The sequence below is a fragment of the Lithobates pipiens genome, unplaced genomic scaffold (genome assembly GCF_037356315.1).
Source record: "Lithobates pipiens isolate NorthernLeopardFrog02 unplaced genomic scaffold, aLitPip1_a1.2 Scaffold_18, whole genome shotgun sequence".
In the NCBI taxonomy this organism is placed as follows: Eukaryota; Metazoa; Chordata; class Amphibia; order Anura; family Ranidae; genus Lithobates; species Lithobates pipiens.
In genome coordinates, this window is record NW_027507758.1 from 333,175,541 (window position 1) to 333,247,629 (window position 72,089).

Sequence of the window (72,089 nt, forward strand, 5' to 3'; positions counted from 1 at the left end):
GTGGGGTCACTGGCCTCCATATTCTGGGGTGTGGGGTCACCGGTGGAGCTGGCCTCCATATTCTGGGGTGTGGGGTCACCGGCCCCCATATTGTGCACTGTGGGGTCACCGCTGGAGCCAGCCTCCATATTCTGGGGTGTGGGGTCACTGGCCTCCATATTCTGGGGTGTGGGGTCACCGGTGGAGCTGGCCTCCATATTCTGGGGTGTGGGGTCACTGGCCTCCATATTCTGGGGTGTGGGGTCACCGGCCTCCATATTCTGCACTGTGGGGTCACCGGCCCCCATATTCTGCACTGTGGGGTCACCGCTGGAGCCGGCCTCCATATTCTGGGGTATGGGGTCACTGGCCTCCATATTCTGGGGTGTGGGGTCACCGGTGGAGCCGGCCTCCATATTCTGGGGTGTGGGGTCACCGGCCCCCATATTCTGCACTATGGGGTCACCGCTGGAGCCGGCCTCCATATTCTGGGGTGTGGGGTCACCGGCCCCCATATTGTGCACTGTGGGGTCACCGCTGGAGCCAGCCTCCATATTCTGGGGTGTGGGGTCACTGGCCTCCATATTCTGGGGTGTGGGGTCACCGGTGGAGCTGGCCTCCATATTCTGGGGTGTGGGGTCACCGGCCCCCATATTGTGCACTGTGGGGTCACCGCTGGAGCCAGCCTCCATATTCTGGGGTGTGGGGTCACTGGCCTCCATATTCTGGGGTGTGGGGTCACCGGTGGAGCTGGCCTCCATATTCTGGGGTGTGGGGTCACTGGCCTCCATATTCTGGGGTGTGGGGTCACCGGCCTCCATATTCTGCACTGTGGGGTCACCGGCCCCCATATTCTGCACTGTGGGGTCACCGCTGGAGCCGGCCTCCATATTCTGGGGTATGGGGTCACTGGCCTCCATATTCTGGGGTGTGGGGTCACCGGTGGAGCTGGCCCATATTCTGGGGTGTGGGGTCACTGGCCTCCATATTCTGGGGTGTGGGGTCACCGGCCTCCATATTCTGCACTGTGGGGTCACCGGCCCCCATATTCTGCACTATGGGGTCACCGCTGGAGCCGGCCTCCATATTCTGGGGTGTGGGGTCACCGGCCCCCATATTGTGCACTGTGGGGTCACCGCTGGAGCCAGCCTCCATATTCTGGGGTGTGGGGTCACTGGCCTCCATATTCTGGGGTGTGGGGTCACCGGTGGAGCTGGCCTCCATATTCTGGGGTGTGGGGTCACCGGCCCCCATATTGTGCACTGTGGGGTCACCGCTGGAGCCAGCCTCCATATTCTGGGGTGTGGGGTCACTGGCCTCCATATTCTGGGGTGTGGGGTCACCGGTGGAGCTGGCCTCCATATTCTGGGGTGTGGGGTCACTGGCCTCCATATTCTGGGGTGTGGGGTCACCGGCCTCCATATTCTGCACTGTGGGGTCACCGGCTCCCATATTCTGCACTGTGGGGTCACCGCTGGAGCCGGCCTCCATATTCTGGGGTATGGGGTCACTGGCCTCCATATTCTGGGGTGTGGGGTCACCGGTGGAGCCGGCCTCCATATTCTGGGGTGTGGGGTCACCGGCCCCCATATTCTGCACTATGGGGTCACCGCTGGAGCCGGCCTCCATATTCTGGGGTGTGGGGTCACCGGCCCCCATATTGTGCACTGTGGGGTCACCGCTGGAGCCAGCCTCCATATTCTGGGGTGTGGGGTCACTGGCCTCCATATTCTGGGGTGTGGGGTCACCGGTGGAGCTGGCCTCCATATTCTGGGGTGTGGGGTCACCGGCCCCCATATTGTGCACTGTGGGGTCACCGCTGGAGCCAGCCTCCATATTCTGGGGTGTGGGGTCACTGGCCTCCATATTCTGGGGTGTGGGGTCACCGGTGGAGCTGGCCTCCATATTCTGGGGTGTGGGGTCACTGGCCTCCATATTCTGGGGTGTGGGGTCACCGGCCTCCATATTCTGCACTGTGGGGTCACCGGCCCCCATATTCTGCACTGTGGGGTCACCGCTGGAGCCGGCCTCCATATTCTGGGGTATGGGGTCACTGGCCTCCATATTCTGGGGTGTGGGGTCACCGGTGGAGCCGGCCTCCATATTCTGGGGTGTGGGGTCACCGGCCCCCATATTGTGCACTGTGGGGTCACAAATTATAAGATCAAAAACAGGCAGTGGTAAAAAAAAAAAAAAAAAAATCTTATAGTAAGTGCATATAGTGGCTCTCCTACTCCTAATATATTCATTGTGGCCAAAATTGGTGTGTTTCTTGCGTAGGACCGCTGAGCCTTGTTGTTCACAGCTTGAAGCCATGATTTTTCTTCACCAGTGAAGAAAATCTTGGGGTGGGCGGGGACGTTCTCACCATCTGTTCAGCTCCGCCCGCCCACCCGCAAGTCTCCGCCCACTCGAGGCTATAATTTTTCTCCACCGTGAGAATAAATCTACAGCGCATGCGCTGTTAAGGGCAGGGGATTGACACATGCGCAGTAAAGGCCCGCCGTCAGCTGTGCGAATGACGTAGCCTCACCGGAAGTGACGGGGTGAGCGAAAATCACGGGTCGCATGAAATTTTACAACACCGGCACCGCTGTCTACGGTGCATGCGCCGTAGACAGCGGCGCGCAGGCGCACTGAGCACGGCATTTCCAAGAATGGAGCTGCCGCGCGTGTCGACTCCCGTGCGCATGCGCGGGAGTGACGTCTTTGCGGCTTCGCATAGTAGTCCATTATGCTTTGCCTGTGCAGGGAATGAAAGAGGAAGTAAACCCATCAGGGTTTACTTCCTCTTTAATCCACTGTAGCATCTTCGGCCCTATTCCCATGGTTTCCAAGGTCTGCATCATAAGTCCCCATTCTACCCTGTTGAAAGCTTTCTCAGCATCTATCGACAGAAATAGACCTGGGGACCCACTTTCTTTGATTTCTGGAGAAGAAGCAGTGTTCTCACCCCATTGTCCATCCCGTCCCTTCCCGGGACAAAACCCACCTGATCAGGATGTACCAAAGTGTTCATCAGGCCTTTCAGCCGTCTTGCCAATACTTTTGCGTACAGCTTAACATCTGCGTTTAACAGCGATATTGGCCTATAACTGGAACACAGTGATATATCCTTTCCCTCCTTCGGGATTACTGTAATTGTCACAGTCAGGGACTTACTACTCATTCCATAGTCTGTCCCCAAACCGTTCATATACCGACATAGCTTTGGAATTAATAGATCTCTAAATTTTTTATAATAAAATGCTGTAAAGCCATCCGGACCAGGACTCTTTCCTGAAGCTTTCTTTTAAGGCTTTATTTATTTCTTCTACTGTTATAGGTGTTTCTAATCTCTCTCTGTCTTCTTCTGTAATCCTTGGCAACTTTGCATTTTTTAGAAAGTCATTTGTTTCCCCCCTTCTGTCTTCTAACTGGCCTCCTTTCTGTTCCACTGAATACAACCCCTTATAATAATTTTTGAATGTTTCTGCTATCCCTTTTTGTATTATGCACCATTGCCCCTTCCTTATTTTGTATTTTATCGATATAATTTCTAGATTTCTTCTTTTGTAATATTCTAGCTAGTTGTTTACTCGCTTTATTTCCCCATTGATATCTTTCCCTCGCTATTCTGTTAAATGTTTTCTTTATTTCTTGTTCCATAAGTTCCTTTAAATCATCTCTTTTCATTACTATTTTTTGATATAATTATGGATGTTGACCCAGTTGTTTTTTGCAATCTTGTTCTGCTCTGTATATATCTTCTATCAATTTCTCAATTTTCCCTGATCTCTCTTTTTTTTTCTTTGAGCCTATTGCTATTAAGATCACCCTGATGTAAGCTTTATGGGCCTCCCATAAGGTAGATCCCGAGACCTCATCGGTATCATTTCTTATAAAATAGTTCTCTAGTTCTTGATATATCATTGCGAAGCTATCTTCGTCTCAAATAAGGTCTTCGTTTAGTCTCCAAGTCTGGGACTGTCTTTGGTATCCAGATACAATCATTTTCATTTTAACTGGGGCATGGTCCGATAGCGTTGTTATTTCTATTTTAGTTTCTCCCACCATCTCCAACATTTCCGTGCACAGAGGAGTAAAGCGTATAATCTCGTATTTTCAGGTGTTGGATTCTCCAAACATCTACCAATTGGCACTTATGCATTTTCCTTTTAATCACATTTAGTTGTACGTTATTTGTCTCCTGTACACGGGACGTACTATCAATTTGCGGGTCCATACAAGAGTTCACATCTCCCATCAAGATCACATACCCTTTTTTGAAATCCATCAACTTTCCCATGATGTTATTTAGATAATTAATCGAGTTTATATTGGGGGCGTATACATTTGCTAACGTGCACTCCATTCCAAACAAATTTCCTTTCAGGAAAATAAATCTTCCCTCTGGGTCCACCATCCTCGTTTTTAATTCAAATCGTATATCTTTCGCAAACCTTATCGCTACCCCTCGGCTCTCTTTGTTATGGTATCCCCATAGTACCTTGTTGGAAAGTTGTTTGAATGGAGTTTCACCTTAGATTCGTGTGATATATGGGTCACTTGTAAATAATCAACCTCCACCCTGTACTGTTTAAGCTCTTTTAAGATCGTATGCCTTTTAGATGGTGAATTTAACCCCTTTATATTATATGTCATAAAATTCACTTCAGTCACCCCCCCCCCCGGAGCATCTTTCTTCTATCTATATTAGAATATACTTTTTCTTCACATTCACTTCCCGGTGTTGGAAAAGAACCCTTATTCCCATACCTCCTCAACCTCCCTCCTCCCCTCATCTCCCCCACCTCTCCATCCCCCCTCACCTCCCCATCCCCCCTCACCTCCCCCTCTCCCCTCCCTCCTCCCCCTCGGTGGCCCCCATCGGGCCTCTGAGTTGACGAGGGTCACAGATACTGTGCCCCTCTCCGATTCTCACGGGTCCGAGATGAGGTGAGACTCTAACCTTGACATCTCACTCACCCCAGTTTGTATTGGGGGATTCGGGTAGAGTGGGCCGGACCTATATAGGCGCCACTAGTAATTTAACATAACTTACCCCTCTTCAAATTCCCCCTCCCCCCTAACCCCCCCCCCTGCACTCCATCTTCTTCTTGGTATCATACCCCATCATCTTCAGTCCATCCTGGTAACTCTGGGGCTTGTATATCTAAGATATTGCAGAATCGTCTCAGTTCCTCTGGGTATCTTAGTCTTGCTGATCGTCCATCTTTCATACCAATTAAGCATGCTGGAAATCCCCAGTTATATTTAATATTTGATCAACTGTTCCAACAGCCTTCTTCTTGCTAATGTTTGTGATGCCAAATCTGTAAAGATCTGTATTTTAGAGCCTACATATTGCAACTGGGTTTTCCCTCATAGCTTGGACCATATTTATGCTTTATCCTCATATATTTGGAATCTCACTATTATATCTCGAGGCCATTCTGCTTCTAAGTGGTTTGGTTTTCCTATTCGATGCACTCTCTCTATGTTGGGAAACTGTTCTTCTTCTTTACCTATTAAGGGGCCAAATATTGTTCTTACAATCTTCCTCAGATCTTCCCCTCTTTGCTCTGGTACTGATCGAATCCTCATATTTTGTCTACGGTTCCTGTTTTCCTGATCTTCAATTTCATATAAGATATCTCTCTGAGTTAGCTGGGTTGTTTTTATCTGTTCCTTTAATTTACATAGTTCTTGAGCCTGCTTATCTGTTCTCTCTTCCACCTCTTCCACTCTTGTCAGCAAGTGTCCTAGGTCTACTCTTAATGTACTTATATCTGCTTTGATTGCATTTTTCAATTTCAAGAGCATCTCCGCTATGTCTCCTTTAGTTGGCAATTGGGCATCTGCTCTTTGTTCTTCAGCTTTACTTGTGTCTAGTTCTCCGTTGTTATATCCTCTCTTGATTGGCCTGGTGTCTCTTCTGTTTTCTTATCCCTTCTCCTCTTATTTTTCATTATATCTTGTTGTTGTTGATTCAACCCTGAGGTTTGGGGACTTATTCCCTGCTTCATGTACTGTTTAATTGTGGTGGTTGTCCCTTTCTGGGTTTTCGGGGGGCTCCTGTCTTTGTGGTTTTACTTGTAGTTTTAATCATAATGCCCTTCCCATCTCTTCTTATTAATTTCCCCAGTTTGTTTTATTTTATTTTACCCTCCTTAGACAGTTCTCACCTCTTCTTCTCCTGGGAGATATCTGTCTGATATAAATATTATCTGCTATACCGCTGTTGCAGTTACAAAATAAATTTTGCAAATATTTCCAGGGGGCCCTCTTGGGTATGCCGTTTCTTTCTATATGGGGGATCAATTCAATATGTCCCAGATATATGGGGGGGTTCCCCCCTCTTTTCCCCCTTAGTCCATTTACTACTTTCCACTCTGATACAAAGTTTACCAGTATCCCCAGATCCGATTACTCCCCCCCAGCCTTCTTATGGTCCCTTTCTAATACGAGGTTGTAACAAGCTGAAACCAGTGTTGTGATTCTTCAGGTATAACTTATCCCACGTGTTTATTTCATTATTACAGTCCACCTGGGGGTTGGATTAGGGAATTTCATGTAATCGCACAATAGTTGGTACTTGACAGAAATGGTATACTACTTTAAATTTCTGCTAATAAGCTCAATGTGCCGGAAGAATTTATAAGCATCAGGAGGGAAATATGTAAACGAGCAGGCAAACCATTTTATAACAAGCTGTTTCCTCATGCAACCACCATCCGTTCTTCCAAGCCTTGGTCTTAAACTTTAAATAGCACAGATATCATTAGAGGCTTGTAATCAGTTTTTTCTTTTTCTTTTTCCCCCTGAGCAATATATAATCTGTTCAAATTCGACTTTTACTTCTTCTGAAGTTCATGTATATTACCACAAACTTCGGATCTTCTGTGGAGACACTGTCCTCAATGCTTTATCCCTTATTACCATGATATATACCACATGAAAGGTAGATTAAGCAATATCATGTAACCACACAATAGTTAGCCTTTGGCTAAAATTATATGTGACTGCTAATATGTTCGATATCCCAGGTGGATTTAGAAATATCAGCGGAAAAAATAGCTAGGTGGTCAAGTAGATCTTATATAGCAGGCTATTTCAACATTCAGCTATTATCCATTCATCCAAGCCTTGATTTTATTATACTTGTCCATCAAAAATCAGGTCAGTAGCCACCTTTTATCTCCTATATCATATATAACAGATTGTATCAAGTCTATATTTTGCAAAGAGGCACGGAGTCTATCTCTATCCTGGGTACTGTATTCTGTTCAGGTTCAGCCTTTACTTATTATACAATTCATATAAGTTACCTCAGTCTTCTGCTCCTCTGTATCGACACTGTCTCTGCTGTTTTGATCACCTGGCTCTGATGGATAGAGATTACTCTTACCTTCGCCTCATAATATCTCTTCTGGGGACAGCACTTTATCCCTCGGTACCTCTATTTCTCTGCCGGTCTTCCAGTGATGGGGGGGAACCGGAGGGGTGCAGGGATGCCACTGAATCACTTTAGCTTCTGCCGGATCCTTATCTACATCTCCCACGGCTCTGTGTGGTCGGTGTGCTCCTCTCGGCTACCATCCAGCTTCTAGGGTATTTGGTGGCGGCATGTGCGGAGTCTCTCAGTCTCCGTGCCCCGTCCACCTTCCCCCCGGCATTCTCGCTTACACGCGCCGGCCGGCAAGATCAGGCCCCTCCCTCCGTGATGTGTGTCACGGCGTCACGTCCCGCCCTGCATCCTGCTATGCCTGGAGCTTTCTGGTAAGGCGGAACCCCCCATTTCTAATAGAATTCCTTTCCATTGGATAAAGCGTGGATAATTTCTTAGGAGGATACTATTGTTTATCCGGATGTTCCCATTCAGAATATATAAGGATGGGGGAGGTTCTAATGAACCAAAATTAGAGGTGGGTTCCTGAAGAGCCTGCGCTACAGGCAGCAAAAAAGGTTGAACGAACCAACTTCTATATTAGGATCCTTGGAAGAGGATAAATGTCTTTGGGAAGATCTACCTGATCCCCAGCCTCCTGCACCCCAATAAGAGGGTCCTGAGCACTAGATGGGGATCTGCTATGTTTGGCCCCACTATGGAGAGATATCATAGCATCAATCTTCTTTCTAAATTACAAATGGTGGAAGAAAAAAACCTCTTGTGTGATATATAAAAGGGACTGAAGTGTCTAGCACAGCTGCAACAACAGTTACAAAGCAGAGGCACTGCCAGCAAAAGAATGTACACTGCTAGGTTATAGTCCAGCGCTAATAGCTGCTATTAATCCTAGCCTGTAACAGTACAATGTGTCAAAGGGAATGCCTGTGTCACCAAACCTGATACAGCCAACCTCCTGCTCTGTCCCTCCACAGCCAGCAGAAGCTATACACACAGCTCTTTAATCAACTTCCTGCATGTGTGGCCAGTGTCTAATACCGTTAGCCATGCCCCCGCATGAATTACGTCCCCCCTTCCTTTCAAAGCAAAGTGTTTTCCCGGGCGTGAGCCCTCCTGACATGGCGGGGGGGGGGGGTGGTAAAGCCGCGGTCTGTCCCTTTTTTATTTATTTATTTATTTAAAAGGAAACTGTTTTGTCATACCAATCCCCCAAAAAAACAATATTGGGGCACAGGAAGCGAACCAGACCCCCCCTTTCTTACTGGAGGATTTGCATTGTGGCCGGAGGAGAGGAAAAATTAAGGCTTCTGTGCTGTTTCCAGCTTCAGGCAGTGAGTGCTCAATACAACCCCCCGTGGTGACACATAAGCATGAAAGCATTATACATAGAAAGAGAAATTCCAGAGAAAATCTCCCTTATCTTTCCTCGCAGCAGGGTTTATCAGAGATAAAGACCCAATCTTCACCCTTCACAGTGGGCTCCGAGACCTTCAGGAAACCTTCAGGAACAGGGGAACCTCAGGTTACCCACAATCCTGGACCTGTGACAGCACCCTGCCAGTAAAAACTTTATGGCCTTACTTCCAAAAACTACTGGATCCCAGGGTCCAGCTCTCTAAACAGAAGCTTGCAAGCAAAACCTAGTTTCTTCGGACATGAGGCCCAGGTACCATTCATTTAGCCCATAAAAAGGACATCAGAACGGATCCGGTCAGCATGGCTAGCCCCAGCAAGGATTGCATCCAGTGGAGCTCAGCACAGCACATCTTTACTCATGACCAACACCTTAGACATTGGCGAAAAAACTGAGGACTGCCATTAGTGGGAGGGGTTATATAGGAGTACACTTCTTGCCTTAGGGCATGCCAGTGTCCATCACCTCTCAGTGGCCCTATAACCCACATAGTAAGTACTATGGCTCTGTGTCCCCTGATGTAAGAAAAGAAACAGAGTGTGTTCGGGGTTCTTGTATCCTGAGTTACCCCAGACAAATTTGATTATTTTACTCTGGAATAAACATAACTGATCTTTCCTTATTGAGATGGGGAGGGTGCGGAATGGGTAAAGGATTATAGGGAGTAAAGTCATTTTAATGGAGTTTATTCTGCCTAGCCAGGAGAAGTAGTTTTTAGGCCATTTCTTAATTTCTGCTTCCAGTTTTTGTTAAAGGGGTGGGGGTAGTTGTTGGTGTAAAGAGACTCTGTAAGCACTGTTAGGGTAATCACAAGGTATTTGATAGAGGATGTATTCCATTCAAATTTGAAGGACTGTTGGATAAGGGAGACTGTGGGAGGGGAAGAGAGATATTTAAGGCTTGTGATTTGGAGTAGTTGACCTGAAGCCCTAAAATTTTGGAGAATTATGATAGTACTTTGTATAGGTTGGGTAGAGAGGCTAAGGGAGAGGTCAGAAATAGGAGTATATCATCAGCGAAAAGTCTGCATTTGTGATTTTGGTGTCCACATGCTACACCTTTAAAGTCAGGATTCTGGCATATGGCTATGGCTAGGGTTTCAATGGCTACGGCAAATATAATTGGGGAGAGTGGGTAACCCTGTCTGGTACCTCTGTCTATGTCTATTGGGGATAAGTAGTGACCTTGTAAGCGGATTTGAGCCTTAGGATGGGAGTAGAGGGTGTGTATCAACCCCATGAAGTGCGGGCCAATGCAAGAAGCAAGCCTCCGGAGCTCCGGCTTTGATAGCACATTTTAAGCCCTGAAACACCTACTCTCCTTCCCCGTTCCATTTGAAAGGATGCGGAAAAGATCCAGCAAGTCTCAACCGAAGAAAAACACCACAGCCGGCTCTATAAAATGTTTCCTGGCTGCGAAGCCGGACGATCTAGCCAACATGGATGGCCTAGGCTGTTCTCGTGGTGTGGGCTCCAGAGCAGGCCCCACCTCCCGCTATCGGCCCTGTTCCAGACACTGCTCGACTGCATCTTCCGCAGGTTCTGAGGAAAGCACATCCAAACAGTCAGAGGTGGCAGCCATAGTCAGTGGCCTTCCAACAAAATCGGAGCTGGTGTCTATGCTCTCGAGTTTGGAGTGGGCCTTAAAAAAGGAGGTCTCCGCAGTTAGCTCAGATCTGTTAGTGGTGTTGGAACGGTTGAAAGAATTGGAAAACCACCTGGCCCGCCACGTGGCGGCTATCCAAAGCCTGCAGGCCACCACTCGTAGCCTCACAATTGCGCACAAAATGGCACTATAGAGACTCAAAGACCAGAAAAACCGTAACAGGCGGAATAATATTTGCATCAGAGGACTACCTGAGGCTACCGGAGCTGAGGACCTGCTCCCGTCTGCGGTATTTTCAATAGCTTGCTAGGGCGGTCGGCTGACCACCCGCTGAAAAATGACCGGGTCCATAGGGCCCTCAGACCCCGTAACCTGACCTCAGAGACTCCCCGTGATGTGATTTGCAGGGTCCACCATCTTCCTGAAAAGGAACTCATCATGAAAAAGGCCAGGGAGGTTGCCCCCATGGACTTTGACAGTGCCTCGCTTTCGTTCAACCCAGACCTGGCGAGAGAGACATTGGAACATCAGAGAGCTCATAAGCCGAAAAACTGAGAGCCGCCTCCATCAATTACCGTTGGGGATTCCCAGCAGCACTGATTGCTAACAGAGATGACAAGACGGTGGTACTTCGGTTCCCGGGGAAGCTTGACAAGTTCTGCAACGACCTGGATGTATCAACTTCGGAACTGCCGGGAAGCCAGGATACCATACCATCTCTCCCAGGTAACTCGGAGCCGAGGTGGCAGAAGGTGGATCAGAAACAATGCGCATCCTCCACTGTTGGGGCATCTCCCCAATTGGGTTAACGAATGGAAGGTTAAGAAGACTTCTGCAGCTCCCCCCGATATCTTTATTCTTGTTCAGGCCTACTGACATTCTGTGAACCGCAAGTATTCCATGTTGCCAAACTAACTGGTATCTTCTCCTAGCCCCCGATGTGTACAACTGTTTTCTGGGCGAAAAATAGATTATTTATATAGACTACATTAGCTGCTCATATATGGGTGGCCCCAGGTTTTTGAGATGTTTGTTTTCAGTTGGGGTGGGAAGCTAACGGTTGTATATATAGGTGCTTATGGTTAATAGTTAGTGCACTTTTCAAAAATAGAAGAGGTTGGAGCTTGGGGACGCAACTGCTGCTTACTGGTGGTAGTGGTTCGATGTCCAGGTTCTTTCGCTCCCTCGTACGGGGGTGCCTCAGGGCTCCGTGCAACCTTGCCTGGTCCCCTCACCAGGGGGCGGGTGGGGTGGCGCTGGGACTCGTGGGTACCCCTCAGACACCCTGCAGACGAATGCGTGCACATGTGGAACACCCCCAGAAAAGTTATTTAATGAGCATACTTCAATATGTTCATGGTCTTCTCCTTTTCTCTCTTTCTAAGCCTTCATGCTTGCTCACTTTCTTCTTTCTGCCTCATCCCTTTCCCAGCCCTTCCCTTCCTGTCCACCCCTCTCCGCCTCGGGTATGTCTATGGTGTCTAATAATGTACATGAGTCCCCTCTGTCGGAACCAATGGCGACGGTCAATTTACATTCTTTTAATGTGAGGGGCCTCCACTCCCCAGGTAAATGACATAACCTATATAGGGAATTAACATGCCTGAATTGTGATGTTGCTTTCTTACAAGAAACAAATCTCACACAAACTACCTCATTGAAACTCGACTCTGCGCACTTCCCCACCTGATACTATAGCCTGTTAGATTTCACCCACGGGTGCATACTCCTTGCCGGAGACTTTAATGTATCACTAGAACCTACTCTTGACACATCCCAGGGGAGATCAAATCTCTCGCACAGGCGATTGATGTACATCCGCAGGCGGTTGCACGATGCACAACTTGTGAACGTATGGAGAGTTGGGCACCCACAGGCGAGAGATTACACACATTATTCACAAGTCCACCACTCCTACTCCAGGATCGATCTTTTTTTATAGACCATCACCACCTCTATCTCTCGCCTAAGGCAAATATTGAATCCTCCCCCATTTTAGAGCATGCCCCAATTACTCGAGAGCTCACCCAATACTTTATTACCAACTCATACCCTGAAGTATCACCTGGAGTACTCTGGGAGGCGCACAAAGCGCACATCCGGGGTAAACTCATTGAACTAGGGTCCAGAAAGAAAAGGGAAAGGGTGCACCTACAATCTGAATTAATTAAAGATATAAAATCCCTAGAACAACAACACAAAGCTAGTCTTTCCCATGCATTATTACATAGGCTTACATTGAAAAGAGAGAAATTGAAGACCCTCCTCCATTTGGAGAATAAGCAACAATATCGCCTAGTATCCCAAAGGTTTTATGAATGGGGGGACAATCCGGAAGGATGTTAACTCACTCACTACAACAGAAAATAAATGCTACCTTTATCACTAAAATCGAAACCCCTTTGGCTGGCCTGGTACACGAAACAATGGCTATTGACACAGAGTTTAGGGCGTTCTATCAGCAGCTCTATAAAGTCCACCCGACCATAAAGGATCGCAGTACTAGGCTTACGCTTATTCAGAACTATCTGGATCAGGCGGAACTACCCAAGCTTTCATAAGAGGCCCTGGCCAAATTAGAAGGAGAGGTCACCACTACGGAGATGCGCCTGGCATTGAAGGATATGGCCAACGGGAAGGCACCCAGGTCAGATGGCTTCAAGGTAGCTTATTACTGTGCTTTCACAGATATTTTGCTACCCCACTTGACCTCTTATGCCAATGCCACGCGCTCAGTTGGAAACCTCCGACCTGAAACTCTCCACGCCCATATTACGGTGCTCCCTAAACCTGGGAAGGACCCCAGTGACTGTGGGAGTTACCGACAGATTTCTTTATTGAATATTGACGCCAAATTATACGCCAAAGTGATTGCTAACAGGCTCCTCTCATTGCTGCCCCAATGGGTATCTAGGGATCAAACAGGATTTATACCAGGGCGCGAGGCATGGGATAACTCCCTCAGAACCCTGTCCCTGATAAACTTTGTGGGGGGGTCCTCCCAGCCCACCCTTCTGTTGTCAACAGATGCTGAAAAGGCTTTTGATAGGGTGGACTGGGAGTACCTCATGGCAACATTGTCCCATCTAGGAATAAACGCTCCCCTACTGTCACAAATCTCTGCGTTATACAATTACCCTTCAGCCCAACTCTGAATTAATGGCACTCTCAGTGACCCATTCACTTTGCATAATGGTACTCGCCAGGGATGTCCCCTCTCACCCATACTGTTTGCCCTATCCCTGGAACCGTAGAGCACAAATACGCTGCTTACGCAGACGACATATTATTCTATGTTCAACAACCCCAGATAACCCTTCCCAATCTTGGGTCTGAGTTCTCAACATTTAGTACCATTTCAAATCTTAAAATCAACATGAATAAGTCAGAAATATTGAACATCATGGTCCCAAACAAAACAGCTAACTATCTAAAACAAGCCTTTCCATTTACCTGGCAAAACTCTAAAATGAATTTTTTAGGTATATACTTAACCCCTGCTCCATCTTCCTCATTTCGTACTAACTTCATACCACACGATTAGAATGGATTTACAAAAATGGTCTCAATTAGCCCACTCCTGGACGGGTAAGATCAGTGTGGTGAAAATGAACATACTGCCCAGGCTCCTTTTCCTTTTTCAGATGATTCCGTATAGGATACCGGCTGTTTTTTTCACGATCTTAAGGTCAATGATAAGCAAGTATATATGGAATAGAGGGCGCTCCAGGCTTGCTAGATCTCTCCTATCTAAACCCAAAAGTGAAGGTGGCCTAGCTATTCCGGACTTCAAGAGGTATTTCCTAGCAGTGGTCTTTAATAAGTTGTCAGATTGGAAATTTCATAAACAAACTAAGTTGTGGGTAGCTTTGGAAATGGAGCTAAGCGGGGTAGACATCTACACTCAATTATAGATACCTAAAAGATTCAGGTCCCTAGCCTATACTACTTCTCCACTCACACATTCATCCCTGATGGTATGGGACTCTTTTTGTAAGGAACAAAAGTGGGCCTACAACTCCCCACTTATGCCATTAACGGGACACAACTACGTCCCACCAGGTAATATAAACCCCAAACCCAATTACTGGTCACTGGGTGAGGTGCCTTTGCTCCATCACATTTCCACCCCATCGGCATTGTGCCACTCTCCACACTCTTCAGTCGAGCATCCGCAGTTCCCATGGACCTCTGGAGATACCGCCAACTTTCAGCCTTCGTCTCATCACTTCCAAAACCTATCCGCACTACTTCAGAATGAATGCCCATCGAGCTGGCATCAGTGAAGACAAACTGGTTGAGAGACCTGTCTCTTATTTTTACCGCGCCATACAAGCATCAGCACACACCAGCAAACCTACGTTCTTGCTCAATTGGGAAAAAGACTTCCAAAAAGACCTGACGGATACCCAAACCGCCACCATTCTCCAACTGGCGCATACATCGTCAATGGCCTCTAAAACAGCGGAGGTAAATTATAAGTTGATGACAAGGTGGCATTACACGCCGGTGGTTCTACATAAAACCTTCCCAGAGACTTCCCCACGATGTTGGCGAGGGTGCGGTGAAAGGGCAACACACGCCCACATCTGGTGGTTTTGCCCACTCATTTGCCCGTTCTGGTTAGCCATATTATACTGGACTAAGGAGATACAAGGGTCTGAGATTCCCAGTGATCCATGGGTTGTGTTACTCCATTGTACAAGCTATCTAACGGGAACATACAAAAGATCTATCACCCCTCACTTGCTTAATGCTGCGAAAGCACTTATTCCACAATACTGGAAGCAATCGTCAATCCCCTCACTGCGCCAATGGCTATTGGCAGTAGATCGTACATATCACATGGAAGATCTATCTTATTCCCTCAGGAATAATGCTGAAATTGCCCAAAAAATATGGTCCTATTGGATAGCATTTAAATACACATCTGCTTATACAGAGATGGTATCCCAAAATAAATAAACAATTTGATAATGTGAGATTACACGCTGTACTTTGCAATTGAGATAATGACCCGAGGCAGACAAATGTACCCCTTCCCTTCCCTGCCTTCCCCCCTTCCAATCTCATATCCTTCTTCCTAATCTTCTCTTTCTTTACCTATTCTCTGTCGGTTGGCATTTATAATTACGTACTAAGTCTACAAAGGTCACCACAAAAATAGTCAACTGGAAAAATGGGCAAAGCCATAGAGCACAGACCTAAATATCTATGGTTCACTAGCAAGTAGAGGCACACAGCCCAAAAATGGCCTGGAATTGAGACAATACAATACTTGCCCAAACTGAAACGTTGGGCCCAGGGCTGTCTTTAATATTTAATGGACCCTGGGCAAACATTTTCTTGGGCCCCCTCTTCCACGCAAATTCGCTCTCCACATGATTTGAGAATTTGCCTACTTTTGCAGAAAAGGCTGATGTTATGGCTTAATGACCATAGTTGTGGGCAGGACTTTCAAGCATGCTCCCTTACCTCCTCTGTGGGCAGCATTCAGTGGAAGTAATGGTGGATGTGACCTTGGGGGGACATGATATACATATGAATGCTGCCTCTATTTACATATTAATGACGCAGTCCATGACTATTTACATTTTAATGCCGCCACTATTTACATATCAATGCAGGTTATTTACATGTAAACACAAGGGTCTGCAGGTGAGTCATTTGCACATGACAATAGGACAGAGCTGGGAAGCAGCAGCAGAAGTTTACACTGAGATATCAGGACATAGCACGGGACCAAAACTTTAAGGGATAAGGGAATTTAAAAATAGTTGGCAGGTATGAGGCAGCTGCTTTGGGCCCCACTACAATGATGCCCCTTTTGCCCTGCCTTAAAAACGGTCCTGGCTGGGCCAGCTCTGTGCAACAGTTTGCCAAATTCCAGCTTGGTGAACATCCTGTGGAGTCATGTTAATCGTGTAAGGTCATACCTTTTATTTGCTGCATTCTTGTTAAATGTTACATGTCCTGTAATGCCATCTTGCTCAACAAAAATAAAATAAAAAAGAGGTATGGCCAGGACACAGAGTCAAAGGCTTTCTTTCATTAGCTTGCAGTATTGAGACAATGCCAACTGCTCATCCCTCTTGATCAGGGCCTTGTCTGCCTGGGATGAAACCCACCTGGTCTTTATGGATATATTTACTGATAAAGGAAGAGAGACGGTCGGCTGGGTTTTTATCTGGTTTGGGTATGACTGTTATGTATGCTGTGTTGAGTTGAGTGGCCAAGGAGCTGCCCTGAGTTTTGGCGTAAATTTTTTTTGTCATATGCCGAGCTAGGGTGTCTGCGAAGGCCTTGCAGCAGAGGACAGATCGGCCACCAGGTCCAGGGGCCAAACCCTTTTTGAGGCCCTTGATGACTGACATTATCTCCTCTGAAGTGAAGGGTGCCTTCAAGATATCTCTGTGTTTAGTGTCTAGGGATGGGATGGGCAGGCCATCTAGAAATTAGGCTATCGAGTCTCTGGGAGGCTGTGGTGGGGCCCTGTAGAGTTTAGAGTAAAATTCTTGGAATGCCTCCGGGATCTTGGCTGGGTTGGCTGTGGGTTCCTGTTCTGCAATTTGAATCTTGGGCAAGGTGTAAATCCTAGATCTGGGGGTTAATTTGGCAGCTAGTAACGGGCCTATCTTCTCTTTTTGTATGTAAAATGTATTGCTGCTCCAGTGCAAGGATTTCTCTGCTTTTATTGTGAGGGCCAAATTGAGTTCAAGTCTTGCTTTGTCTATTTGGGCTAGTGAGGTGTAAGAGGGGTTTGTGTTGGGTCCGCAGGGCCATGTATGACCTCTCCAATCTCTCAATGTCAACTTTGTGTTCTCTTTTGATTTGTGTGGCTATCTGAATGATCTTTCCTCTGATGAAGGCCTTGTGGGCTGCCAACAGTGTTTCTGCTGAGGTTCCCTCTATGCTATTGATATCAAAGTATTCCTGAAGTGAGTTATTTATTTCCATGGCTTTGATGGGGTTGGAGAGATGGATACATTCAGTCTCCAGTGCCCTTGTTTTGTCATTTGGTGTTAGTGCAGATGGACATGATTACCATAGATTGGTCTGACAGGGCCTTATCTCTAATTTGAGATTTGAGAACTGTGGTCAATCCTGGCGTAAGTATTATGTGGGTGGGAGTAGTGAGTGAAATCCTGCTTGGAGGGGTTAGATTCTTGCCAGACATCTGTTATTCCTTGGGCATGGAGTAGTTTGGCAAATTTTGAGGCTCGCCCTGGTGGGTCGGGTTAGTTGAGCTGAAGGAGGCTTGGACTTGTCTAACCCCTGGTCAAATGCCACGTTGGAGTCCCTGCCCAATAGGATCATGCCTTCCAAAAGGGGATTTAGGGTGTTCAATAGGAGTTGAAAGAATTTTTCTTGCCCTTTATTAGGGGAGTAATAGGAGACCAGGGACTATAGGTGTCCCTCTAATGTGCCCTTTACCAGGAGAAACCTGAGCTCTGGGTCTTTGAATTCAGATAGGTATTCAAAATTACTGAATATCAGAAGACTATACCTTAACCTACAGATACCAACGGAAAATATAGGGAAAAGGGCAATTATGGCTTTGGATGTAGTCAAAGCCTTTGATAGTCTTGAATGGAGATACATTTGGCGGGTTCTGAGAGAATTTGGTTTCGGCTCTTCATTCATTGAATGGATAAAAACTCTGTATAATGGCCCCAGTGCTAGAATCAGGATTAATAACGAGTATTCAGATAAGATATTATTAGAAAGAGGTACAAGACAGGGGTGCCCTTTGTCACCCCTGATTTTCGCCCTCGCAATGGAACCATTAACCATTGCAATAAGATCTAATGCTGATATGGCAGGCTTTCAAAGAAAAGAGAGGGAAGAAAAGATTGCGCTATACGCCGATGATATTCTCCTCTATCTGGGGGACTTTGAGAAGTCAACCAGGCAGGGGATGAAAGTCCTCGGGGATTTCGGCAGCTTCTCGGGATTAACAATAAACTGGGAAAAATCAGCTCTGATGCCTGTAGACACACTGGAGAGCCAAAGTATATTGGCAATCCCGCAGTTAGAAGTGGTGGAGAAAATAAAATATTTAGGAATAAACATACAAAGTGATGCAAAAAGGTATATAAGTGATAACGTCGCCCCCTTATTAGTCAAATTTAAAAATAAAATAGAAATCTGGAAGAAACTCCCTCTTTCAGTCGCAGGGAGATGTAATCTTATTAAAATGCTATGGATGCCACAGTTATTGTATCTGTTGCATAACTCGCCGTTATGGATAGATATAAAGTGGTTCAAAAAAATAGAAACACTATTTCGAGAACTAATATGGAGAGGAGGCACTTCAAGAATAGGCCTACAAATTTTGCAACTATCGACAAGGAAAGGAGGAATGGCAGTACCTCACCCAAGAAGCTATTTCTTAGCCGCACAATTGCAACATCTGGGGACGAGCAATGAGCTTAGTGGTGATATAAATAGGAAGTTAATGATTACTGGGACGCCTCATAAAACCATAGTAGAGGTTTTGGAGGCAAATTCATTCTCCCATAGAACGCCCACAATAAAACTTGCTCTAAAAGTATGGAAGGCAGTAAAAACGATAAAGGGTCTGGAAGGGATGACCAAAGAAACCCCATTATGGAATAACCTGAACCTACAGGAAATGGGAATGATAGGAAGGCACAAAGACTGGGAAAGCAGGGGGATTGACAGACTGGCTCAGTTGTATGAAGGAAATATAATAAAAACATTTAATACACTGAGAATGGAATATGATCTACCAAAACATTTGTTTTATAAATATTTACAAATCAGACACGCATTATCAAAACAATTTGGTACACCGGGGCCAGTATGGAGCAAATCCCCCATCTATAATAGATTAAAATCTGAAGATAGTGCAAAAGGGTTTATAGCAGAAATATATCCATATATTTGTGAAGGGAGCATAGAAACCCCAGAGAAACTTAAAAGTAAAATAAAATGGGAGGAGGAAGTAGGAACATTCTCAGATGAGCAGTGGATGAGGATCCTGGAGGGGGGACATTTGATATCTGTCTCGCCAGCCCAGAGGGTGTCACACCTAATGCTGCTACATAGAGCCTATTATACACCGAAGAGGCTATACAGGTTTAGGTGAAGGGAAGATGATGGCTGCCCGAGATGTCAAGCGACAGGAGACCTGATGCACATGTTCTGGAGGTGCCCTAAACTGTTTCGTTACTGGTCAGAAGTTATTGCTGATCTGAACGAAACATTTGGAGTGACGGTTGATGGGAACCCCAGAATGTGTTTGCTGGGCCTGAATGAGGGAATAAGAGGGCCGGCTTGTATAAATAAAGCAATAATGAGATGTATGTTTCAGGCAAGGAAGCTAATAGCGCAAAGGTGGCAGGCAAAAAAACCCCCATCGGTAGCGGAGTGGAGACAATTATAGAGACGATCTGGAAGGAAAAGGTAGTATATGTAAGGAGAGGGAATCTTAGGGAATTTAAAAAAATGTGGAAACCATGGTTAGATAGGTTGGGACACATAGTATAAAGGCTTGGAGTGACCGAGGATTGGGGGGAGGAAGGAGAGAGAGAGCTCTCGGTATAGGTGATAAGAAGTTAGAGGTATAGGGAGTAGCACGGTCACAGTCTCTGCATGAGGGGCCCACTGTTTCTTCCTGTTATGTATGTGAAGGGGGGGGGGGGCGGGGGGGAGAGGGGGTGGGAATTGTTAAAGTGGAAAATGGAGTGTTTAACTGTATAAAGTTTGTTAATGGAAAAATTATTGTGAAAATAAATAAAGATTATGTAAGTTAAAAAAAAAATTACTGAATTTGGAGATGAGAATCGCTACTCCTCTGGTTTTATTTTCGTCATTGGCTAAGTAAAAAAAAGGAAAATGACGGTGGAGGAACTTGGGACTGTACCGCCTAGGAAAGTGGGTCTCCTGGATCACGAGAATGTCTAGTTTAAGGGATTTATAACTGTCAAATACTTTCCTCCGTTTGAGGTGAGAATTTAGACCCTGGACGTTGTGTTTGGCAATTTTAAGGGCGCTCTTTGTGGGAACAGCCATGGGGTTCAGGATGGGCAATGTCTCTGTCTCTACTGTCACTCACCCTTTGAAGTCTTCTGTCACCTGGATAAGAAGGGTCTCCTGTCTGGTCGCCTGGCTTCATGGAGCACTTCCCTTGAACAGAAGTGAAGTGGCTGCAAAAGATGTATAAGTTAGACACATATTGGGGTAGTAAAGAGTAGAGGAGGAGAAGAAGGGAGGAAGGGATATAGATCTCCTGATGTAAGAGAGCTGTACTTGGGGGGGATACCCCCCAAGAACCACTACACAGGTAGAACAGTAAGGGTCCTTCCTGTGGGGGAACAGACAGCCAGAACCATCAGAAGCCTACTGGAGTCTGAGGGAAAGGTGGAAGCACATGGGGACCATCCCTAGTCAGGGCACCCCTGGTAATGTTGAGTAAGCGCTTAATAACAGCAACCGGGGACAACAATAAAAAATGTAGTAGATAAAATGGGATCTAGGTCCAACTGGGGGATCCCTCCATCCTCTTCTCCCTAGGGAGCCCAGGAGGGAGGGCCCAGAGATTGAAGTGTGGAACCTCCCACAATAGTGAGGGGGTTATAAGAAAAAAAAATGTTGATCTCAGAAGGTGAGCAATTAGAACATTGAAGAGGTGGAACTCGGGTCCTCTGGAACAGTTAAATCAGGAACCCATTTCTGGGTAGTGAGCGAGGGTCAGCTTGAGTTTGCTGGCGGGCGATCAAGGGGGACCGTTGTCTTTAGCCTTCTTGGTCCTTGTCTTGTTCCAGACTGGTGATTGTGGGCTGGTGGAGGTCGGTCTTTTGGTTAATCTAGGAATGTTGTGGGATGTGTCCATGGCAGCTTCTTGTGAGATATAATTGAGGTGTAGGAGTACTTTTTCACCATCAGGAAAATTTGAGAAAGAGTAGTTATTTCCTTTATCAGAGAACTTCACTGTGAATGGGAAGGCCCATTTGTATTTAACGTCCTTTTGTGCAAGGACCGAAAGCAGGGGTTTCAGTGATCTTCTGCGTTGCATTGTGGAGGGGGATTCCTGTCTTTTTATATGCAGCTTGGTGCACTGCTCTCCTGGCTTTATTGTCAGTCTAAGAATGGCTGTGAATGATGTCACAAGAGGTAGGGAGATGGGCAGCACAGGATGGGAACCGCCAGATGCCATGCAATGGTTTAAATGGTCTTGGAGGTTTGCAGTTAAGAGGGCTTCTCTCCCTTTCTCTCTGCAGTCCTGCCAGGTAAAGGACTTACCTCTGATTCTGACTGGGTCTCATGTCTGCCGCTGAATGTGCTGTCCTGACTCTCCTGCTATGCTGCTGTGTTCATCTGGGGGTTAGACATTCTGACTGTTTTTTGTCTCAGACTCTGACTGTGTCTGCTGTCTGCCTTTGAAATTGCAGCCTGAAGCTCACCTGTGGCTGTTTCTGAAGTGAATGGATGAAGGTAAATGGTTCTTAAGGAGACAGTGTACCTGTTTTTTCGTGAGAGGTAATATGATTTTCTCTATATATTTTGTGCAAGTATGAGCTTGCCACACCTGTTAGAAGATTAGCAAAGGTAGGAGGGGCAACGTGGGACATGGTTTTTAAAAGAGTGCTCAAGGAAATTATGCAAATTAAGGTGTTTTGCATTATTTTAGGAGCTGAAAGCCTGTACGCAAATGCTCCAAAAAACATAAGACCCACCAACGATCATCTTATCCTGACCAGGGCGATGACACCTAACAGGTTGTCACATTCATTAAGCATGTGGTCAATACACTATAAAGGAGCCGCTTCCACTTACCCTGTGAAGGGACAGGATCCAGGAAATTGGCCAAGCACCCCATGTGGCATGGGGTCACATGCTTATATGCCAGCATGATAGAAAATGCCTCACCCAGCTCAGGGTGTATTTTGGGCCAGCATGCAGTCTGCAGTGGCAGAGAAATTACATTGCACAAGTTGTCTCACAAGGATGTGGTTTGTCCAAAATTCGAAGCCCTATTAGGGTGGTTATAGCAGAAAGTAAGCTGCAAATATCCACGCCACATGCAACACCCATAAGGATGGAGCATAAAATCGCTCGTTGATGGAGGATGGTCTTTTCCCACAATGATAGAGCGTAAAGCGCTCGTTGATTGAAGATGGTCTTTTCTCACAATGATACAGGGTAAAGCGCTCGTTGATGATGGTCAGTGGCGTAACTAGAACCTTCAGGGCCCCGATGCAAGAAACAATGAAGGGCCCCCCTGAACCCCAGCCAGGGCCCTTCCCTCCGAGTCCGGCGGTGGAACTCCAGGGTGTGGTCACAGGTATGACCTTTGTGAGCCCTGTAGTTCCACCACTGGTATCAGTATTTTTTTTATTATTATTTTTTTTTAATTTTTAGGTGTCCCATCGGGGGACTGTCCCTAGGCAGAATGGGGTGCTCGTCCCCAGAAGAGATGAGGTCCTTTTCTCCAGGGCAGATGAAGTTACTGCCCCCAGGTGAGAAGGGGTCCCTGTCCCCAGGGGGGGTGGTGGTCCCTGTCCCCATGTGAGAAGGGGTCCTTGTCCCCAGGGGAAGATGGAGGGGGTATGTAATGGTGTGTGGGGGATGGGGTCCTCTCACTCACCATGACCAAGCTGTAGGCCGCGCACTCATCCATGTTGGCCTGGACTCCATCCAGTGTGCTGGACGGGCGATCAGCATATCTCCCAGAAAGACCTTTCATCATCTGTGTATGACGGGGGAGGAGGGGGGCTGGCAGACAAGCCTGCAGTGTCCTCAGGGGGGCTCTCATAGGGCTGCACTGCATCTGTGTGCTTAAAGCTTGTTTACCCGGGAGAAGTATGCAGTGTAGTGTTGGTCGGACTCCGCGGGGGGTGGGACTCTGGCTGGGGAGAACACACATCGGACTGAGCGGCAATGCATGGAGCAGGAGAGGGGTACTCTGAGGAGCCGGCCAAGGACACGGGTCATGCAGGGATTGCACAACTAAAGAGCAGCCAGTGCGATAGTCGAGCATGGAGCTCTGCTAGTCACCCTCCATCTCCAGCCACCTGTGTGCATGGTGCACTGGTACCCCTAGCTGCCTATGCTGCTGCCGGCCATATGTAGAGGGGGCTGCATGGGCCCCCTGCATCACAGGGCCCGGTTGTGGTCGCAACTGCTGCACCCCCTATAGTTACGCCCCTGATGATGGTCTTTTCCCATAAGTATAGAGCATAAATCGCTCGTTGATGAAGGATGACAGAGACTTAATCAGAAGACTAGTTTACAGTAACAGGTTCTCTAAGCGTTATCCATAAACGATGGCTGATATATGTTTATGCACTGCACTTCCAGGGATGGATGCTGCCATCTAGTGTCTGGTGCAGCAAGTGTCTTTGCCTTTTTATAACTAGGTTGCCTTCAGAGATCCTATGGAGGAGAAAGTAGACTTGTTCACGCCAGATGCAGTCCAGTGCATTTTTATTCTGCATCAAGAACGCATGGACAGTGTTTAACTTTGATTCCGATTACTTAATTCACACCAGTACAGCACATTCAGTCAACAAAAGTAGAATGTTGCATTGTTTCTGTATGGAACACATCTGGAAAGTGGCAAAATGCATTGAGAATGCATCCAAAACATAAATACAGAAACACATCTGGAACACAGAAATTATGGTGATCTGGCCATCAAGCTTACACAGAATCTATACAGTGACAGACGTTGCCTGCCAACCAGCAATAGCATTAACTTCGATATATAAACTTTAGAAATGGCATTACATTCAACACTGGAAACTGCAAGATTTGGCAGTTTCTATAAAGAGTTGAACCTGGCAACTGACTTTTGGTTGATGCTTTTGATAGACCTAGTACAAGCGCTGGCGCACTCGGTCACTGCTATGAGAGCATTGTGGTTACGCTACTGGAGGGCAGAACTTCTACACAAGCTTTTGACATTCCCTAGAATGGGAGGTTATTGTTTGGCCAAACGCTGAACAACGCAATTAAGCTAATGACAGGGGGAAAGTCTGGACTATGGCCACAGACTAGTAAAAGGAAGCTGCCATCCTTCACTCAAGCCTACTGAACTTCAGATGGTGCAGGAGGCCAGATCTTATAAGACAGGCTGCAGATTTAACAGATCACAGTGGAAGTGTCTCAAAGGTACCTTTAACATGAAATCAAGTCCAGAGAAAGCTGATAAATGGCTGGAAGGTCTTTTTGAAGGTGTATCCAACCAGTATCTTGCAGTTGGGGCAGGGGGCCTAATTGAAGTTGATGATTGTAGCCTCCTTCTGGTGAGTTTGGACGACAATCATTAAAGACCAGAAGACAGGTGCAATGGAGAATTCTAAAGTTTACCACTGAATCCATTTAATTTATGTCCAACAGATCTCAGAAGAGAAAATGTTACTTGCTGCTACAAGACCATAATGCCAGTGATGCCGAAAACATAGAATCATCTGGGGGCCTTCCTGGTATCAAGTATCTAAGGCAGGAGACTTCTGGCCTGTTTCAGTTTGAAGGAATCAAATGTGTTCATGCACACCAAGAGGTTCAAGATGGAGTCCATGCAGACAGTGACAGGGACAGTTCAGTAGGAGGACCAGTTAGTATCAATTGATCGGCCGACTCATACTTCTATGTACTGATCAATGCCAAGCACCAGAGGCGTGTGGTGGCCAGATGTCACTTCCAGGTCAGGTGTCTGCCATTTACAGAATTGGCACAGCCCCGGTAATCTTTTTGAAGATCTTATTGGCAGTTGGCAGTGGTGGTACCTTGTCCTAGGTGGGCATTACAATTTGCCTTCTTTAGCCTATGAACTGGGCTGTCTATGGATCAGAACATCTTTTGCCTATACAAATTCAACAAAAACTGGAATTTTGGACTGTGCTTCTTTCGGAAGCATGCCTCTCAGCCCAGGAGATAGGAGGATTCTGAAGCCAGATGCCAGTGTCTGGGGTGTCCACAATCTGAAGAAACAAGTGCAAGGCCATTGGAGCATGGTGAAGCAGACTCTCCAAGTATCTTGAATGGAAGGAAGCCTTTTCTAGCATTGGAAGACTTTCAGGACCTTCAAGGGGGCCTGAGTATGGTTGACAACAAGCCTACATTGCCTGACGAGGGGACACCAAAAGTCTTTTCTTGTTACATCTTGCAAGGAAACTTTTTGTTGGGCAGAGAACCACTTACAGTGAGTTAAGGTTGGTCTTCTTGCCAGGGAAGCAAAATCAATTATTGGATCGGTTAGGCAGAATATTTTTTTCTACACGTGCCCCATACCAATATTGGCCCTACGGGGAATTCCAGCAGTAGTTCTCAGGGAGACTTCAATGAACATGCAGCTTCTGATATTTGCAACAGGATACCTATGCAAAGACTCCGTCATACAAGATAGGTTTAAGTGCCATGGAATTTTCTGTTTGATCTTTTTCTCTGGTCAAATTAAATCTTTTATGGCAAGGTCAGTAACAACCCCCCAATCCAATGAGACTGCTTTAATAGCCTGGCTATGGAATAGGCTACACTAGAGGTGCAGGGATTCTCATCTGAAGTTGTTCAGACTTTGGTGACCAGAAGATCATCCATGAATGATACATATTTTGTCTGCTTTCTCTCCTGTGTTCCCTGCTCTTGCCAATATCCTTGACATTGTATAGTCACCACTAGAGGTTGGTCTGGCATTCAACTCCATTTAATGTACAGATCTCTACTTTATATTTTCACAGGCCGCAGATGGGTGCAAAAGCCAGTGACCAGATGCTTCTTCCAGATGTCAATCTATATATGACCTAGAGAGAAATATTTGTTCCCTCTGTGGAACTCAGGCCTCACGTACACTGCTGCTGGAAAACGAACATTTAGGAGCAGTTGGGCATTTTTTCAGCTGCCCTTGACCTCTCCTCTGTTATCTTATCAGTACATGTACACTGTCAGAAACCATGAATCAGACCGAAAAAGAAGTACAATTAAATCACACTTGTTTATTAAATAAAAATAAAAAGGTAAATAGAAAAAGCGTAGTCAAAGCATAGCCAGAGTCCAGTAACCTTATCGAGTAGTCAGCCAGGCCAGAGTTCAATAACCAGATCGGGTAATCAGCCAGGCCAGAAGTCAGGGATCCAAGTAGAGCAACAGCAAGCAGAATAAGGAGCCAGAAGGGATGTCAGCAAGCCAGTCTTTTAACAGAACCGCAGGAGATGGTTTCTTGTGATGTGACTAAGGCGAAGGCAGAGGTGAAGTGAGCTGGACAGCTTTAAGTAGGCAGGTCAGACGAGCATAATCAGGAACAACTGGTAACTGTGGAGAGAGATGAGAGCTGGCAATTAGCCGACAGCTGAGCAGCCAGCCCAGAGAAGGAAGGGCTAAGCCAGCCCTGACAGTACCCCCTCCTTCATGACCCCTCTCCCTCAGAGGACCTCCGGGCTTGAGGGGAAACCGTCTATGGAACTCGCGGAGGAGGACAGGGGCATGTATGTCCGAGGATGAAACCCAGGAGCGTTCCTCCGGACCATACCCCTTTCAATGCACCAGGTACTGTATGCACCCACGGAACCTACGGGAGTCAACAATGGATTGTACCTCATACTCCTCATGGTTCTCAACCTGAATAGGGTGAGGGCGTGACACAGAGGTGGCAAATCAGTTACAGACCAACAGTTTCAATAAGGAGACATGAAACACATTTGAGATGTGCATACTAGGAGGAAGGTCCAACGAGTAAGCCACTGGGTTAATCCTGCGAAGGATACGGAAAGGCCCAATAAACTGAAGGGCAAACTTCAGTGAGGGAACACGAAGCAGGAGGTTGCGAGATGACAGCCAGACCCTGTCCCCAACTTGGTAGGAAGCCGCAGGCAGGCGTCTGCGGTCAGCATGGAGTCTGTACCTATCATTTGCATGACGCAAAGCCTCCTGGACTTTTACCCAAGTGGAACGTAGACCACAGAGCAGGAATACTCTGCAGAACAAATGAGAAGGTTGGAAACCATAATTTGCCATAAATGGAGACAATCGGGAGGCAGAACTCAAGGCACTGTTGTGAGCAAACTCTGCCCATGGTAATAGGTCTGACCAGTTGTTTTGGTGGTCAGAAATATAGCAACGTAGGAATTGTTCAGAGGACTGATTGGCCCCATTAGACTGCAGGTGATATGCAGAAGAGAACGCAAGCTGGATTCACAACTGTGCAAAAAAGGCTCGCCAGAACCAGGAGACAAACTGACTGCCCCTGTCTGAGACAATCACCTTGGGTAGCCCATGTAAGCGAAAGATCTCACGAGCAAAAATGGAAGCCAGTTCCTTAGAGGTAGGCAACTTCTTAAGTGGAATACAATGACACATCTTTGAGAACTGGTCAACCACCATAAGGATAACAGTGTTGCCTTGGAAGTTGGGCAACTCCACAATGAAATCCATTGGCAGGTGAGTCCAGGTCTTCTCTCCATTGGGTATGGGTTGTAGGGGGCCCACTGGAAGGTGTCGTGGAGTCTTACTCTGAGCACACATGGGACAGGCAGCTACGAAGGCAGTAACATTGGCCCATAGATTAGGCCACCAGAATTGTTAAGAAATGGCCCAAATGAGTTGATTCTTCCCAGGATGGCCAGCTGCCTTATGAGAATGATAAGTTTGGAGCACAGCAGTACAGAGACTCTCTGAGACAAAGCAGCAGTCACAAGGTTTCTCAGGAGGAGCATGGACCTGAGCAGCAAGAATTTTGTCACCCAAAGGAGAAGACTGGTGTGAACCGTAGCCAAGATACGATCAGGAGGAACCATAGGAACCGGAACCGACTCTGACTTGGAAGTGGAGGAAAATTAGTAGCGTGTAAGAATGAGATAATGTAATTAAAGCTCGACAAGAGAAGAGCCCACCGTGCCTTTCTGGGAGATTCGCTTAGCCTCAGACAAGAATGTAAGATTCTTATGGTCAGTAAGAATAAGAACAGGCACAGTGGTACCTTCAAGGAGATGTCTCCATTCTTTCAGGGCTAAAATGATCGCCAACAGCTCTCTGTCACTAATCTCATAATTGCACTCAGCAGGTGACAATTTCTTGGAAAAGTAGCCACACGGATGCATAGCGCTCTCAGAGTTAGAACGTTGAGACAGAAGGGCGCCAACTCCAGTCTCAGAAGCATCAACTTCTAGGATAAAAGGCAACAAAGGATCAGGATGTGCCAACACAGGAGCAGAAACAAAGACAGCCTTGAGAGTCTCAAAAGCCTTAATGGACTCCGGAGACCAACTCTGTGGGTTACCGTCCTCTCTGGTCATATCAGTCAGGGGCTTGACCAGAGACGAGAAGTTAATAAACTTCCTATAGTAGTTGGCAAAACCTAGGAAACGCTGCAGAGGACGTAAACCCACGGGTCGAGGTCACTGTAGGATTGCCGAAAGTTTCTCTGGGTCCATCGAAAAACCAGGAGTGGAAATGACATAGCCCAGGAATGTAACCTGTTCACGATGGAACTCGCACTTCTCCAGTTTACAATAGAGATTGTTCTCTCTTAGTTTCTGAAGCACACGACAGACATCTGTGTGGTGGCTCTCCAGGGACTTGGAAAATATCAGGATATCATCGAGATAAACCACCACACATAACCGCAACAAATCTCGGAGGAGATCGTTAATAAATTCCTGGAAAACTCAGTTACAAAGGCCAAAAGGCATTACCAGGTATTCATAATGGCCTGTTCCGGTATTAAACACAGTTTTCCACTCGTCACCCTCCTTAATGCGCACAAAATTGTATGCCCCTCTCAAGTCAAGCTTTGCGAAAACCGTTGCTCCCTTGAGGCGGTCAAATAACTCTGTAATCAATGGAATTGGGTAGTCATTCTTAATCGTGACATGATTGAGACCCCTATAATCTATACAAGGTCTCAGTTCACTGCTCTTCCTCTTCACAAAGAAGAAACCAGCACCAGCAGGAGACGAGGATTTGCGGATGAAACCTTGAGAAAGTGCATGAGCGACATACTCCTCCATGGCCTTATCCTCCAAGACCGACAAAGGGTAAACCCAGCCACGAGGAGGTATGGCACCAGGATGAAGGTCAATTGCGCAATCATAAGACCGGTGTGGAGGCTTGACCTTTATCAAAGACATCGCTAAAATCGTGGTACTCCTCCAGCAGGGAGGGGAGGGAAGAGGTGCACAGGACCTTGGATACCTTCAGGAAGCATGTCTCACTGCATTGTGGTGACCAGGCGAGAACCTCAGCATGGAGCCAATCAAAAGAGGGGTTGTGCCTCTGTAACAAAGGATAACCAATAACCAGCGGAAACCTGGGTGAGGAAATAACTTGGAATTGGATTATCTCATGGTGAAGAGGCCCTACGGCCATGGACAATGGAACCGTCTCATGAGTCACATGGGCAGGCTGTAAAGGTCTCCCGTCAAGAGCCTCAATGGCAAGTGGAGTGTCACGCAGCTGCAGCGGAATAGAGTGCTGTGAAACAAATGCAGCATCAATGAACAGGCCTGCAGCCCCAGAGTCGATTAGAGCCTGTATCTCGATTGACAACTCAGCCCAAGAAAGGGTGACCGAAACCAGGGGCTTATCCTTCTGGATGACTGGAGATGAAACAACGCCACCTAAGGTCTGTCCATGACAGGACCTTAAGGTTCGGGCGTTCCCTAAACGGGTAGGACAAGACTTCAAAAAGTGACCTGCCTGGCCACAATAAAGGCACAATCTCTCCCTCCTCCTAAAGGCTCTCTCATCCACAGAGAGACGCGTGAAGCCCAGGTGCATGGGTTCATCTTCACTGACCGACTCGGTACCAGGAGGCATGGGAGGTGAGGGAGGCATAGGTGGGACTACAAAGCTCGGAGGCAAACGTACAGGAGGCTTCCGCAAGCGCTCCTTAAGAGAAAGTCTTTCTCTGAGTCTGGAGTCAATGAGGATGGCAAACGAGATCAAGCTCTCCAGCTCAGTGGGTATATCTCTGGCTGCTATCTCATCCTTGATGGAATTCGAGAGACCATGAGAAAAAGCAGCCACGAGGGCCTCATTGTTCCAAGCAACCTCTGCTGCCAGAGTACGGAATTCAATGGCGTAGTCAGCAACAGTTCTCGTACTCAGTTTGATGGACATGAGGCACTTGGCAGCAGAAGCGGAGCGTGCGGGAACGTCAAATACCCTTTTAAAGGAGGCCACAAACTGAGGATAACTCAAGACAACAGGTTTTTGCGTCTCCCATAGAAGGTTAGCCCAGGCCAAGGCTCTCTCAGAAAGCAAAGATATCACAAAACCTACTTTGCTTCTGTCAATGGGAAACGCCTGGGGCAGCATCTTGAAGTATATCTCAACCTGATTGAGAAACCCTCTGCGTTGAACTGGATCACCCCCAAATTGCTGGAGAAGCGGAGTGGAACCAGACATACCTCTTATAGAGGTAATACTCGAGGCGGGTGCCTGCACAGAGACTGGCGCAGCAGCAGGGACGGCCTGCAACTCAGGTTGTTTCGGAGCAGCGACCGTGGGGGATTCCAGGTGAGCTGTGCGACTCAGGAGCATTTTTAACGCCATGGCAAACTGATCCATGCAGTGATCTTGCTCATCCAATCTGGAAAAAATATTACCAACAAGTGGATTGACTGTATCTTCTGAATTCATGGCCTTCGCCTACTGTCAGAAACCATGAATCAGACCGAGACAGAAGTACAATTAAATCACACTTGTTTATTAAATAAAAATAAAAAGGTAAATAAAAAAAGCATAGTCAAAGCATAGCCAGAGTCCAGTAACCTTATTGAGTAGTTAGCCAGGCCAGAGTTCAATAACCAGATCGGGTAATCAGCCAGGCCAGAATTCAGGGATCCAAGTAGAGCAACAGCAAACAGGATAAGGAGCCAGAAGGGATGTCAGCAAGCCAGTCTTTTAACAGAACCGCAGGAGATGGTTTCTTGTGATGTGACCAAGGCGAAGGCAGAGGTGAAGTGAGCTGGACAGCTTTAAGTAGGCAGGTCAGACGAGCATGATCAGGAACAGCTGGTAACTGTGGAGAGAGATGAGAGCTGGCAATTAGCCGACAGCTGAGCAGCTAGCCCAGAGAAGGAAGGGCTAAGCCAGCCCTGACATACAAAGATTCGTTTATAGTCGTTTCCTGGCAGTTGAGTTTAGAAACAGTTTTTGGAACGCAAAAAAAATGCATTTAGGACAGATGTTGAGAGGCATTTGAAACACCAAATGCCTTTAACAGCCTGTAAATGCTGCTAAATGCAGTAACTTGGGTTTAGCAGTGTTTTGTTTTTCTTTCTTTTTTTTAAATGCTTCTAAGCGCAAACGGTTGTAAAAACATTCCATGTACATGAAGCCTTAGGCTTGGATCTGAGAGCACCCTTTGCTTAAATAGGTTTAATTTCCATTGAAGTACCTCATGGTGAAACTAGGTCTCCTGACAGCAACTACTTCAGACAGAAGGATGTTGAAGATTGCAACGCTTTCCTGCAAGGGCCCTTTGGTGTCTTTTTTTTTTTCTTTCTTTTTTACCAGAGATAGGGATACCACATCTATCCCCAAAGTCCAATTTAAAAGTGGTATCCAGTTTCCAGAAAAACTGGGAAGTAGTGCCTCCGAGTTTTCACATAGGGACAGCAGAGTGCATAGCAGGAAGACTTCAGTTTTCTTACACATGGTCGAGTTACTAACAGTGTACTTGGTCAAAAGAGGAAAGTGTAAAATCTTTTCATTTAGCCATCAGGCCCTCAAGAGTCATCCACTCTTGGGTTACCAGGGTGATTAGATTGGCATGCAGGAAGTAGGCCTTTCTGCTCTGAAACAATTGCAAGCCTATTTGACTAGAGGGGTGGCAGCCTTTGGGGGAGTTATGCCAGGATTGCTTGTAAGATATAGGTAAGGGCTAGCTTGAAGGTCTGGTGCGGCCTTCATTCAACCTTACAAACTAAATATGCGGTCAGCAAGTTTGGGACAAGAGAGATCAATTCTTTCTGGCTTGAGCACCTTTTCTTTGATTGTCAGTGCTTTTTTTATTTGTTCTCTACCATCCTGTATTAGCGTTGGTATATCCCACTATGTGCTGAAGTGAGGTCCCATCCTCCCCTCCCTTTTATTCAGCTTGGAACATGTGGTCATGTGGGGCTTTAAAGGAGGTATTAACCCGTTATATGTGCTGAAGTGAGGATGGGCCAGGAAAGGAAAATTATGGTAAGTATTTGATGACAATTTTCCATTATTTTTTTCTGTACTGAATATTAAAAACAGTTTGGATGTTGCCAAGAAGGGAAAACTTTGTTTTAGCTTTTCCCTGAACCACAAACACTCCAGCAAAGTTTTTTTTAGTGCTGGTTATGTCTTTTTTATAAACTTTAGAACACATCATACAGTAATAAAGCACTATACATCTTAATTTTGAGAAATACATACTGTGATTTTGTGAATTAAACAGGAGTGGAAAATGAGTTGCAAGTAAGTTACCCGTAGCAGCCATTCAGTTTCCATTTTTGGCTTTTCTCCAAGCTAAAAAAGGACTAATTGTTATCCAATTGTCTTCCATTGTAAACAACATTATTATGTTTGCCCTAAATTTCATGTAACGGCCCATTATGTTAAACCTTTCATAGCTATAAGTGAATAATTCAAAGTAAGCAACATCACAAAACAAAAACATCTTGGTGGTTGAAATATTTTTCTCCTTCTTTGCCAGACTATATAGCATACAGTATAATAATATGTTGATATTTATATATGATAAGCTTTGTTACTGACCTTAAACATAGCTAGTTTTAAAAAAAGATTTACAACTGCTGTACTGCCTAAATCTGCTGAAACATGCCTAAAAATAAAGAGAAAGACAAGAAAAGGTATAGCTGTATATCTAGACTGTGGAGCAGGGAATATGTCCCTTTGGAGTACCAGGAAGATCGAGAATGAATAGGCAAGGGACTGAGTTTCCACAGTGATCATAAATAGAAAACAACATCTGCCTGCTACTCCCCTAGAGCACATTCAGAAACTACTTGTATGTAAATACATATACATTATAGTAGATAAGCTGCATTTATAATTTACCTTGCCCTAAGCATGTAGAAATAATGCTGCTAACTCAATTAGTTTTAGAAACAAATTGTGGGATAAAATAGCACTTTTATTTCAATTAACTTTTAAACATGTAGTCCTAAGTTCATGCTTGTTTACTTGCCTATTGTGCTTATGAATTTGGGAATCCCTTCTAAAAATTTGCCATATGTATCACCAACCCTACAACAGCTTTTTCCTTTCCATAGTAAAACCTGAATCGAAGCACTCTGTGCTGGCTGTAAACTACATATAGAAATGTATTTGAATTTTATAATTACCGTATTGTTGTTTGGCAGGAAGAAGATAGTGCTGTAAAATGCAGAACATTTCTTTGCAAATGTTGATCATTTTTTAGAGTTAATATGTTCTTTTAAATACTGCATATTAGACATATATGTGAATAGCATTTAATCCTCTATTCAAATGGAAATCAAAGATAGTGGAATACATAGTGGCGCTAAAACTAAATACCATAAGTACAAAAATGATTGATAAAATAATAAAAACGATTTTTCTCAGTGAAGAGAAACAGTGAATGAAATGATAATGATTGTGTTATAAATGTTAATATCACCCTGTGACCAGTGCAAAACAGATTGTATATCAATAACAACCTAAAACAATTACACACAATTATAAAACCAATCCAAAATAAATGTTACTAAAATAATATCACCCTGTGACAAGTGCGAACTCAAAAGTTTCTATTTCAAATATGATGTATAAAAAAGTCCATGAGCACTGTAAAACAATCCAGTGAGTGATGTGTTTCTAGGTATTCAGTGTGCAATTCTTCTAATCATCCACCACACCTCTGTGCCTGTGATTCCACTCCCCTCAAAGACACGCACTCACCAGCTGTATTTGCCTCACACTTTCGTGTTTGGCTGGACTCGCCTCAACCCACACATGCAGGGGTTAAAAAGAGGTCTCCAAACTCCAATCGTGTGTATCAGGAATCTTTCCACATAAAGTGATTTCTCCACATGTAAAATACAAAAACACTCCAAGGTTGAAATACCGTGCAAACAATTTATTAAAAAAGTTTAGTAATCCACCACCATTGTACTTACATAAATCAAATTCACAGCAAGCAAAAGACAATCACAGCAAGGAATACTATGCACTAGTTGAGCGAAAATTTATTACGGCCGTGGTGGACCCAAGGTGTACGGTGGCTGATGACACTCTCACCCACTCCTAGACTCGAGCAGCATGTCACGTCACAGGGTCTTACGTCATGCGTAAATCAAGAATATTTGCTGTTTATTCTCTTATGAACAATGGTAGCATACAGAAATCAGAAAGGCACTCTAACAGACCATCAAATTGTTTACATACATTGCTCTACATACATTACTTCAAATACCTATACAGTGGTGGGACATTTCTACAGCCATTGTGCAATTACTTCAGCAGTTATCTTTAGAAGATAGGAAACAATCTATTATAATAAATGGGGATGTTCTTTACCAATGCTCAAAGATCTTTCTTTTGAAAGCACTACGCACTGGATATCAGAGGGTTGATAATGAAAAATAATAAATCATTGGTGAAAGCTGCGATTTTTGGGGATAATGTGTTACTCAGGGGAAGGCCTGATATATTAGGATTATCTGTAACCATTCGGAGGAAGGGTTCGAGAGTCAGTATAAATATCAGGGGTGACAAGGGGCACCCCTGTCTCTTCCCATTCATTATACCGAAGGGAGACGAGAGGTGACCATTCACCTTCACCTGCGCTGAGGGACAGGAGTAGATGGCCCGCACCCAGTTCATCATCCTCTGACCTAGTCCTACATGGCGAAGAGTTTCAAACAGAAAGGGCCAATGCACCCTATCAAACACCGTCGGTCGAGAGGAGAAGCAGTAGATTACCCCTTGTCTTTGCTGTGTAGATAAGGTTAATCGCCTTTTTAGTGTTATCCTTCACTTCCCTCGAGGGCACAAAGCCCACCTGGTCCGAATGGAAAAGCGAGGGGATGTGCTCCGACAAGAGCATGGAAAGGACTTTAGTAAAAAATCTTTAGGGCGACGTTGACGAGGGATATAGGTCTATACTATATTTTGACAAAGAAGGGGGTCCTTGCCCTCCTTAGGGATCACTGCAATATAGGCCCACAGGATGTCCATGGGGGAATGACCTCTTCCCTGGCAGCATTATAAGCTGCCAAGAAATGTGGGCTCAGGACCTCCCCGAACGTCTTATAGTAAAGAAGTGAATAACCATCTGGTCCCGGAGGCTTTCCATTTTGCATTAGTGATATGGCTAGAGACACCTCTTCTCCCGAGAGGGGAGCCTCCAAGGCCTCTAGTGCCTCGTCCGAGAGCCTGAGCAGACACGATTTTTGAATGTAGTCCCGTGCAGACTCCCACTCCTGGGATCTCTCCCATTCTGAGGACTGGCGAGGTAGGTTATACAAAGATAAATAGTATTTGCAGAACTGGTCTGCAATCTCATCCGTAGTATGCACCTTGGTGTTGCGGATGCCCATGAGCTCTTGAATAAAGGCTCTGGCTCGTTGTGTCCTCGAGGCTCATGCTAATATTTTGCCGCTTTTGGTACTATGCTCGTAGAACCTACATTTGCATTTGGCAATGACAGTCTTGGCCCTGACTAAGACCAGGGAATGTAATTGGTTCCTCAAGATGGTAAGATCCACTATTGCCCTGGATGCCAGTGATTGCTTGTGGGTGGCCTCCAGAGCCCTAATCTTGGCTAAGAGTTTGCTGAGCTCTGTCCTTCTTGAGGTGGGATCCAGTCATTATCAAGAAACCTCTAATGGCACACTTTTGGGCCTCTCAAACCATCTGGAGCGCATTATCTGCATTAGCATTTGATGAAAAGAAGTTTCTCAGTTCCCTGGTCACCTCCTGCATGACCTCCGGGGTCTGGATCAAGGGGCTGTTGAGCTGTCAATGCCACTATTTGGGCGAGGGAGGTAATAAGTCTATCTCCAAAAAAAATGGAGCATGATCGCAAAAAGTGATGGAACCTATAGAAGCAGATCGCACTCTTGGAAGGAGAGATTGTGGTAGCATCAAGAGGTCGATTCTGGTGTAAGAATCGAGGGGGTGTGAGTAAAACGTGTAATCTCTTTGAGACGGGTGCAGGACCCTCCAAACATCCACCATATGGAAGCCATAAAAAGTCTTCTTCAATTGTTTAAGCGCGGCATAAGAGATCTGGGAAGTTTGTCATGTTTAAAATCTATGTGCAATTCTAAAAATTAGCCTAGACAGACTACCACCTGGCAGAACTAAATTTACTAGCCACCTTTGCTTATGGCAGCTTATTACCATGTGTATATTCTGGTTTGAAACTGCAATACCTGCAGCTATCCCTACTTCCTTGGTCAAGCCAGGATAATAATTAAGATAATAAATCCGATATCAAACTAAAAGGAAACAACATAAACTCTTGCCTAGGCACTGTGTCACACTTTGACACTGGAGGGTTTCTTTTGCAATCTCAGTATAAATCTTGTTTTTTTTTATTTTATGGCCTTTTTAGTTGTAATTTGCAAGAAATTTATTTACATTTTTTTGGTAACTGGGCACTGCCATGGGAAATATGTACCAAACAAAATGTGTTAATTAAAATATCATTCAGTAGAAAGAATGCAGCTTAAAGAAAAACATGAAAAATACACAAATACTTTAAAGTGGTTGTAAACCCTTACAACACACTTTGACCTACAGGTAAGCCTAGATTAAGGCTTACCTGTAGGTCTAATAAATATTTGCCGAAAGACAGGCACTGCTGTCTACAGCGCATGCACCATAGACAGCGGTGCGCAGGCGCACTGAGCACGCCGCAGTTAACGGCGATATGTCACGAGTGACGTCATCGCGGCTCCGACGAATGACAGCGCTGGAGCAGCGAGACCCACCAAAAAGATGGAGGCTCCGGACTACAGGGGACAGCGGTGACTTCACTGGCTCATGTGTCAAGTAAGTGACACATAATGGTCATAATGGACTACTATGCAATGAATAGTAGTCCATAATGCTTTAGCTTTGCAGAGAATCAAAGAGGAAGTCAGGGTTTACTTCCTCTTTAAAACCATGCTTTGTGATGTCCAAGACAGCCCTGATATTGCTCTGGTGGAACAGACCGGTTCTGCACCATGTTGTGAGAGGGTGTGGACGCTATGTGAAACCCAGTTGGTAAGGAGTTAAGTTAGACGGCCAATGCTGAAAGTACACAGCTGAGTGTGTTGTTAGCCCCCCCAGGGCAAGCTGACCAAAATAGTGTATTGCAGCCTGCCTTGATTGATGATGCATTATCTAAGAGTGAAAGCATTTTGTCAAAATGTGATTTATGTAGAACTGACAAATTTTTAAAATTTTTTGGGTAACTGGGCACTGCCATGGGAAATATGTACCAAACAAAATGTGTTAATTAAAATATCATTCAGTAGAAAGAATGCAGCTTAAAGAAAAACATGAAAAATACACAAATACTTTAAAGTGGTTGTAAACCCTCACAACACACTTTGACCTACAGGTAAGCCTAGATTAAGGCTTACCTGTAGGTCTAATAAATATTTGCCGAAAGACAGGCACTGCTGTCTACAGCGCATGCACCATAGACAGCGGTGCGCAGGCGCACTGAGCACGCCGCAGTTAACGGCGATATGTCACGAGTGACGTCATCGCGGCTCCGACAAATGACAGCGCCGGAGCAGCGAGACCCACCAAAAAGATGGAGGCTCCGGACTACAGGGGACAGCCGTGACTTCGCTGGCTCATGTGTCAAGTAAGTGACACATAATGGTCATAATGGACTACTATGCAATGAATAGTAGTCCATAATGCTTTAGCTTTGCAGGGAATCAAAGAGGAAGTCAGGGTTTACTTCCTCTTTAAAACCATGCTTTGTGATGTCCTAAAGCTGCATTTGAGGTTGGGGAGCAGAATGTTGTAGTCATTTAAGGCTAAGTTCACACTGCAGCATACACTGAAAAGCAATCCATTTGTCAGAAGGAGGCTAAAAAGCAGCTTCCAGGTGTTTAGGTAATCACGAATGCCTGCTTTTTTTTTAGCCCAGTGCCAATTTTCGATAGAATTAATGCACCGGAAATGCAAGGTAAGTGTTTTGGTTTGCTGGAAAGTCCATTGACATAGATGGGCATGTAGCACAGGTATTGCTGCCTGTCAGATTGCAAGGCTTCTCCTCTTGCTCTAAGTTATCTTTTAGGTTGGGTGGTGGTAAAAATTCAACTCAACCACCTGTTTTTACTGCCCCCTTGCTGCCCATGTGAAATAATCCTGTACGTGACAGAATTTGTTTACAAACATCAGCTGGAAATGTGTCATTTAGCAGAGGCATTACTATTGCTAAATAACAGATTTTGGGCCAGCTTCTTTTTGTAAACCAACGGGCAGGGATCAAGGGTGAAGTCATTGACTAGATATTTGGTCAATGAAAACTCCAAGGATCACTGGATGGTTTATTTACAAACACGTGTGGAAACATCATTGGGCGGTGGATGATCATGGCTGACAAGGATCTACTTGGATAAGGTGATTGACATTGGATTTACATTGCTAGACAAGGTGAATAAAGTTGGGTTTACATTGAAGGACATTGTTTATTTTTATTTTCTTTAAATAAAGGACTTTTCACAGTTTTTATTTACATTTTACATCTTTTGGGAGGAATGAGTAATGTAGCGGTACCTCCAAAAAGGGGCCGCTGTATTTTGGTGGTGATAATGATGATGATGGTTCTTTTCTAATGGTGCAAAGGCTGCCAGTTCACACAAGCACCAGTCCTGGCACATCCACTCAAGAAAAAGTCTAAGACAGGATGTCTTTTTATGATTTATTGCTGATAAACTTGAACAGAAGGAAGGGGTGCAGGATGGTATGAGATAATCCAGGAATACTGAATGGTAACAGGAGGATACACTTCACTAGGCTAGGTTTCTCTGAACAGCCTTTATGGCAGGGACAAAGTGGAATCGCCAGAACTGAGACTGCAAGAACTAGTGAGGGCTACCACTGGCACTTATCACTCAAAAACAGTACACAGTCACCAGGATCTTAAGCTCACAATGTCACAGGACAGCTGACCACTTCCCAGTTTCCACCAGGCTCCTTTTAGCTGCAGTAAAGCTACTCACTTCCAGCTTGCACTGGACACTGTTTAGTGAGGAAGACATTAATACTCCCAATGCAACAGCACAGCTATACACTGTGACAGTAGGAGATGCTGTCACTGTAAAATTGGTAGTTGGGGGACACAGGGTGTGCACATTGGCTTGGTGCAAGGCTGCCAACCATAGATGTAGACTGGAGAAAACTGCTTTCACAGCTTTCTCCAGGTTTTGGTATTCTAGGATGGGGCTCTGTAGTTTGGGGATTCCATATTGTCTTGGGTGGCACGGAATCTCCAGGTGTCCAGGTTTTGTGGAGAACCAGCAGGGTGTGTGCTCAGGTGAGCACATGCTTTATAATGTGTGTCTGGTGGGGAGATCCACAGAAGGTGTGAAAATGGACTTGCAACAGTGTGCTATCCAGGGTAGTGGGGAGACACAGGGTGAAGCTCAACCTGCAGCAAGGTTAAGGACTCCAAAACACTTGAGGACTCTGTATGTGCCTGGTGTAATCCAGCAGAGTGCTAGAAATGGTAACTTAGAGGTTCCAAATACAGTTTGTGTGCCAGGTTCTCCAGTGACAGCCAAGTACTACAGAGGTGCCCAGGGAAACCTCCCAGGAACCTGCAGTTGTGAGGCACGTGATTTCCCAGGACAACTGTGGAGCCGCCCTAGTGGGCAAAAGAATCCCTCTGGAGAGGAAGGGTGGTGTGCTGAGCGGCACACAGAGTGCATTGTGTTATGACCAAAAACAGCCTGCTAAAGCTTATAACACTGATATGTCTATGATTTCTGATGATACATGTACTTATGTTGGTGATGTGTTCACTAATAATGAGGAAGGGGGAATGTCTCCCTTGGCAACCAGAAGCACAGCCATAGTGTTATCCATGGAAATCTCTGGGATATCCATATGTGGGAGCCAGAAATTGTCCAAGACAGCCCTGATATTGCTCTGGTGGAACAGACCGGTTCTGCACCATGTTGTGAGAGGGTGTGGACGCTATGTGAAACCCAGTTGGTAAGGAGTTAAGTTAGACGGCCAATGCTGAAAGTACACAGCTGAGTGTGTTGTTAGCCCCCCCAGGGCAAGCTGACCAAAATGGTGTATTGCAGCCTGCCTTGATTGATGATGCATTATCTAAGAGTGAAAGCATTTTGTCAAAATGTGATTTATGTAGAACTGACAAAGGTACTCATTGTGCTTCAGAATCCCAGGTGCCTCCTAGATAGGGATGGGCGAACGGTTCGTCCCTAGCATAAGTTGGGGCCAAACTTTCGCTCTTCGGACGTTTGGCGAACAGCCAAGCAAACGGGTCGTTTGAAGGTTTGTTCGCCCCCCGAACCAACCACAATGCATTGCAGCGCTGAACAGTGCATTGCAAGACCTGATTGGCTGAAGCAGTGTATACGTGGAGTGTGTCTGTGTAGCTTGAGTAAAGTGCACCAAACACCTCTTTACATTGATTAACCACTACAATACAGGGCACTTTCGCCCCCTTCCTTCCCAGGCCATTTTTCAGCTTTAATCGCTCTCGCACTTTCAATGACAATTGTGTGGTCATGCTACACTGTACCCAAATGAAATTTTTGTCATTTTGTTCACACAAATAGAGCTTTATTTTGGTGGTATTTATTCACGACAAAAAAAGCGGAAATTTGGAAAAAAAACAATATTTTCTTCTTTCTATTTTAAAAGAAATCCAATTAAATCAAATTTTGTCGTAAATTTGACCCAAAATTTATTCTGCTACATGTTTTTGGTAAAAAAAATTCCGTTAAGTGTATAATAATTGGTTTGTATGATCACAGACATATGTACGCAAATGATCACGTACATATGTGTGCAGATAATCATTGGGACATGTGATTTTAGTGGGACATATGTGGGGGACATGTCTTTTTATTATTTGGGGACATGTCTTTTTATTATTTGGGGACATGTGTGTTTTGGGGACATGTGTGGGGGACATGTGTTTTGGGGACATGTGTGGGGACATGTGTGTATTACACTAGACTAGTGATCAGTGAGTAAAAAGCTGTAAAAACAGCTCATACTCACTGATCACCAGCCGGCTGCAGCGATCTGCTCTCCTCTCCTCAGCGACGACTTACGTGTGAGAGGAGAGCCGATTGCCTAGCAACCGGCTGTTTGTTTACATCACATGACGGCTGTGATTAGGCCATCATGTGATCAGGAGGGCGAATTACAGAGCCTTCCTGCCAATCCGAGATGCGCCGTGTCCGGGTGACACGAGCGCAGCGGGATCGCGCCGCTGCGCGGGCACGCGCACGCAATCCCCCTCCTTCTGATGGACATTCCTGAACGTCCAGTCAGAAGGAGGCGGCTCCCACCCGGCCGTTTATATACATTCTACCATCATGTGAAAGGGAATATTCTGCCATTGTTGGGCAAGGCAGTCAGCCATAAAATCCCCCTTACTGCTGACACGTGGTCCAGCAAGCATGGGCAGGGACAATATATTTAGTTCACATTGGGTAACGCTGCTTGCAACTCGAAAGGGTGCAGGACAGGACTTGGTGCTGCAGCTTGTTGTGCGCCCACGTCTCCATACAGCTGATGGTGATGATGCCAGACCTGTGAGCTCTACCCCCTCCTCTTCCACCACCTCTTCCGCCACCTCCATTCCCTCCTCTGCAGAATTGTCCTATGAACATCAGGTACCCCCTAAGCGTTCAAAGGGCTATTCCCAGAGTTTAGCTGAAAGGTGCCATGCAGTGCTTCAGCTGGTGTGTTTAGGGGACAGGAACCACACCGGGGCAGAGATTCTTGCAGCTCTGCCAGGACAGGCCCAGAGGTGGTTCACACCATGACAGCTGGAGCCAGGAATGGTGGGGGACCAATAATAGCTCAAACCTCCTGTCAGCCCTTAGACAGGGAAAGTTGACACATGTGCTATGCCTAGCACATTTCCTCAATTTGGTGGTGTAGCATTTCCTAAGTACGTACACTGGGCTGCAAGATGTACTAAAACAGGCCAGAAGCCATTTCAGGTGGTCATACACAGCCAGTGCTTGTTTGGCTGAAATTCAGCGGGAATTCCACCTGCCTGTAAACTGCCAGATTTGTGACATGCCCGCCAGGTGGAACTCAACTTTGGGAATGCTGTAGTGGATATACATGCAGCAGAGGGCCGTCAACGAGTACCTGTGCCAGTACGGCACGTTGACAGGCTCAGACCACCTTGGCTTTTTTTCCTCATGCCAATGGCTGATCATTAAGGATCCATGCACTGTATTGTCACCATTTGACGAGGGCACAAGGATGGTGAGCAATGACAGTGCATGCATCAGTGACAAAATCCCTGTTGTGTTCCTGCTGGAGCAGACTCTTTGTGGCATTATGGACAGGGCACTGGAGGCAGAGCAGCAGGAGGAAGAGGAGGACTTCCTTTCCTCTCAAGGCCCACTTTATCCAGACACCATCATTCCTATGTCACAGAACACACACACAGGAGGAGAGAGGGGAGGAGGATGAGGAGGATTCTGGCATTTTCATAGGCTTCGAAGAAGAGGAATGTCAGGAAAGGTCCGTCCGCTGGTAAGATCCATCATTTGGCATGCAGTACTGAGGTCCACCAGCAGGTGTCTCCTGGCAGTTTGTAACTGTCAGGAGAGACTTTCCCTGCTGGTGTTATGTCACCATTGGGCCGCAGTACTAGCGTCCACCAGCAGATGGATCCTGGCAGTAGGGAGCAGGCAACACTTCCTGCACTCAGGTGTTACTTGAGGACAATTAATGCAGTCTTATAAATACCCGGCAAGCCCACACATGCTTGCCTTGGTATCTTTCTCCCTGGATCCTGACCTTGAGCCTGCTATCCTGACCTTGAGCCTGTATCTGACCCCATCCTGGACCTGTCCCTCCTGTTTGCCTTGGATCCCTGCTCTACAGCCCATCCATCCATCTGTCCTCGCCCTGTCCTGTTGGTTCCCCATCCTTACCCATCTGCTGACCCCCCTGTGTATGACCTCGGCCTGGCTTTCATTACGATTCTGGTATTCCCCAATATTTGTATATATCTTTGTTGTTTGTGGTTTTGGGTTGGTTGTGCACTATTATATTCACTCACTTTTCACCTATGTAAATAAACACCATTATTTTTCACTTACATGCGTTTCTGGTTTCCTCTGTGCAGTCCACACAGTTCTGGTCTTATCTGATACGTGACAAGGAAGACAAGCGTTGGCTTTCCAACCCCAGGACCCTTGGGTGTAGTATGTGGCTGGGAGGAGGAAGTTCCAGATGTTGTCATCCTGAGTGACCCAGAGGAGTCTGCTTCTTAAGCCTGGGCAAATTTGAGGCGCATGGGCAACCTCATGCTTCAAAGCCTGCGAAAGGACCCAAGAATACATGGCAGAAAGGAGAAGGATGATTACTGCTTGGCAACCCTCCTTGACCACCGTTATAAGGGGAAGGTCTCAGAACTCATCCCGTCCCCACAGAGAGTGCAGAAGAAAAAATATTTTGAGGACACGTTGAAGAGAATTTTATTGAACATTTTTCCTGAATCCAGTAGGTTACAGTGTGGTGGAAAACTTCGTTTTGAGTCTTCTGTTGGTCAAGAGAGGAGCATTGAGGAAGGCGCCTGCCTAAGTGAGGCATTTCAGATTTTTTTTAGTCCTCGCCACCCAGGGCTGTCAGCTTCCACATCCCATTGGCAGCGTCTGCATAACATGTTGGACGATCACCTCGGTGCCAAAACAGAGATTGAGAGCTTTCCAGCTGATGATCCACTGACTTACTGGGTCATGAGAATAGACCACTGGCCAGAACTTGCCCAGTATGATATTGAGTTGTTGGGATACCCTGTATCCAGCGTGCTTTCAGAACAGGCATTCAGTGCTGCAGGAGGTTTTGTTACTGATCTTCAAAAGCGTCTGTCCACAGACTCCGTGGACCGTTTGACTTTTATAAAAACGAATCAGTCCTGGATTACCAGCTATGAAGCCCCTGATGCCAATGTCACTGAATAAGTCATTTTGGGTTGTGGAATCTCAGCAGGACTTCAAGGCCACCTAGCTTTGAGGGTGCTCATTCATTTCATCTGGAAGAATGTTTTTGGTATAGGTTTCATTGCAATTTTTTACAGCAAGGCCAATTCCTGCTTTCATCAAGATTACCTCTATAGGGTTACGGTGATAAGGTGTCACCGACAACCAAAGATCAATTGTTACGCACCTGTTACTTCTATTGAAAGTCAACGTGACAGCAGAATGTATCCAAAAAATTCTGCTCCCAGTGCACTACATTGTGGCCTCATCATATACAAAATAAAGGCAGCTTACAGGGAAAATTTAATTTTTTTGGGCTTTATAAATGCAATTATTTCTGCAGCAGATTCTAGACATGATACAGATCTGCCACTTTACAGGTAGACTAAGGGGACACCCCCCCCCCCCCCCCGGCACTTTACTGGAAGTATTTTTTTATTTTGATGCTTTCACTTTAAAAATCAAAAAAATCACTGCTCATTTAAAAATGGCATTTGTTACAAACTTTTTTTATTGATACATATCCCCCAGGGCAAAACCCGGACCCCTATAACCATTGTGCGGCCAATTATTTGCATTTAAGTCTTCAAAATGGGCAATTTTTATTTTTGACATTCGGGTCCCATTGAATTTAATGGGGTTCATTATTCAGGTACGAACTTTTGCAGTGTTTGTAAGTTCTGGTGCGAACCGAACAGGGGTCTGTTCAGCCCATCCCTTCTCCTACAGCAGGTGATGAGGTGTTGTGGAGCACTCATAATGGAAGCACAATGGATTGGGACAGTTGGGCCAAACTATTTTTAGCCATACTAGACAAGGCTAGGTTAAGAAACAAGGGTGTGGACACAACAACTGCTATGCCAGACAGGGGAATCGCTGAGTGGCCGGTGTTCGAGGGTGCGTTGGTCCCTGCGAAGGTTGTTACCCTCCAGTAAGAAGGATCAGATAAGGGCCCATGCATAGCAGATGCGGTGTTCACAGCCCAACAGCTGAATAGTGTCAAGTGTCAAGGTGACAATGCAAGTAATGTTGACTTGCTGAGGCTCATTTTTGGTGAGTTAGAGGGGATGAGTATGAGACATACATCTGGCAGTGTTCCAGAGGAGCACCAGGCTGTAATGATGGGTACCTCCTGTAAGGTCGAGGCTCCTTTAAATGTCTCAACCTCTCAAGCCGCAGTGGATGAGCCCCTCCACTCATCTCATAAGGTAAAGGTCCATAAAAAGGTCTGGCATATTGATGCGTGCATTGAAAAGACAAGTATGCTAGTGGAACAGCTTGAACTGGTGAAAGCACATTCATTGTACACCTGGGTGCCTCCATGGCAATCTAATGTGGTGGTACTGCATGGTATCAATGGGTGGAGCCAGGTAGTATAGGCTGTGCTGGGTAACCTTAATCACCAGTGGAACTGGTTGGTACAGTGCTTTTAAATAGGGTGATCTAACCGTTCCCTATGAGGGTGCTTCCAGCCTGATGCGGTGATGGACATATCTGCTAGTGCAGTCCGAGGTGTGGCTAAGTAGGTGTTAGTAAATGGCACGGAAACTGCCCACCCACTAGACCTCATAAGAAGTAAAGGCTTGATATGGACGTGGCAAAAGCAGAGATTCTGTCGGCCACCTGCAAAGAGGTACAAGTTGAGATACCCCGAGACGCTCTAAAATATAGTACGGAAAGGAACAAAAATTGTGAGATGGAAAAGTGTGAGCCGGAAAAGATTGGTACTGCTAGGAATTGGTCATGCATTGCTCAATGTCAGTTGTTAGGACAACTGCCCACAGAGATTTGGACAACAGATAAAGTGAAGCCTTGTAAAGGTCCCATAGGGAATAGCTGCTCACCTGTTAGTTGTCCCTCCTTGGACCTGGCCCTAACAAACCCTGAGCAAGAAAGAACTGATGGTGGCCAAGGGTAATGGCAAAGGAGTTGGTAAACCTAAAGCCCCGTACACACGAGCGGACTTTTCAACATCCAAATTTGGACGGACTGAGTCCGTCAGACTATTCGATCGTGTGTGGGCTGCAACGGACCTTTGACTCGCCAAAGTCCGAAGGACTTTAGAATATGGAACATGCTTCAAATTTTTCCGAAGGAACTCCGCCGGACCCGGTCCCTTCGAAAAATTCGCTCGTGTGTATGCTATTCCGACGGACTAAAACCGACGCTAGGGCAGCTATTGGCTACTGGCTATGAACTTCCTTATTCGAATCCAGTCGTACGTCATCACGTTCGAATCCGTCGGAGTTTAGTGTGATTGTGTGTGGCCAAGTCCGCTCCGCCGAAAAGTCCGTCAGAACTCCGTCGGAACTCCGGCAGAACTCTGACGGAACTCCTTCGGAAGTCTGTCGGACATAAGTCCTCTCGTGTGTACGGGGCTTTAGAGACCTTTTGTGATGGGGAAAACAGGTACCAGTGAAGGAAAAGGTGATTCCTCATAAAGTGTAGTGTCAGAAGCAGGTTCCCTACAGAATCAGGAAACTAAGTTGAAAGGAAGTAGCAGGAAAGGCAGGGGGCAGAAAAGAAATGTGAGCTCAGGAACCCCAAGGACAGAAGGAGTAGGCTGAGGACACAGAACTGTAGGACCCTGCTTCAATCCAGGCTAGGGTGTGCCTGGAAACACACCCGAAAAAAAGATTGGGTCTACACAGAGGACATCTGGTGCAGAAGTGCCCCAATCAAGGATTCAGACTGGTGTGTTCAGCCCCCTTCTGGCTTGAAATGGGGGGGGGGGGGATATGTGACAGTAGGAGATGCTGCCACTGTAAAATTGGTAGTTTGGGGGACACAGGGTGTGCAAATTGTCTCTGTGCAAGACTGCAGAGCATAGATGCTCAAAAACAGTACACAGTCACCAGGATCTTAAGCTCACAATGTCACAGGACAGCTGACCACTTCCCAGTTTCCACCAGGCTCCTTTTAGCTGCAGTAAAGCTACTCACTTCCAGCTTGCACTGGACACTGTTTAGTGAGGAAGACTTTAATACTCCCAATGCAACAGCACAACTATACACTGTGACATTAGGAGATGCTGTCACTGTAAAATTGGTAGTTGGGGGACACAGGGTGTGCACATTGGCTTGGTGCAAGGCTGCCAACCATAGATGTAGACTGGAGAAAACTGCTTTCACCAGGTTTTGGTATTCCGGCATGGGGCTCTGTAGTTTGCAGATTCCATAGTGTCTTGGGTGGGATGGACTCTCCAACCCTTTGTCCATGTTTTGTGGAGGACTAGCAGCGTGTGTGCTCAGGTGAGCATACGCCTTATAATAAAGGTGTGGGAATACCTCATGGCTCCCAGTTGGAGACTGCTCCACCCTGCAGACAGGAGGTCTGTGCGTGGGGAGTCAAGAGGACTCCATGCCTCTGCAGGAGTCAGAGGGGCTAGCATTTTCGTTTGTTGTATTTTTCCTGGAGAAGAACGTCCTGTGTGGGAAACCTATATGTTATAGACTTTTTATTTGCCTTTAATAAAAATGGGCAACTAGGCTTAAAATATAGTTCCTGACTTCCACGAATCACTAAAAAAGGCATCTCCAACTAGAGCTAATGATTCCCCACACTTACAACACTTTCCAGTTTCCACCAGGCACTCTGTGAGCTTCCCAGACCAGACCAGTTGAAGTCACTTATCTGGCTCCAAAGATACTTAGAAATAGGCCCCTAGCTCTGTCACAGGTGGGACCTTGATGAGCATCAGCAAAACTCCAGTAGAACATTGCATTGAAGGGACCACAACCTGCAACCTGTGAGATTACTTTTAGTGGGACTGCGACATTGCAGCAGACAAATCTGACCCCAAATTACACTTTTTGGGGACCAGTCATATTATTACATTGATTATTGCTATAAAATGCACTGATCAATGTAAAAATGACACTGGCGGGGAAGGGGTTAACAGTAGGGGGCACTCAAGGGGTTAAATGTGTTCCCTCTGCACGTTCTAACTGTAGGGGGGGGGGGGGGGGCTGACAGGGACATGACAGAGATCACTGTTCCCAATCACTGGGAATAGCAGTGTCTCCTGTCAGAATGGGCATCTGCCTTGTTTACAAAAGCAGATCCCCATTCTGCCTCTGTATGCCTTCCGCAGCGGGGCGTGAGTTCCCGCGCGCTATTGTGCCTGCGTGAGCTGCCATACAGCTACAGCGATTTGTGCAGGAGAGCTGACCTGATGCTGTATAAAGACGACGGTTGTTTGGCAATCGGTTAAGTTGTGCTTTATTACATACTCTTGACCAAAGTATTTGAATAGAATGCATTAAGGTGAAAAACTGTGAAGGTTTACAACTCCTTTAATCATGAACAGGATGTTTATATATGTACATTAGTCAGCAAGTGGTTAAAACGTGCCCAATATGTAGCGGTATGTAATAATGGCCACATTTCGCCTTGAGAAACTGTGTACGTCACATTATGCCTTCTCTTTACGCTGTCTAAAGTTGAGAAGTATGCCTAAGGCCAAATACACACTAAGCATTTATCTGTGTGCAGTCAGTCCCATCATTTTAATGTTCCTGGGAGGCCTCAGCCTGTCAAAGTCAGGCAGAAAGCTGCTGCAGCTGGATGGGGCTGAACACTGTACTGATTAGAACTTGCATTTAGGGCCCTATGCATTCTGAACATTTGCATTGCTGGCATTAAAATGCCAGGATTGGCCAGACACACAATAAACAACTATTGTTCATGTGGCCCAATCCTTCTGCTTCCTTCTCTGTCCTAATCTCAAAAGCTAACTGGCCTGCATGTGTGTAAAGTAGCATCATCATTTTATACTGAACAAGGGAAATTACGACATTAAATTAGTGACCACTGGGAATTAACAAATGTGCTGTGTATGACTGTGATAAGTGGCATAGCTCTAAATAAGATCATAACAGTCATCAATGTACTGTGATTAATAACTGCTTTGATCCTGCCATTCTTTTTTATGGTATTCATGCCCTTTAATCAAGGTCTTCTGATTGAGTATAAGAAAGGTCAGGTAAGCACATGATGGGGAACACAAAATTGGTTTAATTCACTCATCACTAGAATTCAACAAGTGGAACTTCTTTCACTTGAAAGACCATTAATTATCAGACAAATTAGGATCTTGAACCACTGTAGAGGAACCCTCCTACTAATATTCAAAAGAAATAATAACCAGTAAAGTCCAATATGCTAAAAACTTTGATCTTAAAAAAGCGAAGAGCACGATGTGTCCAATTGTTGCATGCTACCTCTTAAAAAGGCTTTGATGGAATTATTTGACCATTGGCGACACCTCTTTGTCCACTAGGTGGTGATCATCTTCTGACATTTGATTTTTTTTCTTGAACTGAACTTCAGATGTGTAGTCATATGCTGTGTAATGCTTGACCGTGCAAATTTCCTAAATTTAAAAAAAAAGTTTGATTTTTAAGAGGATAATTTGCGAAGCTGCTATTGATTTTTGAGTAACGTGCAAATAGTTCAAAAGATTTTTGTTATTGTGCTTTATTTTTGGGTTTGGGGTGTTTAGCCAATCTTTAACTGGGAATTCAAGATTAGAATAGACTAGTTTAAGTGGGTAAGATGATCTGAAGGTTCGGTATAAACATAAGTTTGGAGCCGATCCTTGGCAGAAGCAGGACATTTTGTATTAGTGCCGGTTCACACCAGTGCGCTCTGCGAGATCGCATGTCCATGCGATGCGGATTCAGCCATACAGTTAGTATGGCTGATATCACATTCGGAACAAACTCGCACAGGGCCCTTTTTTTGGTCTGCACCAGACCATGCCCGAACAGTCAGTTCGCAGTGCGATATGCAAGCTGAAATGGGGGTGTCAGTAGCAATGTATTGACACTCCCGGCAGTTCGCACATGGCAGTGTGATCGCTGTGCGAGTCAGCTGCGATCACACAAGTATGAACCGGCACTAAATCATAGGGGTATTACTTCTGCTATTATACATGAACGTTTCCTGCTATCAATGGTTGTTAAACATGCCAGCGGGTGCAGGTACTGTGCCGGCACTAGGTGACATCACCCTACTCCATTTAACCGGCCATTAGTGACTAGTTATTTCACCTGCCCATGAAAGCAAAGGTACGGGGGTAGAGAAAAAAACGTCCCTTGAAGTACATCCACCATCAATCTCATTGTCCAGTGGTGTACATCCATTTCAATCACAATGCCAACGGAAAGAAAAAACAATGCCTGCTAGTGCATGCTTGGCCCTGTTGCTTTAATCCCGCTAAATGACAGGCCTGGAGAAAGACAACTGATATATACAAAGGGATGGGGACTTCCAGGTGACATCATTGACCATGTTTGGTCAATGATGTCACACAGGAGGCCTCATGCATTTGTATATAGGAGCTGTCATCCACCAGGCCTTCCATTTTACAGGAGTGAAGCAATAGTACCAAACATGCATGCTTTGTTTTTTTTTCTTTCGGTGGGTCAATGGGTGTCGAGCATAGTTATTGTAGTGGATGACTTGGTTGATGCGACTTTTTTTTTTCAACAAAGGATTTGTCAAAAACTGTGTGTGTATGTATTTTTTTTGTAAATGAGTGGGAGTACTTAAAATCCCTACCAGTTACTAGAACAGTCATACTGTTAAATAAATCCCCTTCGCGCTGACCGTATGTTAATTTCCGTTCAGGCTTGTAGTTTTTTTTTAGCGTGAGCGGTTGGCTCTTTAGTGATAACAACCAAAGTGGCTAAAAGCCGCTCGGCTGTTATCCTAAAGGAGTGGGAGGAGACAACCCCCCCACCACCACCATCATTGCTCTTCCTGTGTCTCCTGTCCCACCGGGAGACCCGAGCCACCAGCTGGAGCGTCTTCTGTCTAGGCTGAGACCCGTACGAAGCCATATGATGTCACTTCCGGTTTGGCACCAATGGCACGATTTTAAATATACCAATCTGAATACTTTTAAGTGTAAGGGAGGGATTTGGGGTCTTTTAGACCCCAGATCACTCCATAAAGAGTACCTGTCACTGCCAATTACTATATCAAGGGATGTTTACATCCCTTGTGACAGCAATAAAAGTGATCAGAATTTATTATTTTTTTTTAAAGTGACAATGTAAGTAAGCGCCCACGTCCCTGTGTGCAGCAAAAAAAAGCATATGCAAGTCGCGCCCGCAAATGTAAATGGTGTTCAAACCACACATGTGAGGTATCGCCACGATCGTCAGATTGAGAGCAATAATTCTAGCACCAGACCTCCTCTCTAATGCTGCGTACACACGTAGCAGACTATCCGGCGGACTTAGTCTGGCAGACTTTCCGCCGGACTGTCCGCCGGACTTTCCGAACTAGCTACTTGCCCAAACACGGTACTTTTGCAGCGGACTAATACGGCGTACTAAGTCTGCCGGACTATCCTCCTTACTTTTGAAATGAACGGACTCGCCCACACACGCGGAGGAAAGTCCGCTCATTTTGAGCGTGTCTCCAGGTAGCTGGGGCCAGCGAAGGAGGCATCGCTGGCCCCATCACCTGGTATGGACTTAAAGGGGAACCCCTACGCCGAAAGATCGGGGTGGGGTCCCCCCCCAGGTCCATATCAGACCCTTATCCGAGCACGCTACCCAGCCGGCCAGGAAAGGGGGTGGGGACGAGCGAGCGCCCCCCCCCTCCTGAGCCGTACCAGGCCACGTGCCTTCAACATGGGGGGTGCCTTGGGGAAGGGGGGACCACGCGGCCCCCCCCACACCAAAGCAGCTTGCCCCATGTTGATGAGGACAAGGGCCTCTTCCCAACAACCCTGGCCGTTGGTTTCGGGGTCTGCGGGCGGGGGGCTTATCGGAATCCGTGAGCCCCCTTTAATAAGGGGTCCCCCGGATCCCGGCCCCCCACCCTATGTGAATGAGTATGGGGTACAATGTACCCCTACCCATTCACCTGTAAAAAAAAGTTAAAAAAAAAACACACAAGGGTTAAAATAGTTTATTGCACAGCTCCGGGGGTCTTCTTCCGTCTTCGGAGGTCTTCTCGCCAGACTCCTCCGCTATCTTCTGCTAGCTCTTTTACTAGCGGAGGAGCCCGGCTTTCTTCTTCGCCGCTGCCCTCTTCTTCCGACGGGAAGTCTTGTCCCCCTCTTTGGGGGTCTTGTCCCCCTCTTCGGTTCTTCTTGCCGGGCCACCGGTCTTCTGTCACCGCTGTCCCCGCCGTCTTCTCTTCTTCTCTTCTCCTCTTCTGGAGATGTTGCCTCGTCGCTGTCTCCGGTCACAATGACAGAGACGTGGCGTGCAGCGACTTATATAGGGACATCACCGGATGATGTCCCCACCCATTATGATGTCACAGTCCCAGAGGATGCTTTAAAGTGGAGTTCTGCTACATACTGTGGCTGCTTACTCTTAATATTAGGACACTTACATGTCTTGGAATCTTGCGATTTCGGTACCCCAGCCGATGTTTCCATCGGCTCTCGGGTGCTGCTGCTGCCATTTGTGGTAAGGGAAATCAGCAGTGAATGCAGGGAGGCTAAACATCCAAGTGATCTTGCCGCAGAGAGATCTCTCGGAAGTGGGGACAGTTACCTGTCAACAACAGATACCTAATCCCCTCCAAAAGGTGCCAAATGTGGCACTGGAGGGCGGGAGGAAGCAGATAAGCAGAGCTTCCACTTTTGGGTAAAACTCCACTTTAAAGCGGTTGTATACCCGCTGAATTTTTTATTTTTTTGCTCACCTGCAAAGCAAAAGGCATAATGAGCTAGTATGCACCGCTGACATGTTCCCTCTGCGTTTCTCACCAGGTATCTCGGGTCCGGCGCTGTGAGTGGCTGGAGCCGCGATATCGTCACTCCTGTATTTCTCTCTCCGGCAGGGTCCGGCGTCTGCCGGGCTTCCAGCTGGGAATCCCCTGTGTGCATGCGCTGCTGCAGTCAGCGGCGCATTGCGAGGGGAATATCTCCTAAACCGAATACAGGTTTAGGAGATATTTTTTTTATTATAGGCTTTCCTGTAGATAAAAGACCCCAATTTGACTATACAACCACTTTAAGCAAGTCAGTTTTCCTAAACTATTTTATATGGACGTTTTATATTTAGTTCACATGCTGCCATCTCGTGACCTTTTGTGGTAATGCACTTGTTTACTCATGTTCTATTTCCCTTATGTTGTGACACACTTCCTTTGTATGTAATGCTCCACCCTTTTTCCTGAGATTGTACTTCCTGTGTCATGGATGCAGCTAAAAGGCCACATGTAGCAGGGCACATGTATTCTGCATAGTAAGTTACAGACAGTATCATCTTTTGACCACATAAATACAACAACCTATTCATCTGTTGTATCCTGTCATCTGCTGAAACCCGATGTTCAGAATAAAAGCACCTTTGTGGATGGAATCTGTATTTGGTGAGTTCAAGCTATCTGATGAAGCCTGTCCTCAGTCATTATATCTTATACAGGCCAGGCATAGAGGTCTCACAAGGGATGAATAGCTTCACAACAATTGGAGTCAGAATAGTCAAAAGATGTATAGAATTCCCAAAGCCTGCTGTGTATATGTGTGCGCCTGATCTGCAATCAAGCTCAGTGCCATCTTTTAAAGCACATGGTCGCACGAGTTTACTGCACCTCATGTGAATGTTAAAAACTGTTTCTCTACATTGAAATGCGTTACCCCACCTGTCTAAGCTGTTGTTCGTCTTAAAGAGACAGTATCATTTCTTGCAAAAACTTGAAAAATGTCTAGACAAGGCTTTGAGCACCCTTTTGTGGCTGAACCAACGCAGATTCATCATGTCTCTGAACCCGCAGATGTACAGGGAGCACATTCTGCAGATATTGCCGAACAGAGTGTAAGACCCAAACATACAATAAAACCTACACAGAAACTCAGAGAAAACTATGAAACCACTAGAGATGAGTTCTCCAGCAATCTGTTAGACTTATGGGACAGAACTTTGCACTGAATGTCAGTTTTCTCACACTTTAATGATCAACCAGCAGAACTATGAGACTCAAAGAGGGAGAAGAGACTCCTCTGGGTGCAGATTTTTAACAAGTTTTAATATGCAGTAAAAGTTATCTCATAATGCACTTACATTTCTGGAGTCAAAAGAAGGCATTTTGTAATATCCCAAAACATGGGGCTGTCCTTAGTGAAGTCGATCCCTTTTACTCACTCCTGTCTGTATGCGTCCTGTAATGTTCCTCGTACACCGCTGGATGGTGTTGGGCCGGCTGCGGTGGAGTCTATCCTCAACACGAGTCTTGAGGCGCACGGAAGTGTCCAGGTGGAGGGGGATGACATCACCGGAGTGCGTCGCATTTCACGAGCGTGCAGGCTGTAGGTAACGTGAACGTGTAGGTAACGTGAACAGCCGTGCCATCAATTTCTATTTTGTATATGCTATAACTTTTGCGCAAACCAATCATTGCATTTTAACCAAAGATATGTAGAAGAATAAGTATCGGCCTAAACTAGGGAAAAAACTGTTGTTTTTTTTTTTGTTTATAGCGCAAAAAAAAAACCACAGAGGTTATCAAATACCACCAAAAGAAAGCTCTATTTGTGGGGGGGGAGAAAAGGACGTGAATATTGTTTGGGAGCCATGTCTAGCAACTGCACAATTGACAGTTAAACTGACGCAGAGCCGAATTGCAAAAAGTGCTCTGGTCTTTTGGCAGCCAAACGGTCCGGGGCTGTAGTGGTTAAAAGAAGCTCCTTCACCTCTTGCTCCAGTGAAAACCATAACATTTTCATTTCCCACCACTTTCTGTCCTGGTGACAATAGTCCCCAACACATTAAGGCTGGGTTCACTCCAGTGCGAATTGGATGCGGTTTCTCCATATCCAATTCGCATGAGTCAGGAACCATGAAACAGACAGAGACAGAAGTACAATCTAATCACACTTGTTTATTAATAAAAATAAAAAGATAAATAGGGAAAAGCGTAGTCAAGCAAGCCAGAGTCCAGTAGCCAGATCGGGTAGTCAGCCAGTCCAAAGTTCATAAGCCAGATCGGGTAATCAGCCAGTCCAAGTTCATAAGCCAGATCGGGTAATCAGCCAGTCCAGACATCAGGGATTCACGGAGAGCAACTGCAAGCAGGATGGAAGCCAGGAGGGATGTTAGCAAGCCAGTCTTGAAACAACAGCAGGAGAAGGTTCCTAGTGATGTGACCAAACGTGAGGGCAAAGGAGAAATGAGCTGGAAGACTTATATATATAGGCAGGCCAGACGAGCATCATCGGGAACAGCTGGTAACTGAAGAGAGAGAAGAGAGCTGGCAATTAGCCGACAGCTGAGCGGCCAGCCCAGAGGAGGAAGGGCTAAGCCAGCCCTGACATCATGTCAGGAGATTGTGACCGACTCTCTATGGAGCTGGTTCACACATCTCCGGAGCGGCCCCAGTGGAAATTGCACAGGAGTCATGTGTGTTTTCTGGTCCATTTCAGGTCCAAATTCAGCCAAAAATTCAGTCTGAAATTGGACCTGAAACAGTGAATGCAAACGCACTGGACCCCCTGCTGTGAGCCACTCTGTTCCTCAGTGTGAATCCAGCCTTAAGCCTCGTATACACAATCGTATTTCCTGACAGGAATTGTGTGATAACAGGCTGTTGGCGGAAAATCCGACCATTTGTACGCTCCATCAGATAATTGTTATCTGATTTTCCGCAGACAAATTTTGGATGGCAGGCTTTCAAATTTACCGCGGACAATGGTCTGTTGTCGGATTTTCATATCGTGTGTACGCAAGTCCGTCAGACAAAAGTCCAAAGTATGAACACATATCGTGAAACAAGGAAACAAGGACGAGCTGGAAGCGGTCGATCTTGTAAACTAGTGTTCGTAATGGAGAATTAACATTTATGACGCAGTAAATTATGAAATCTCAAAGAAAACAAATAAAGTTATACATGCTATCTGCCAAAACAAATCATTATTCAACCAAAAAATTAAATAAAAGCCTCATGCATGTGCCCTACTTCTTAATATAGGGGGTCAACAATGCCAAGAGTTGGTGAAAGGAGGGGCCTGTCATCTGGAGATAATACCGAAAATAATCCGGATTATTCTCTTGGAGCTCCCGCAGCAAAGGCATATGACATAATTGGCCACGATTAATAAAGCAACCAATCCTCCTCCTGTTCCTGGACTGGGTCAAAGCAGTAACTCCAAGGCCAATAATAAATAACATGTTATCTCCTCTGATTCTGCAACATGGCTGGTTGACGAATGGCCATTCAGAAACTAACTGAAAAGAGCAAAATGAAAAGCGAGGATCAACACTCACCAAACTTCTACTAACACAAAATTAACAGAAGGAGCCCAAAGGGTGGTGCTAAAGAGAAAAAACACGTAGTACATCACTATGTTCATGTTTGTTGGCTGACAATTCCTTGCCATTTGTATGCAAGACAAGTTCCTGGCCAACGCCCTTCAGATAAAAGACTGACGCTTTATCTGCGGAAAATCTGATTGTGTGTACGAGGCTTTAGAGTCCTCTTTCTCATTTATTGGTTACAAAAGCCATGATAACGGACAGAGGCATCTGAAAGCCCCTAGAATGTTTTTTTTTTTTTACTTTGTGGTAAAAATGTGTGATCAATTATTATATAGAATGTAGACGCCTCTTTGCTTCTGCCCCTATAGGAATATGCCTAATGGTATATCTGGCTCTGTCTTTATAAGCTAATGTAAACCTGCGAGGTTAAATCATAGTTAAAGTTGTGCAACCAGGAGCTATAGTTCTAAAATATACCAGTTTGATTTTTGATGGAATCATTTTTAAATATGGCAGTGCACTTTGCATGTTTATGTAGCGGTACCCTCGTAAGGGCTGCTGAGTATTGTGGTGTGTCCATCACCCTGCCCAACCAGGCACACTGTTCTCATTTACCCTTAGGCAGAAAACCAGTCCTTGAACTTTATCTATGAGTAAGCACCCGACCTTGGTGTGAAACATGTAGTTCACCTTTGTATCCGACACTTGAATAAAGAAATTGCATAGGAGTGCAGCTGTCCAGCCTTCTTTTATTCTAAGTATCTGTTTGTGTACAGGGCTTGCACCCTCCACCTGGGATAGAGGCTTTTTGCAGAAGGGTAAGAGAAATTGTCTTAGAGCAATGTACATTTGACTTTTTTTTTGTTTTTATTGAGGGGAATAAACTTGGATGGGGGTGGGATATTCATGAGATGCCAACACATCACTCCAGCACTTTACTTGCTTGCAGACTATCTCTCCTCACACCACCAGCACATCCCTTGCTTGCACTTTCCTGGACCAGCTCCCACTGATTTTTAGGCCTGACACTAGCTTAGGCAGGCCTAAAGCAGATTGCATTCAGGGACCGTGGACCCCTATGGTGTAGCAATGTGGTAGTCCTTAGCTAGATGTCCATGTGTCTACTGCTCCCAGTACCACCTCTTCAAGCATTGCCAGCCCTCCTTTCTGTAGCTGCCCCTCTCCACTGCCCGTGCCACCACATTCCTCCTGATTGGCTCTGCATCCACCCCAGTCCTCTCAGGCATGCCTCCCAGTCCTCCCAACTGTGGGAACACTCACCAGCCCTCTTGGCTGCCTCTGTGGAACTCCTGGAGACTTGCCCAGCAGTGTTCTCCTGCTGTCCTCTTTTGCTCCTCATGTGCCTCCTGATCAGGACACCTTTGTGGGTTGTAAGAGGGTCCTGTCCCCGCCCAAGCCCTGGCTCTAGGTCACCCCCCCCAGACTGGAGAGCTCCCTTCAAGGCCCAGACAGCCTAACACTCCATCTCCATCTTCCACCAGATCAACTACTCCCCCCACTGGGCTGACCCTGGGTATTTAAGGAGTCACTACCAACCCAGATCAAAACACACCCAGGCTTAGCCAAGCCTGGAAATGTACCTACTCTTGCAAAACATGCACTATCCTTCTAGCACACTAGACGGTGCTACATCTATAAAAGGGTTAATTGATTAAAGTGGTTGTATAGTCACATTCATAAATTACTTGTATCCCCTCTGTTTTAGGAAACTATAACGTTAAATGTAATGTAATATATATATAAATTACTTGTATCCCCTCTGTTTTAGGAAGATATAAAGTATATTGTGTCAGGTTTTTTTTAATTATAATGCTAAATAACTTCTTGCACAGCTCCTCTGTGTGGTCACGTGTCCTCCCTCTGCTACCTTGCATACGTCAAAGGGGAATCTCAGCCCATCTCACTATACTCTCTTAGACTGTGAAGGAGATCGGAGGGAGGACATGTGCTAGCACAACGGAGCTGTGCAAGAAGGAATTTAGCATTAAAATTGGAAAAAAAAATTACACTATAACCCCCTCTGTTTTAGGAAAAGTTTCAGTTTTTTCAATTTAATGCTAAATACCTTATTGCACAGCTCTGCTGTGCTATCACGTGTTCTCCCTCTGTTCTCCTTCCTGATCTAAGAGAGTACAGTGGAAGGGCTGCAAATGTACCTCTAGAAACATGACAGTAATTATACCTCTAGGCAGACCATGATTGTCAGGAGATCAGCAGCAATGAGAGAGCAGTTATCTATAAGCTCGTGTGACAGAAAATCTATTCCATGAGTATTTTTGACCTACCTTGTCGTTGGTCATATTAACCATTTTGAAACCGGACCATTTTGCTGGCTTAAGACCAGACCACTTTTTGTGATTTGGCTCTGCGTTGCTTTAACTGACAATTGCGCAGTCGTGCGACATGGCTCCCAAACAAAATTGACATCCTTTTTTTTTCCACAAATAGAGCTTTCTTTTGGTGGTATTTGATCACCTCTGCGGTTTTTATTTTTTGCGCTATAAACAGAAATAGAGTGATCATTTTGAAAAAAACTCATTATTTTTTCACTCACGGGGGTCCCGACCGGCATGCGAGCGCGCCGCCGGCAGCACGCACACGATGGCAGGGCGGCATATAAAAATATGCCTGCCCATGCCATTCTGCTGACGTACATCGGCATGTGGAACTGGTTAATGAGGTTTGGATTTGAAGCAACCTTGTTTTTTCAGCTAATTCTGTTGGTTCAAAATTTGCTGTCCTGACATTTTGTTTTTGTCTGAATTTGCCAAGACATTTTTTAGTTAAATCAGAATTCTTGCATGGCCTTTAAACCATGGACATTAGGCATAGAAGGGCCAGTAAAGGGACAGGTGAATAAGCCAGCCCCCTTACTATAATACCCTTTACATGGACGGACTTTCCGACTGAAAATGTGCCATCGGATTGTGTTGTTGGAAATTCCAATCGTGTGTGGTCTCCACTTTTTCTGTCTGAATTTCTGACACACAAAGTTTGAGATCTGGATCTAAAATTTTCCGACAACAAAATCCAATCGTTTAAACTCCGATCGTGTGTAGACAATTCCGATGCACAAAGTGCCACGCATGCTCAGAATAAATTACAAGATGAAAGCTATTGGCTACTGGCCTCTTTATAGTCGTACGTGTTGTATGTCACCTCGTTCTGAACGATCAGATTTTCCGACAACTTTGTGCGACCGTGTGTCAAGTTTGGGCCAAAATACGTCAGAAAAAATCAGACGGATTTTGTCGTCAGAATGTCCGAACGTGTGTACAGTGCATAAAAGGGGGCTTACAGTAGCTATAATGTAATTGTACTGAAGCTACTGTAGGGATAGAATAGGATCTGACAAACTACATGGGTCAATTAGAAAATTTGCTTTACTTCTATGAATTACAAGGGTGGTTGTTTTGGTGGGGTAGAATTTTGGGGTCTAAATCTAGCTATAGTTACCTTTTATTTGCAGCACGCCACTGCATTGTTTGAAACAAAACATAAAAAAAGTACAAAGACGATGTACCCAAACACCTTACATTCTATCACTCACATTCATTGTATTCCTGTTAGTAACGAATGACCTGACCAAAACGTTCTGCATCCTAGACTTAACGATTAATTACATAGACTGTAAGCTTGCAGGAGCAGGGCCCTCCTAACCCTCTTTTATTGAATTGTATTGCTGCTGTATTGTCTCCCTTTATAGCGTAAAGCTCCGCACAAACTGTTGGCGCTATATAAATCCTGTATAATAATGGATCTCTATGATGGAGCAAATCTTTAGTCAATTCTGGCCAGTTTAGAAGACATGTCTAATTAGGACTGCGAGGTAGTAGATGTGAGGAGGACATCCACAATATTTTTATTTTAATATTGGATATCAGTTCATTTGATGTGACTGAATCCAGAAAAAAAAAAATGTGATCCACATCCTTCATCACCTACTCTGCCTATTATTTTTACAACGTCTGTTTGTATTGCAATGGAGTGTGAGCTTGCTTAGTTACTTGTGGTCTAAGTTTTGATGGAAATGTATCCTGACCACCTTTTTGGATGGTGGGGCTGATGTGGGAGATGGCTGTGCTGTTACATCAACATTGATGGGTAATTCTGAATCCAGGTATTCAGGCTCAGAATTTTTCTAACAATGGGCTGATACATTACTATTACTGTATGTTACAGTATGTATGTTGTAAACATAGATAATGGAAAACAAAAAACCCATGAGAATTAAATCATAAAAGTTTGCCTAAGAGCATTGACAGTAATGGGATAATACATACTTGTTTTCCTGAAATGCGCTGCTTAGAAACTCCTTCTGCTGGGCATGGATGTATTTCTTTCTCTGACTGCATGCTTATAGTGTCAATGTCTTTTCTATCTTGAGTTGTAGTTCTGGTGGGCATGATTGCTTCGCTAAAAACCAAACTCCCAGCTGCAGCCTCTGTAGAATTATGTAAGGCTGGTCATGATGTAACAGAAGGTACTAAAACCTGTTTATGTACAAATAAATAGCAGTATCAAAAATATACACATTTTGTTAAAGAAACATATACTATATTGCCAAAAATATTGGGATGCCTGCCTTTACGCACACATGAACTTGAATGCCATCCCAGTCTTAGTCAGTAGAGTTCAATATTGAGTTGGCCCACCGTTTGCAGCTATAACAGCTTTAACTCATCTGGGAAGGCTGTTTAGGAGTGGATGGATTTCTATGGCAGGGCGGGAGGGGTGGTACTTTTTGAAGCACCTGATTAGAGCCAGAGGCTCTAATAGGCGTCAAAATAGGGTGGGCTCGGGGAGCTATTTTCACACTAAACTTCCTCCCTGCCAATCTAGAGGCAGGGCGTCAGACCTGTTTCCTGATTGGCCAAAGAGCCAAGTCACCCTATTGGATGCCTGGTGATTGGGAAGAGAAGCAGAGGAGACACCCGCTGGAGCGGTGCACTCGGAGAGCTGCTGCCTGGCAGTAAGTGCCAGAGGTCCTGCCAGAGCCATGCACGGGGGGGGGGGGGGGGGTTGGGGTGCTGTCAGAGCCGCGAACCCTGTGAGTGGGGAGGGGAGGGGGAGGTGTGCACAGTGCCTGAATATGCTGGGCACAGTGGCTGCACTTGATGGGCACAGTGGCTGCATTTTCTGGGCACAGTGGCTGAATTTGATAAGCACAGTCTTTTTTTTTTAAAGCATTTTTCAGTATTTTTTGAGCACCAGCCGCCTCTGGTTGGCAGCACTCATATGTCTATTTCCCAAAGACAACCTCTGGGTATGAGGCTGAGAATGTGCACTCAACTTTTTTGGTCGACCATGGAGAGACCTGTTCTGAGTGGAACCTGTCCTGTTAAACTGCTGTATGGTCTTGGCCACCGTTCTGCAGCTCAGTTTCAGGGTCTTGGCAATCTTCTTATAGCCTAGGCCATCTTTATGTAGAGCAACAACCGTGGACATTCTACGGGAGGGAAGTAGAAGCTTTGGCCATCTCTTTGTACTTTGAAGACTGATGAACTATTTAACACATCACTATAGCACTTTTTTTTTATACGTTTAGCACGCAGCACTTTTTTGAGAACTGTTTGGACACTTTTTATGGATTTATTTGTATGATATCTCAGTTTGCACTGCTATACACAAACGAAGTATGCATGTTTGTTTTGTAAACATTAATCTCATAGGACAGTGCTGTATATATAGTGTGAAGGAGTATTGAGTTATCCCTTGTTTAGGTATTGATATACAGCTACTCTGCCTGGAATCTAATCCCAGCGCTAGTACAGATATTTTTACTGGGAGAATATAGTCTGGTCATATGAAAACAAAATTGAACTCCTTGGATGCCATAATACCATGTTTGGAGGTCAAATGGCACTGCACATCACCTCAAGGACACCATACTAACAGTAAAGTTTGGAGGTGGTGACACCATGATGTGGGGCTGTTTTTAAGCATACAGTACTGGCAAACTTCATATCATTGAAGGAAGGATGAATAGAAAAATGTACATTCCTGATAAAACTCTGCTGCTATCTACCAGGATGATGAAGATGAAACAAGTGTGAACATTTCAGCAAGACAATGATCCCAAACATAAAGCCAAAGAAACCCTCAATTGGTTTAAAAAAAATAAAATAAAACTGCTAGCATGGCCCAGCCAATCACCTGACTTGAATAAAATCTATGGAATGAACTAAAGATCAGAGTTCATAGAAGAGGCCCCAGGAACCTTCAAGATTTGAAGACTGTGTGGAAGAATGGGCCAAAATCACACTTTAGCAATGCATGTGACTAGTTTCTCGATACAGGAGGAGTCTTGAAGCTGTCATTACCAACAAAGGATTTTGTAAGAATTATTAAAGAATTTTCACTTAGCGTATTCAATATTGTTTCCCTGTGTCATTCCATTTTATTACACATAACTTCGCTAATTTCTGAATTTATTTGTTTTGGTTTCTTTGTATGTATGGATTGCATGGATTGTTACCGACATGTGGTGAAAATTTCATGCCAATAGCACCTTTAGAAATATATTTACCTAGAAAAATGGTGACATGTTCAATACTTATTTCACCCGCTGTTTTTTACTGTTGTCTGTATGCTTATAAAAGAGGTTATACTCGGAGCATAGTTCCTTATTCCCAGCCAGGATGTGCCTGTTGCATCTGGTGATGTTTTTTTATTTCTTGAGAGAGGGTTAGCAATACTCTCTCAGGCATAATTTAGAGCTCCATGTAGAAGAATATGGGATAACCTTGTTCTAAAAAAACATTGTCCTCATGTGTGTAATTTTCATATTCCTCTCGGATTCTAAAAATGGGAATAAACTGAGATACAACATAGGGAGATTTTCCCCGAGGTGTTTGGGAAGGGCACTGAAAAAGTGAAGAGTGTGGGTTTGGAGAAAAGATTGGCAGAGATCTTAACATCATCACCAATTGACATGGACACATCCTAGTGGCAGAACCTCTGGCAAAAATAGGGTTACATTTAATGCTACATATAATCTTCAATCCTAAAATAGTTGTTTTAATAATGAGTTCTAAGCCCAGTACATGGCTTAATGAATCCGGCACTGCTTCTTCTGCTTCCCTCTCCCATGGGGACCTTCTCTGGACTCACTCCTCTAGACCCAGTGGATGGAAGGGAGTTGGAGTGGGAATCCTCCTATCCCCACACAACACCTTTTAGGTTCTTCATTCTCCTCCCTCTCTGTCCCTCTCAATGTTTGAAGCTCACTGTATTTGTCTATTTTCTCCTATTTCTTTTCCAAGAAATGCTGTGATCTCTTGGCCACCTGGACCGGTATCAAATTTCCTTGATGACTTCTCTGCCTGGTTACCCTACTTTCTTCTGAAATTTCCAGAATTATTCTCAGTGATTTCAACATGCTACTTATGATCTTCTCAGTCTAACCTCCTCTTTTGACCCAAAGCAATGGATTCACGCTCCTATTCTAACAGTAACACCCTTGACCTTATATTCTACTTCATGCAACCTCTCCAACAATCCTTTTCCTCTCTCTGATCACCACCCTATTAGTTTTGTTCTCTCCCTGTCTTCCACCACCACTACCTCCAGCCACCTAACAATTACCTGTAGAAACCTTCACCACTTTAACCTTTCTCTATTTTGCTCCTGACCTCTATGACAAAATCTTACACCTGTCCTGCCATGATCTAGATACTTCTGTCTACAATAGATTACTATCCTCTGCCCTGGATGAGCTCGCCCCCCTTACTACACACAGAATCAGAACCCGACCCCTACAACCCTGGCAAACTGATAACACCACAAATCTCAAAAACGTAGCCACGCTCTTGAGGGACTGTGACTTGAGACTAATGCCTCGTACACACGATCAGACTTTCCAACAACAAAACCATGGAGTTTTGTCCAGCTTATACTTGTCTTGCATACATACAGTCACACAAATGTTGGCCAACAATTATGAATGTAGTGACATACTAGACATACTATGTGGTTTTTCAGCTCTTTAACGCCACCCTTTGGGCTCCTTCTGCTAATTTCGGTTTATGTAGAAGTTTGATGAGTGTTGACTCGTGCTTTTCTTTTCACATTTTTCATTTATCGCTTTTCAGTTCACACTTTTCAGTTTGTTTCTGAAGGGCCGTTCGTCAACTAGACATGTTGTGGAGTCGGAGGAGATAACGTGTTATTTATTATTGGCCTTGGAGTTATTGCTTTGATATTATTTTTTTTGGTTGAATAATGATTTGATATATTTTCTATATTTTTGGATGCACAGAATGCACTTTTTGGTTAAGTTCTATTGGCAGATAGCAAGTCTATTTATTTATTTATTTTTAATGCACAATAAAAAAATTGTGGAGAATAATACTTGGCTATGTGTTTTACTTCAAATGACAGTTTGGGAGTAGGTAGTTACATTTTAAAAAATACAATGTAAAATTGACAAGGAACACCAACATAGTTGTATCTTTGATCTTAAAAACTATGGGATAATGATGTTGTGGTAACTTGCACAAATAAAAAATAATAATAATATTATTCTTGATATCACTAGAAAAAAAAGCCTTTAAAAATGTTTTTGCAATAATTCTATTAGTATCACCAGCAAAGCAGCTTCATTATCATTCCATTAAAGAAGAGAATTTTGCGCTGCATTTGGAGATTTCATAATTTGCCACGTCACAAATGTTAATTACGTCCATTACAAGCGCTAGTTTACAAGACCGACCGCTCTGCTTCCGAGCATGCGTGTTTGTACTTTGGACTTTTGTCAGATGGACTTGTGTACACACGATCGGAAAATCCGACAACACACATTTGTTGGCGGAAAATTTGAAGACATGTTAGCCCACATTTGTTGGCAGAAAGTCCGACAACAATTGTCCGATGGAGCATACACATGGTCGGATTTTCTGCCAACAGCCTGACATCCAGCTTTTCCCGTCAGAAAAAAATCTGATCGTGTAAGAAGGCTTAAAGAGGAAGTAAAGGCTATTTAAAAAAAAAAAAATGCAACCTGCAAGGCAAAGGCATAATGAGCTAGTATGCATAGCATACTAGCTCATTATGAATAACTTACCTGAGAATGAAGCCCCCAAAGCGGTCTTCCGTCTTCATCTTCGCCGCTGCCATGTATCCCAGAGTGACTTCCGGGTCTCACTGCTCCGGCGCTGTGATTTGCCGGATCCGCAATGACATCACTCCCGCGCATGCGCACGGGAGCCGACACGAGCGGCATATCGCCGTTATTTGCGGCCTGCTCAGTGTGCCTGTCTTTTTGTAAATATCTCCTAAACCGTATAGGTTTAGGAGATATTTGTTGTACCTACAGGTAAGCCTTAATCTAGGCTTACCTGTAGGTCAAAGTGGTTTGTAAGGGTTTACAACCACTTTAAGTCTCAGAAAGACTTCAACCAATATAAATGTGCCCTCCAAAAATACAATTCTTGCCTTCACACTGCCAAGCAGACCTTTTTAATCACTCTCATTAACAACTCATACATTCTCCATCAACTCTTCTCTACTTTGTCTTCCACTGCCTCTCCCCACTAACTCACTCATTGCCCAGGAGATCGCTGAGCCCTTCAAAATAAGATTGATACAATTTGTGGTGAGATTTTCACTGTACAGATATCTCCCCCACTTCACCCTCAACACTCCACAAAAACTGCTCTCCTAAAACTCATGAATGATTTACTAACAGCTAGAACCAATGGACACTATTATCTTACTTCTGGACCTTTCAGCTGCCTTTGATATGGTTCACCACCTCATCCTCCTCATAAAACTTTAGTCCTTTGGTCTCCATGACTGTACTCTTCTGTGGTTCTCATCCTACCTATCCCACCACACCTTCAGTGTCACTTACAATTCTATTTCCTCCTCTCCTCCAACTTTCTTTGTTGGGGTCCCCCGAGATTCTATTCTAGGACCACTCCTATTCTCAATCTACACCTCCCCCTTGGGTCAGCTGATAGCCTCCTATGGCTTTCAGTATCATTTCTATGCTGACGACACCCAAATCTATCTCGCTACCCCTCAACTTACTCCGTAAGTCTCCTTGTGCATCACTAATTTACTAGCCGACATATCAGTCTGGATGTCACACCACTTCCTCAAACTCAATCGATCCAAAACTGAGCTCATAATATTCTCCCTCCACGTGCCCTTTCCCTGTCTACTTCGTCAAGATCAATGGCAGAACCATCAACCCGTTCCCCCATGCCAGGGTGCTAGGTGTAATCCTGGATTCCAAACTCTGTTATCAGTCCCACAACCAATGACAGCACAAAGCTTCTAATTCGCTCTCTGGTCATTTCTCGCCTTGACTACTGCAACTCCTTCCTCATTTATTTTAAATAGGCTACCCCCTCTTCAGCCCATCATGAATGCTGCTGCCAGACTCATCCACCTTACCAAGCATTTAGTGTCTGCTACCCCTTTATGCCAATCCGTTCATTGGGTGCCACTCACCTAAAAAATTAAATTGAAAATATTAACAATAACTTACATAGCCATCCACAACTTGGCCCCCAGCTCTATCACTAACCTTGTCTCAAAATGCCAAACAAATTGTTCTCTTCATTCCTCCCAAGACCTCCTGCTCTCTAGTATCCTCTTCACCTCCTCCTATACTCACCTCCAGGTCTTTTTCCAAGCCTCTCCCACCCTATAGAACTCCCTACCCCAATCTGTCTATCTCCTACTCTGTCCCACTTTTAGGTGATAGTGAAAGGCGTTCTCTTCAGAGAAGCCTATCCTGCCTCCATCTAACAAAGATATTTCCACTATGTCCATGAGCTCATCCCTGACAGTTATTACCTTGTGTATTATTTGACCCTCTTTTTTAGATTGTAAGCTCTAATGAGCAGGGCCCTCTGATTCTTCCTGTATTGAATTGTACTGTAACTATACTGTCTGCCCTCATGTTGTAAAGTGCTGCAAAAACTGTTGGTGCTAAATAAATCCTGTATGAAAATAATATAAAAGCCAGCCTATCCTGTGTGAATAATCCCTAATGGTAGAAGCTTATATGTTCCCAGATAGCAAGCAATTGTGCTGCAAGTTTGAAAATGATTTTCTAAGCTATTGCTAGACTTGCCAGGCTTCACAACTTTGTTACACAATTGCAGTAAGTCCACATTGCATGACTCCAGATCAACTTTATTTTTGCAAACATTCTGCAAGTCTGCTGCAAGTTCTGGTTCAGTTATGTTGTGCAATAGTCATCCCACCACAGGGGTCCTTGTGGCTGAATTTTCATGCTGCAGATTTGCAGAGCTCTTGCTGTAGACTCACCACTGCAACTTTGCTCTTGCTAGAAACTTACCATGCAAATCTGCTACAAATTAAAAAAGTGTCAACTAGAAGTTATGCTTCAAGTGGTTTGCAAGTGTACAATTTGCCAGTGAAAATGTGTAGCAAGTTAACCGACTTACAATTCAACACTGCCACAAATTTGTGGAAAAGTATCCTTGCTATCTGAGTTACCCGCTAAAAGTGAAGATTTAGAAAATAGTTTAAAAAATGAGAATAACACATGTGCTCAATAAAATAATAATTACCCTACGATATCTGGACACTACATCTGTCGTTGCCAGGATCCTGGCACTTTTGTTCATGTGTTCTGGAGCATGCAAAAACAGATAACCCAGGAAAAGGCATGTATTGCGTGTATTGCTGGCTTTCCCTTACTATACAAATGTGCCCCCTGTTTGCCCCTATCTCTAAATTGTATATCAAATACTTACCGCAAATTTCCTTTCCTGACGAGCTCCATGTTAGTCACCTCTGGGTAAGGCCCCTCTCACCCCCATACAATCAGAACCTAACTCATGAATTTGACCCCAACGCCCTACGTAACTAGATCTTTGTCCACACTCTTTGTCACACTTTGTCACACTCATCAGGAAAGGAAAGTCGAGGTAAGTATTTGATATACAATTTTCCATTTTCCTGACAGCTCCATGTCAGCCACCTCCGGGAAATAACTAGATAAAAGGGTGGGATGCTGCTAAAGTCATTTAATTATGGCCACAGAAATAATAGTTTTGCTAAATTCAGCTGTGGTTAACATCGCTGGGTCAATACGGTAGTGAGAGACAAACGTGTGCATGGACGACCAAGTTGCTGCCTTGCATATGATTTCTGGAGATATCCCACATGCGGCTGCCCATGATGTTGAAACGCTCCTCATGGAGTGAGCCATAATTCTCTCTGGAGGTGCCAACCCCTTATCTTTATATGCCATGGCGATTGTCTTTACAAGGCAGGCGGTGATGATACTGCTGGAGGCCTTATATCCCTTCGTATTCTGTAAGGAATTACGAAGAGGGAGTCTGAGCTTCTGATGCCAGACGTTGCTTCAATGTACGCTTCAATGTACACTTTCAATGTTCTGCCCACATCCAGTGGGCCGACTTCTTGTCCGTCCTCCTGGAAATAGGTGGGAAGCACTATCTCCTGACTGATGAAATTTGGCAGCCACCTTGGGAATGAAGTCTGGTAGGGATGAGCCGAATATCCCCCCCGGTTCGGTTCGCACCAGAACATTGTGTGAACACCGTTAAAGTCTATGGGACACAAATGTGAAAAATCTAAATTGTTCATTTTAAAGGCTTATATGCAAGTTATTGCCATGAAAAGTTTCTAAGGACTCAGGTAATGCCCCAGGGGACATGTATCAATGCAAAAAAAAAAGTTTTTAAAATGGCAGTTTTTTCAGGAGCAGTGATTTTAATAATGTTTAAAGTGAAACAATAGAAATTAAACATTGCTTTAAAGATCGTGCCTGGGCGATCCCCTTAGTCTCCCTGTAAAGTAGCACATCTGTCTCATGTGTTTTACTGTGCCGCAGCAAAATGACATTCCTAAAGAAAAAAATGTCATTTAACCACTTGCTTACTGGGCACTTAAACCCCCCTCATGCCCAGACCAATTTTCAGCTTTCAGTGCTCTCACACTTTGAATGACAATTACTCAGTCATGCAACACTGTAACCAAATGATTTTTTTGTCCTTTTCTTCATACCAATAGAGCTTTCTTTTGGTGGTATTTGATCACCTCTCGGTTTTTTATTTTCTGCGCTATAAATGAAAAAAGACCAAAAATTTTGAAAAAAAATGAATTTTTCTTTGTTTCTGTGATAAAATTTAGCAAATTAGCAATTTTTCTTCATAAATTTTGGCCACAATTTATACTACTACACATCTTTGGTAAAAATAACCCAAATTATTGCATATTATATGATCTGTGTGAAATTTATAGAGTCTAAAAGCTATGGTGCAAATCATAAAGATTTGCAAAAAAAGATCACAAAGTTGTCCGTTTATAAGATATTTCCAACACATAGCATTTACATAGCAAAAATAACACCCCAAAATACATTCTCCTACTCCTCCTGAGTATAACGATACCACATGTGTGAGATTTTTACACAGCCTGACCACATACAGAGGCCTAATATTGATGTAGCACCTTCAGGCATTCTAGGAGCATAAATTGCACATTTCATTTCTCAACCACCTATTACAGTTTTGAAGGCCCTGGAACACCTGGACAATGGAAACATCCAGAAAATGACCCCATTTTGGAAAGCTAACACCCCAACGTGTAATCTGTGAGGCATAATGAGTCTTTTGACTGGTTCATTTTTTTTCAGAAGTTTTTGGAAAATGTGGAAAAAAATGAAAACGCATTTTTTTTTTACACAAAGTTGTCCGTTTATAAGATATTTCCAACACATAGCATTTACATAGCAAAAATAACACCCCAAAATACATTCTACTACTCCTCCTGAGTATGGCAATACCACATGTGTGAGACGTTTACACAGCCTGGCCACATACAGAGGCGCAACATGCAAGGAACACCGTCGGGCGTTCCAGGGACACATAGCCTGCACATACCAAGAATTACACCCCCAAATACATTATGCTGAGCAAAGGGTAAAGAAAAGATTACCTGTGGTTTTAGAAGTGCAGTTGTCCACAAGAGGATATCACTGGTCCAGGCAGCAGGCAGGGACTTGGTCAGCAACAGCGAACACAATTTTTCAGGCAGCAGGCAGGGATACTGTCCATATACAGTCCAGAGTCAGTGCAGAGATATTGTCAGCAGTGCCAAAAATATTGGTCCTGGTAGTAGGCAGGTCCATGTGGTGTGGTCAGTGCGGCATGACGGCAGTAAGTCTTACAGGCAGCAGACAGAAGTAGAGCCTCGTTCAGGACAGAATGGGGATAGGGGTAGGGGCTTCTCCCTCCCAAATCTCTTTGAAGCCTCCGAGTCTCCAGACCCTAATCTAGGAATAAGAAAACAAAGAAAATTGTTTTCTTCATCCAGAAAAACTATACTGGAGCCCCTCACATATGTGAGACCCCGTGTTGAATCCCACTAGTCCAGTTGCAGAATACAAGATCAGTCCAAGAGGCAGGCAAATATTGTGGTCAAACAGTCCAAGGTCAGTTCCAGATCAGGCAGAGTTATGTACAGAATCGTTAGGCAGAAGCATGGTCGAATAACAGTCCAGGGTCAGTTCCAGATCAGGCAGAGATATGTACAGAATCGTTAGGCAGAAGCATGGTCGAATAACAGTCCAGGGTCAGTTCCAGATCAGGCTGCGGTATGTACAGAATCGGCAGGCATAAGAGTGGTCGAATAACAAGCCAGGGTCAGTTACAGAGCAGGCAGTGGCATAAGGGATGTGAAGGTGTATGAAGGCAGGAACTGAGGATTATGTTTACCATACTTCACCAAAAATTTATTGAAGTATGGTAACGGCGAAAACAGTCACCTATGCAGAGGCCTGGTTGGGAAGGACATTGTGCACAATAATAAGATGTGTCTTTTCTGACTCCTGCTCTGGTACACACCTTACATCTTTTTTGACGTCTTTGGCCTGTTGGTTTTGGAGGGATTTTATCGGGAAAGTGGCGCTCGGAGAGTCGACTAACAACATCTGATCGGATATTTTCTGGTGGGCCGTTCGGGAAAATAAGGGCAGTGAAAACTTCCTCCTAGTAGCCAAAGAAGCATTTGGGGTTTTGGGTGGAGTTGCGGTAAATGGCATAGGAATTGTAAATGGCCAATTGAAAAAAATAAATTGCTACTTTTTTGTACCAATGGTATGTCCGTCTTGTGGCAAGGTATGGTTCCATCATTTGGTCGTTGAAGTCGACTCCCCCCATGAACAAATTATATTCATAAATGCATTTTGGGTTTTTTACGGGGCCATTCCTTCTGGGGATTTCCACAAACATATCATTGTGGATAGAAGACAACATATATGCATCCCTTCTGTCCCTCCACTTCACTGCCAGAAT